Source organism: Gadus macrocephalus, chromosome 4 (assembly GCF_031168955.1).
Source record: "Gadus macrocephalus chromosome 4, ASM3116895v1".
NCBI lineage: Eukaryota > Metazoa > Chordata > Actinopteri > Gadiformes > Gadidae > Gadus > Gadus macrocephalus.
Genome location: NC_082385.1, coordinates 19611872 through 19683960, shown reverse-complemented (window position 1 = coordinate 19683960; position 72089 = coordinate 19611872). Strand labels below are relative to the sequence as shown.

Here is a 72089-nt window from a genome sequence, read left to right as displayed (position 1 = left end):
GCGTGGACAAGACCGACAATCTCCACATCGGCATAACTGAAACTCCACATGCCCCGATTTATAATGGTTTTCACCTCTTTCGATGCTTTTATCCTCCCCTTGGAAAAAACCTAACATTATCAAACTTCTTCACGAAAAGGTTTAGTTTTCTTTGCATGAAAAATTATCATTTAAATCCACAAACAACATATCGTCGCTGTCCGATGAAACTCGCGTATATCCAAAACGGTTACTTTTCAGGAAATGAAAAAAACACCCTAATTTCAAAGCAGTTGAACGTAGCGTTGTCATACTTGGTACGTCGTCTTTAAATGTAGTCGTAATATTGCCAGTGTGATGGTATAGTTCACATTTTACCAAAATCGAGTTTAAATGGACATACGTGCATATTTTACCGTAACGGTGGTCGATAAGCGTTCTTCCGATCATGAATGGGCAAGTCGCGTTTCATACTGACAGATGAATAGGCTACGCTAAGTTTATTAAATAGCCTACGTCCAACCTAAGGCTATTTAATAAACTGAGCATAGCCTATAAATCTTGTCAGTATGAAAATCAGTCTACTGATTCATTGTCCCTTCATATTTATGTATCCTGCTAACTATGAAGCGATAATGAATCAGTACACTAACAAGCTATACAGAGGTTGTAACGTTAGACCTACCGTAATTGTGTCACTCCTCCACTCCTTGACCTACGTCTCAGGCGACAAGGGGAAAACTTTTTCTTGCGATAAAGTTAGGCCTACTGTAAAGGAAAGCTATTGTCTCACCAGGCTATCATCAAAATAATATTTATTTGGCACTGTATTGCAGAAAAGAAAAGGAAAAATGAAGCTGCCATTTCACTAAACTCCAACTAGCCCGTTCCTGTTTAAGCAGTTAGGCTAATTAGACTCACTACTGCTACTACAGGTGGAATTATAAAATAGCAACTTGCCTAAATGCAAGATTTTAATCATGTCTTTCCTGTCAGATTGGCAGATAGGAATTCCAAGAGTTCAACAGATAAAACCAAGTCATTTTCAAACATGCACATAAACAATTACTTGTCAATACTCAATAAATATAACATTTCATTAATACATTAATCAATAAGACATGTATATAGGTAGTCAGAAAAACCACACTGGCTTTTATCAATAAATAAATAAATAATGTTTAATAGTGGTGTGTATGTCATTGTTTGTGCTATTTGAGCTGACCATCACTCATGGTCAAGTGCATCATAAAATGGATGAAAGTCCTTCGGTAAGACATGTTTCAGTTCTTGAAGGTGCTTGAACTTCAGTGCTTTAATTTTCTGGGGGGATGTATAGAGTGGGGCCACGCTGACACACGCCTTCCTCAGGGATGGGGATGTGAAGGGTTGCCAGTTGTCGGAGTGGAGTAATTTGAACTCCATACTGCCGTCCACATTGTATCTAATAGAGAGATGAAAGGAAAGAGGGATGTCGGGGAACAGAGAATAGGAGGGAACCAAAAGCAAGTTTAGATTTAGGAAACAAAATATTTTAATATGATGTGGCTAATATTTCATGTATGAAAAAGTAGTCTGTACAGACCTGACTGCTCGGAGGTCATGCACCGTAGGATCGCCTGCTTTGCTACCAGGTCGAATTGACTTGCAGATTTTCACTTTGCTGAAGTCTTGGAAAAAGCTGTAATCAACATACTTCAGCTCGTATGGTTTTGGACTTGAACGAGCTCCCCGAATGACTGCAGCATACTCAGCTGGAACGTGTACATCTCGGTTCCTTAACTTTCTTTCGATCACACTGTGCACAGAGTCACATTCCATTTGTGTGTGGCCTCTTTGAAGGTACTTCTGCGTCACTTGCTTTTTTCTTTCAGTGGCAAACTTTAAGAGGGCATTGCTCAGGACCAGGTTTCGGTTTTGATAACCACACCCATCACTCCAAAGAATGAATTCAGTGTAAGTGAGGTGTGTTTCAAGATAGTCCACAATGCAGGAGGCAAACTCATTGGCAGAGACCCCCCCCTCACCCTCATGCCAAAGGTAATTTGTCGCTTCATGTGATGCCATATTGTAGATGGTAAAATTATGGACACCAAGCTTCATTTTGAAGTAGAGGGCAGACGCTTGAAGCTTTGGGCAGAGGAGAAGGCCCTGCAGATCCATGCATGCAACCAAGGTGGTGTTATTTGCAAGTTGCTTGTCCCTATCCTTTTCTGCTCGTGCCTCGTCCTTCTTAACACAGTGTTCCTCCCACACAGCAGCCTCGATGTTCCCGGCTTTGAAGGCACAGCAAGTGTCACACTGATCTTTTTTTGGATGGAACAATGACAGATTTAATTCTTTAAAGGTGTTACTGAACACTTGTCTTGACAGAGCCTGGATGCCGTTGGCTGCACATGTCTGCTTATATTGTGAGTGGAGATGATTGATTGACTTGAATAAAGGCTCCAGGTACATCTTGGAAGAGGAGGACCTACAGTAGTGCGATGGTACTTTCGGCAGTTCAAGAAGAAAGGACTTTAGGAAGTCCCGCTCCTCTGTCCTCACCCTCACTCTTGCCGTCTTCTAAGGACTTTCATCTCTTCTTCCAACCCATTTTAGAACACTCCACTGCTTGATGCCAAGGGTCGACAGGAACATCCGCTGACAAACTCTGAGCCTTCTACCATCAACACATAAAAAACAACAGAGAGATGCTGACCTCCGAGACTGAACCGCTTCTGTCCGGCGCCGCTTGACATCACTCACCTCCACCAGTGACTTCACATAGATTTTCCTTTCTTTCCAGTCCAATTTCCCCCAAAAATACTTGAATATTTTTTCCCTCTTCCCTTCATCGATTTCGGTGCAGTGTAGTTTGCTGGATTTCCGGCAGGCCTCAGCCAGGCACCGCCCCTCCATTTTTCTTTCTTCTATGTTGATGAATTCATTTTTTTTTCGTCCAAGATATGATTGGCCCCTCATTCTTCTCCTTTTCTGAATGTTACCCTTCTAAGCGTCTGGGTTGGCCCTCTTTCTTGACCTTCCCCGGTCAACAGCAACATCAACATCAACAGCTTATGATTAAAAGAAAAACAAAAGAAAACATGTTTCACAAATTCACATTTCTCTTACATGGTTTCTTAGCATGTGGAAGTATGTGTGTCAGTGTGTAGGCATGCATTAAAGTTTGGCAGTGGTGTGTGTGTGTGTGTGTGTGTGTGTGTGTGTGTGTGTGTGTGTGTGTGTGTGTGTGTGTGTGTGTGTGTGTGTGTGTGTGTGTGTGTGTGTGTGTGTGTGTGTGTGTGTGTGTGTGTGTGTGTGTGTGTGTGTGTGTGTGTGTGTGTGTGTGTGTGTGTGTGTGTGTGTGTGTGTGTGGCTGAGCCCATTAGTAGCTGACAGAAATGTAAAAAAACAAATTGACAATAAGTTACTCACCTTCATTGACAGGTGTGTATTCCGGGTCATTTTCAGGATCGTGTTCAAGTGAGTCTTAGAGCAATATAGAGGAACACATTTAGTACAACAAATGCACTTATGACATCATTCTGATATAAGATTGCATTCATTTGGACTCATAATTGATTAAATACACTCGATTTGTAATTAGTAATGGGCTTTAGTCTGTCCAACTCAAAACCAATGTGAGGTGGAGGCTGTAGTGTAGCCTAATCTGAGAATAAGAATAATAAGATACTTACCATCACTGGCACTTTCAGAGTGATTGTCATTATCACTTTCCAGAGAATCTAACAACAATAAAATATAATGTACATTTAGCACACGACAATGCTTTAAAAATTCAGAACTGAGCAGCAAACGTACCTATTCTCTACGAGTAATCATTTTTAATTTAGCTACATACAATTTGATGAGTTAGTATTTGGATTCCTTCCTTGATCAAGGGAATCAGAACAACAAGTGTGGCAGGCTTTCATCTTAATGTGCAACACATCAATAGGCTTTGGGTTGCAGAATAGTAGGTAGCTGCTACTGGGAGAAAAATAATTTAAGCCTAAAGTACATACCCTCATTGGCAACTGTCACTTTCAACTGAATCTGAAAATGACATGATGAGGGAAACCATTTAGAGTAATGAATACAGTTTAGACTTTCCTGTCTGGTTGACTCAATTTTAGTTTCCTACAAACCTTCCTCCTCATTGTTGACCCTCACGTTCGCCTCAAGTACCCTATCATACCTGACATTGACCATTTCACACATCTCCTTAAGAGAGAAAGACATCCTGAAGAAAGGGAAAAACCCAGATCAGAAAAAAATATAGCGCTATGCCCAGTCAACATAGCTTCACTTCGGAAATCCTATTAAAGTACAGCTAAATTAATTAATAAATAACCAAAGATTGAAGTTGGAGGATGCTTGCAGGTAGGCAAAAACCCTCAACTAGTTTGGTGGTTTAGTCAAATATCCTATTGGCGCTTCTTATTGGCTATGCAGCTTAAATAATAACATAATCAGGCCGTATAGAATGCAAAATGTTTAATAGCCTAACTTTCAATAGATGGGAAAATACATGAACATCTAACATGAACGTCGCAATAACGAGGCATAGTGTTACGAGTAGCTTATGTGTGTGCGCGAGAATGGCAGTGTGCGCATGTGTGTGTGTGTGAGTGACGTCAGCGAGTGAGTGGACGAGCGAGGAGAGCGAGCGGTAGCGCGTGATAGACGCACCTACCGCTCGCTCGCTGACGTCACTCACACACACATACGCACACTGCCATTCTCGCGCACACACATACGTTACTCGTAACACTATGCCTCGTTATGAAGGCGGGAATGAAGCGGCCACCGATTATTGACAGGATGGGTAGGCCTACTTTATTCTACCGAAATCGTTCGCTTATTCACTAGACAGTGTCTAGTGAAGAAGCGAACGATTCTGGTAGTTCGCTCGCTTCTTCACTAGACACTGTCTGGTGAATAAGCGAACGATTCCGGTAGAATAAAGTACCCATCCTGTCAATAATCGGTGGCCGCTTCATTCCGACCTATAAGCAGACCAACTGCCGGTCAAATCACACAAAAAATTGAGACAGGGATCACACAGGCAGTCTTTTTCGCGCTTGGCCCACTCTGGATAAATGTCGTTCATATCGCATATGAGGACTTCGAAGGGTGTGGAGACATGAAATCCTCCGTAACCACGGAGAGCTGTCATCACAGAGAGGGCATCTCGTCGCAAACTTACGGCATCAATAAGAGGGGGTGGTGTCAGCAGACTATTATTTAGACAAATTAACAAATTTCAATCTGACAATTTTACCGGAGAGTTAGAAAGGGCGTATCGCGCTTCTGCCTTCTCACACTGCGAGACAGGTTCGTGGCTTAAAAAGTTAAAGTGAGTGTCGCGATTACGGTTTCGATACGCGTTACAGCCCTATTTAGCCTACTTAATTTACGTTCTTCAGTCAGGTTCACAATAAAAAATATTCGGTGAAAATTACTTCATCTTATATTGCAACTAGAATAAACTTGAGAACAGTTGACAAAAAAACTAAATACCTTACCTTCAAAGTGTTATTCGGCTACCCGATGATGCGCTTCCAGAGACGCTAATGAGATGACTCCACAGGGCGGGAGATACGCGGCGGGACTGACAGCTTTGACACCAAATGGATATACTTGAAAATCAGATGACGTGTTTCACAACTTTTCATTGGTCAATTAGGTTCATGACGCATACTGTATACGGAAATGAACCTGGACATAACTATCATCGTAAAATCTCAAAATCGGCAAAAATGGACATACGCGGTTTTCATCGGACAGCGACGATATGTGTCTCTCCTTTGAAACCCATTCATATTTTTCGATCACATAGGCCCTATGGGCTCTACCGGAAGGGGCTGGTTTGCCACTCTATAGTGGGCCTTTAATATTAATATTATTCAGCCAGCATGACCTACACAGCAAAAACTCCTGTGTCGCTTTTTCTGAAACTTTCTTCAGCTGTATAGGCTTACTAAATATCAACAGAGAAGAAAAATTACACATGATTGGCCCAAAGGGGGCGCTATGGCAATCGTCCAAAATAGCAAACTTTGAACCAACATATCTCGTAACCCCTCTGACTTACAGTCATGAGACCTTGCCGACGCATGCATCTCCTCATGGGGATCAAATCTGCCTCAAGAACCTATGACTTCCGTCTTGATAGATTTTCATTCATTTGGAATTTTGTGAAAAACACTAAATTCCATAAGGATCTCATAAAAAGTCTGTACACAAAAATGAATGGTCTGAGTCAGGGTCTTAATGGTCTGTCTCTGCATCAGGGTCTTAATGGTCTCCCTCAGGGTCTTAAGGGTCTGTCGGGGTCTTAATGGTCTGTCAGGGTCTTAATGGTCTCTCAAGTTCTTAATGGTCCGTCAGGGTCTTGATGGTCTGTCAGGGTTGCAGACCATTAAGAGTCTGTTAATGGCCTGTCAGGGTCTTGATGGTCTGTCAGGGTCTTGTTGGTCTGTCAGGGTCTTGATGGTCTGTCAGGGTCTTAATGGTCTGTCTGGGTCTTAATGGTCTTCCTCAGAGTCTTAATGGTCTGGGTCAGGGTCTTAATGGTCTGCGTCAGGGTCTTGATGGTCTGTCAGGGTCTTAATGGTCTGTCTGGGTCTTGATGGTCTGTCAGGGTCTTAATGGTCTGCCTCAGGGTCTTAATGGTCTATGTCAGGGTCTTAATGGTCTGCGTCTTAATGGTCTGTCAGGGTCCTAATGGTCTGTCAGGGTCTTAATGGTCTGCGTCAGGGTCTTGATGGTCTGTCAGGGTCCTAAGGGTCTGTCAGGTTCTTATGGGTCTATCTCTGCGTCAGGGTCTTAATGGTCTGTCAGGGTCTTGATGGTCTTTCAGGGATTTAATGGTCTGTCAGGGTCTTGATGGTCTGTCACGGTCTTAAAGGTCTGTCAGGGTCTTGATGGTCTGTCAGGGTCTTGATGGTCTGTCAGGGTCTGTCAGTTGTCTTAATGGTCTGCGTCAGCGTCTTGATGGTCTGTCAGGGTCTTAAGGGTCTGTCAGGTTCTTAAGGGTCTGTCTCTGCGTCAGGGTCTTAATGGTCTGTCAGGGTCTTAATGGTCTTTCAGGGACTTAATGGTCTGTCAGGGTCTTGATGATCTGTCACGGTCTTGATGGTCTGTCAGGGTCTTGATGGTCTGTCAGGGTCTTAATGGTCTGTCAGGGTCTTCGTGGTCTCTGTAAGGGTCTCAATGGTCTGTCAGGGTCTTAATGGTCTATCAGGGTCTTACTGGTCTGCGTCAGGCTGGCCCCCTATAAATGCTATTTGCAGCTTTAATTATTATTGACTCTGATATGGGTGATGAGAGCAGATTCAAATACGGGGCCGTCATACATGTTGTCTATATGTTTATATTTATTAGCAAGTTATTATTAGTTTGCTTTTAATTACATTTTGCCGAAACCCTTTCTCTTACCCTTCAGTTGTGTTTTCAGTCAATCAGCTGGAAATGGAATGCTAATTAAACAGGTCCTTAGGAAATACTACCCTTGGGAGACCATCCGTGTCGCACCAGTACATAGTCTGTTCCCCTCTGCATACCAGTCTGGCCTCAATCCCTTTGAAAGCCTTTTCCAAAAATGTAAAGATTCTAAGACTAATCAGTGTTTGGGAGAGGGAATTTCAGTTCATGTTGTACAGGGAGCTCCAGAGTCAGCCAAATTCTAAAAAAAAATGGAGGTGCAAGGAAAGTGCAGCAATCAAAACTGTCTTTTTAAAAAATGGTAGCAGTGATGAAGTTAAAAGTCTTGTCTCAGGTATGCATGTGTATCGTTTTTTTTAACAACTAAAGGCTGTCCCCAGATAAGGAAAGTAATGGCTTCCCAGCCCAAGCCAGACTTCTATTCATTGCATAACACTACTTTGAATATCAGGATGATCTCAAAAGGTCTATAAATATGTTGCAATGAATATCTAGCTATTCATCCACTTATGTATCCAGCCAATGCATGGACCACCATCAAGCTGTTATAGGTCCTACCTTAAGGATTAGAGTCATGCTCTGCAAAACATTGTGATCCTATATCCTATACGCTAAGATCCATATCTATAGCATTAGGACGGAAATTGATATCACGGGTCGCTACGTTTCTAAGCTATAGGGATGTGAACGCTAACAATTATCAATGAGATCCGAAACTTAGAGCAGGGAATAACAAAAGAGTTCACAAGCACATCTGGATGGGAGGTTATATTTAGCAACAGAGGCGGAGGATCCGAACACTGGGACTGATTCGTGGATAAGTTAATGAATGAATGAGTGGGTGAACGAATGGATGGACGAGCAAGAGATAAATGATGAATTAAGAAGGGAACAGGAGCAGCAGACATAAGGAAATCTCAAACACGTCTGGAAACAAAAGGTCATGTTTAGAAACAGAGGTAGAGGAGCTCAGTGGATGATTCAGTTTACAAATTAAAGCTAGGGTGGGTAATTTCTTTACTGTAATATTTGTCAAAACTGTCCTAATAGCCAGTCAGCTATATGTAGGTGAAGTGCTCTGAGAATATCTGCTCATAACTTTGCTCTCCCCTGCCTCTGTGGGCCGCACCCAAAAATTGCCACCGCTCATGTACACTTTGACCAATCAGAGCGAGGCTCAGATTCTCCGTTCTTATTGGCTGTGGGACTGTCCGGTCACCTTGGCAACGACGTTGGTGCGTCCCTGCGTGAGCGTTCACGAGCCTAGCGGTCTGACAGTTTTGTACTACTACGGCGGACAACAAATGAATAGCCATGTCTTCATCAACGGCCCATACATTTCCCATTCCCCGGATACCATCAACTAACACCACTAAGACAGAGAAAAAAAGAGGAAAGACACTTGTTGAAAGGACAGCTACTAAAAGGGAGGCGGAGAGAGCTCGAAATAAAACCAGAGTAAACATCGGCGTGGCTTATGAGCGATGGAGAGAGTTACGTGACCGGAGAAACTTAAAATCGGACGCTGAGATGGCTATATTTCTTATAGACAGGTAAGGAATTGTATTATCCCTCCATGGTATATTGCGATGAATATGTAAAGTGTCGGCTGGTATGGTTTTTTACTAAGCAAAGCCACGATAACCGTTACATTACGGTTCTGTAATGTAACCATTTCAATACGGTTCTGTAGGATGTCTTGCATCAGCCCATGGTTCTTTTCCCGGTCCGTTTTATAGGTTAGTTATGGTCACACCAACCCTGTCGGAATAACACAGAGATTGTGCTAACACGTGGCCTAGGCTTCAACTCAACTGTGGATAATGTCCGAGTCCAGTTTGTATAAAAGCTACTTTGACACAACTGCCAAGATAAGCACTGCGAGGGAAGTCTAGCATATTATATTCCATGTATTGTTATAACGTTGTTGCAAGCTAGCAGCAGCCTAGCTCAGTTTCGCGATCGCTTTGAAGTGACGGTTTCCTTGTGTGTAATCTGGCTTTCTGTGTTATTTTAACAAATATATTTTTTTTTTCAGCACAGTACTGTATTGCTCTATGTATTTCATGATTGATCATTGTCAAAATGTTTTAGCCTGCGTCTAACATATATCTGTTTGCATCCTTCCATGCAGATCCAACAAAAGGCAGGTTCAAGGACTCTGGTGTTCGACACACCCTTGACATCTGGCATGGGTCAAAGAAAAAAAAAAAAAAATCCATGCAGTAAGTTCCTGACTTCGATTCTGTTATTGGTCCTTGATAATAGATTGTTATAATACCAAGTCAAACTACACAGTTTATCCTACTTGATTTCTACTCATGTTGTTTATGTTAAAACAACTTCTTTGAGATGATGATCACAATGACTGAATTGTAAAGGTCTTGCCATTTCCTGCCATTCAGTTATAAGCCAGGTGTCTACCACACAGATGGTGATTACATCAGGTTCCTGGTTCCAGAGAATTTGCCAAATCAACATTGATGACAAAGTCTGAGCTTTATTTAAATGTTCTTTTCCATTCCGTGTCAAGGCAGGCCTTCGGAAAGGATGTTCAATTCTCCTTACCTGGAGTAAGGAGATATGCAACCATTTCTGGTATTGCTGTAAGACTGCACAGAACACTAATCAGTTCGGTGTAAGTATTGTGTTGAAATTCTGTTTTGGATTTCACTTTGCGATTCCTGACCATTTCTTACATTTTGATTTTATTGATAAATTGACTTTGGTCATTTTATTTTATATTTATTTTAAAAACTTGCACTAGCATTTATATAATGACAAAATAGGTATTATTTATTGTGCAAAAAAACAACACAATAAGAAATTATGCAGTTCTGTTTTACTGTAGGATATGTGGACAGGTCTTCTCCACCATGTTCAAGGAGAGCATGAGTGGGCCCTATGTTGCTGTGAACATGGCCCCTTGTCCGCCGACAGGGAGAAGGAGTGGATCCAGAGTGATTCTGAGACCTTTCAGTTACTGTCAGAAATAGTGCTGGATGAGCACTGGCTGAAGAATGTGGAGAAATTCCTGAGTTTCAGGTAAGTAAACATGTTTTCATAAGAAGGTTATTGTAAGTGGCTAAGTCCTGCTATATGGGCATTTGACATACAGTGCTCAGGCTAATGACTTGGCTGAGGTGCTTGCTATACACTGTCTTACACTTGTCACAATACTGGGCACATGGTGTTATAAACACTATTCATGGTAATGGCTCTTACAAGCATATCTATAACGCTGTATTCATGGCCACTTTCAAATGAGCACTAAAGTTCTGTTATATGTGTATAGATATGGGGTCATAGCTTAATCATCTGTTTATTTTATTCTGTAAGGTCAACCGCTGAGCTGGAATCCTTCCATAATCATTTACTGATGTATGCCAGCAAGCGATTCAGCTTTAGCCCACCTGTTTACAAAGCACGCACCCTCTTAGCAGCGTGGGACTATAACCATCATGTTCACAGACCGGTGAAGAGGAAGGCTGATGGCTCAATAGAGTACGTTTTCAATAATTTTCATATATATCTATTTCAGATTTACAATATTCTAAGCTGCATGACTGATGTGGATACATTGAGACATTATTTCATCCTGTGTCAGGTACTGCAAGCTCTACAATAAAAAGTCAAAGACTTGGAGTCTATACACAGTGAAGGTGGAGAAGGACTACGGATACATGGCAGACCTGCAGAGTGCTATCCTAGAAGCCCGGCTGACATCAGACAAGGGTTTGCCAAAGACCAGAGAAAAAAAAAGGCCTAATGACCCACGGCAATATGGGGTTCTTGCAAGCATCCCACCTCCCACCACCCAGGACCTGTTGCAAACCCAATTCCACAGAGGAGTGGAACCTGTTTGACATATTATCTACACATGATACAGTACATATCCCAAGTAAAGGGAAATTAAACACTTGGGAAAAGTAGTGACTTTATTCTTTCAACAGGCCAAGGAATGCAGTAAGAGAACATAGAAGAGATTGGAGGTCCCATACCAACTAAACTGAAGCTGACTGTAGGCTGCTGGGGGCTGTTTGGAACAGTATTACGCTGCTCACTTTTTGATTTTTGATATTTGTAAATATTCGATTTATTAGATCTAAATGTCCTTCACAGTTTTGTATTATTTACACTTGGTTCTTATAAAATATATTAAAAAAATATAGGATTTTGAATATTGTTTTCTATGATCAATTTGTTTATAATTGACATATTTTCAATGCAGTTGCACGATTGTTCTGCTAAAAAGGCATTTTGTTATGTAGTGCTTTTATACTTATTTAGAATATGCACTTGTGTTGCATGTAGTCATCGAAGGCCAGGGTGTTCCTGTGTGTGTGAGTAATTATCTTATTGTTTTATTATTTAATAAAAAAGTTTACCGCACCTGCCCTCATCCTTTATCCAGCATTACACCTGCTGAATGTGCATTTTATCATGATATGCTATAGTTATTTTGATGTCTGCTGTAACCGACAATGAAAAGATGGGTCATAAAAACAGGAAATTGAACATGTATTTTTTAAACACTTTTTAATGATGCTTAAAGTCTCCTTGTGAGAAAGCCAACATATTGTCCAAGTGGGTCTGGGTACTTGTCCCGTATCCTCCAGACACAACAACTAGGGATGACGACCCTGTGTCCCCGAGCCAGTGCTCTGTATTGCCAAACAACAAACTGCCTATAGGCGGCAAACCTAAATTGTTTGTTGTCCTCCCCTGGGTCTGGACGGTCAGCCACAGCACGGACATCATTCCAGATCCTCCTGGCCAGCCACAGAACCCCCCCCTGCATTATGTATGCGTCCATGTGAGGCAGCATGGAGACACAGGAGTCCAGGAGTTGTCCACAGCATTTCCTCTCTATATCCTTGCATTTGGTGCAAATGCCCCAGGCTGGCTGCTGTGGGTCACTGGGACCAGGCTTTTGTGGGTCAGATGTGGGATGTGGCCAGGAGGTCAAAGATGAGGGATAGTTCCCGTTCCAAACACAGCTCCAGCAGATGGTGGGAAGCTTCTAGGTTCAGGTTTCTGATTCGAACCTGGCCAGGAAATGTACAATTACTTATGACACATTTATACTGACAATTGGCTCGCCTGATTTTTTTTTGTTAAAAGTATGACATGAAATAAACATGCCTGCTCATTTGTGATTTGTTGAATCCTGATTGTTTCCACACGGGCCATGTCCTCTTGCCCTATCATGTCAGGACCTCTCCTACCGCGACCTCGTCCCCTTCCTCTGGCCCTGCCTCTGCCCCTAGGCTGCCTGCCTCTAGCAGCAGGACGTCCGCTGACCCTACATATCCCACGTCTTGTGCTGCTAGGACCTGGGACATAATCGTCCCCAGAGCCAGCTTGGCTCTCTTCTTGGACACTCTTATAATGCAAAAAATTTGCGTTATTGTAGTACAATTCATGACTTCAAAACGTCAGTATATAACATATTGATGACCAGGTTACTGGTCAGCTGCTCTGGCAGCTTATGCTAACGAACTACAGTTGCAATTAGTTTGCTATCTTGCTTGGCTGATACAGCTACCTTTCTTAGGCCTACCAGCGCAATGGCAATGATTTTAAGATAACATGGTATGTCTGTGAGTAAGATGTTGATGCTATTTATGTACTTATGTAGCAATCAGCACTAATGTTTAATTACCTCGGAATCGGACATGGTGTTTCGTCTTCCTATCAATGTAACTGAATTCACATGAACGCGCATAACTGACGTTCGGTGGGAGGAGCTACAGCAGGTAGCGTGGCAGGGACGGGCCAGAGAGCACGCAACGGAATCTCAACGGCTGTTTTCTCCAAAATCGCCCACCCTAGCTTTAATGGCTGAATGAATTAATCGATAAGCCAGAAGGATACACTAGGCCGGGAATGTATGGCAAAGGGATAATAGATGGTATCAGAGGGAGAGGAAGTGACCGAATGAATGAATGTTTGAATGAATAGGTGAATGAATGTCTTCAGGAGCCAGATAAATGAACGAGTGCATTTGGCAAAGGGATTATTCGATGGTAACAGGAGAGGAGAAGGCTGGATGAATGGAAGGATTAGGGGTAAATGGAGAAATAACTGCATGAACCAATCAAGCGCAGGAGGGGAGGAAAGGGAGGGGATAGGAGGGGAGGGGAGAGGGCGAAGGCCTGCTTGGCCTTGAGTGCACATTGATAGAAACACAAGTTGACCATGCCAAGGGACCTTTGTCACACTCACACTCCCATACAAGGAGCATCATCTCAGACTCGCATGTTAGGGTTTCTATCAGGATTAATGTTGCTACGAAAGCGACATTAATCTAAATCATGAATTGTGGTTATAATATTAGTCATAATACACACACACACAAACACAAATGCACATGCACATTTTGCATACACCCAATCACACATCCTGCAGAATATAATGAGTAATACTCTCACTCATGCAGAATCTGCACTCTCTCACTCTCTCTCTCTCGCTCGCTCGCTCAATCACACACACACACACACACACACACACACACACACACACACACACACACACACACACGCACACACACACATGCACACACACACAGAAGAACACAATATTGTGAATAATATTTTCTCATATCCACACAATTACGCACGCGCTCACACAAACACACACACAGAGACACACACACACACACACACACACACACACACACACACACACACACATGGCTGCCTGTGGGTGCCAGGGTGACAGAACTAGTTGCGTTGACAAAGGACACGGGTTCCCCTGGGTGTCAGGCGCACCCACGCCTCCCTGCCCTGTTTACTGTAAGGGTCTGAGAGGGTGTGTGTCTGTCAATGTGTGTGTGTGTGCGTGTCCGTGTGTGTATGTGTGTGTGTGTGTGTGTGTGTGTGTGTGTGTGTGTTAGGGCTGTCACTTTTTCCAAAAATGAAATTCGAACGAATTTCGAATGTCCATAATTAATTCTAATACATTCGAATACATTCGACCCCCCCCCCCCCCCCCCCCCATAGAACTATTAAAAAAAAATAATAAAAAAAAAACACGACAACGACCGTTGTCGTGTTTCTTTTTATTTCTTGTGGAAATCACGTATACCTACTGAATTCATAACAGCACAGGATAAAAACACATCTTTGATAACACATTTGTAAACACAACAAGAGGAAGCTCCGACACACAAGTGCGGCTGTCTTTTACGCATTAACAATAACTGCTCGGAGCGCGATATGCGGAGCGCATGTCGTCCATGGCACACACAGCCTATATAAACGAACAATCTGTGAGGCCGACCTCCAACACGGCATGCTGCTCTTTTGTACTTGTAAAGAAAATTACAAGTAGTCTCGCAGCTCTCCGTTACCGCTGCAGCTGCAGCCGCTACAGGCTGCCCATCGCGCCCAGCGCAGCAGCGGACTTTTCTCCCTGTCGTGTGCGATCAGTGTCGGTCTCCGTTTCAATGAGCTCGTGTGAGAGGCTTTCAGTCACGAGATGTTTCTGTGCAGGGGAAAGGTGGACTAACCGGGAGAAGCGGGGATCCAGGAGGGCCACTTTATTGAGGAAAAGCCACTCGCCGCTCTCTTCTTTATAGCGCATTTTTACAGTTCGAATGGAGAATTACACTTCGAATTCGAACTTTTCACCCCACCTTCGAACGAATATTCGAACTTCGAATAAAAAGTGACAGCCCTAGTGTGTGTGTGTTTAAGTCTGCATAAAAAGTGCAGACTATGGCTTGGGCGAAATATAAGTCACTCTATTGAGTTTTGCCGGGAGTACGTGTGTGTGTGTGGGGGTGCGTGTTATAACATACAGACTTGAATACGGTAATACAAAATTATCACAATGTTTTGTCCATTTTTTAGTATTAACCCCAAGAGCTGGTGATTAAAAATCGGTCTGAAACCTGTGGAAAAACAGCCAAAATCGGTATAGCATTAAATACGTACGCTACAAAAGGTTAAAGAAACCCACCCGCTCAACAAAGCAGAAATATGTCAAATTATAAATGTTTAAAGGACTAGCCATGGGCTGACATAGCGTAGCCTAGCAAACCAAAAGCCACATTACTCATTGCTGCAGTACACACAGCGCCATATGGGGACCTAGCCTGTTAGCATATGCATGGTTAACATTCATCATTAGCACAAAAATGTGGCATCGTACATATTTGAAGAATTAGTTTGTCTCCTAGCTTAGAAACATCTCTGTGTGTAGGCCTACTTGATCTCTTTGCTTTATCATATGTGGTTCAGTCGCATTAAAACTAAACACAATTTCTAAAGTAAGACACGATTAGAATCAGGTAACGGTCAGTTTTGTTCTGTAGGCAAATAGAAGGAATATTGCATAGAGCACTTAGAAAAAAAGCTTATTTTATGTCATTCAAAGAAAATTATTATTTTAGTTGTAACAAAGGTGAACAAGATCACTATCTAACATGCAAATCATCACAAAACAGATGGTCAAAATGGTGGCTGCCGTTTTCTGTTGGACTTGTTTTTGGTCCATGTAAAAAGAAAGAAAAACATTGAACAATTTATTTTTTTCCTTCTAGGAAAGGTTAATAATTAAATTAATCTGTCAACCTTGTCCCGTCTTTCAAAATAAGAGCCCACTCGTATCTCTGAATTTCTCAATCAATTAGGCCTATCTACAAAATAATGTTCAGAGTCAAGGGCCACTGTGTCTATAAACAGCTATTTTATTTGGTACTAGACCCTGTTTTTTCTCCTACATCCGTTTTAGTCAACGATATTGGTACAGTCCTAAATAATTGTTGTTTTTCAGCTGAATGCTTTTACCATCTCGGAAATGGATTAAAACATAATGATAACACATTTTTGGTGTTCTTTTCGTTACTATGATTGCTTTAGTTTTCCCAAGAAGTGTGGCCCCCGATTCAATCGTTTGAATCCAATACTAGTTGTTATGTTCACTGTTTGGTAATTCAAAAGCACGGGAATGTCTTGTATGTTGGTGTGGGGTACACAGAGCCAGGGGATGACATCTATGAAGGAACACATACAGTGTGCAGTTGACGCCCACTGGTGGACCATAGTGGTAGTATAAAACTTTATAGTAACAATACCAGTAGGCTATTATCATCATTATTATTAGGAGTAGGCATAGTACTAGTATAGTAGCAGTATAACTAGTAGTGTTATCTGACTGAACATTTGACCATCTATCCATCCATCGTTCCCTCAATGTCTGTCTGTCTATCTGTCATATCTAAATACATTAAATATGTATGTCAGAATGCCACCCGTACCGCCTGTGTGATATTGACTTGGATGTTCAACATGGCCAGATATTCCCTAATGTTTTAGGGTTAGGGTGACGCATTATACTTCCTATACATTTCAATTCCATCATCATTAGACCTATTGACGTTTATTGGTTGAATCGGTTCAGTTTTTAATTCCTAATTTAAGCTGAACAGATAAATTCCTCTGCGTGGTAATTAATAACCGTTGCGGAGAGCCCGGAGCCAATTAGTGGCGCCATCTTCTAATTTACTCTCCGGCTTGCCGCAGCACCACGTGACCCATAGCAGAAAAAACGCGAAAATATTGTACAGGCACCTGTTGAATATGCACCTCAGACAGTCATTGTGCTCTCATCACATCATTACCTCTCAGATCACGGTGTTCTTAGTTGAAGATCATAGTTCTTAGTTGCACATCTGAATCTTAGTTGCACGACATCTGAATCAGTCGACGATGACGCGGACGCCTGTTGGTGCTGGCAACAGGTCTGAGCTCACGGACATGCACACGCGCGCGCACTCTCACACACGCGCAAGCACCACACACAAACACTCACACTCAAACGCGCCCGCATACTATCACGCGCGCGGACACTCAGACACGACCGCAAACTCTCACACAAGCACACACTCGCGCGCGCACACGCACATATTCCTCCTCCCACTCTCGGCTAAGTCATCCCAGTGCGGGGCTGGCGTGTGTCTCTCCCGTCAGTGACTGGCAGCAGCTCTGCAGTCCGTCTGCATTACCATGAGATCGTTTTTTATTCTGGACCTTTATCATGTTTTTGGCGACGTAACGGACGCGCGTTAGCCGCGAAACAAACAACGTTCCGTTCCAGACCCGGTGGACCCAGAACTGGTCTGGTGCTGGTCTCGCTAATCTGGTCTGCATTTCCCGTCTCGGATCTCCCGGATCCTCCTGAAGATGTCTGGTTGCATGGCCAGAGACATCCCTCCCTCCTGATCCATCTCTAGGAGGACGATGCCGGACTGAACAGCGGCTGTTCCGGCGACGACTGAAACCTCTGGTGCCAGGCGTGTGGGTCACGTCCAGTGGGAACTCAACTCTCGTGTAGAGCATGTAGGCCTGCACAGCTCGGTACAGAGTCCGGGAGGCTACCTACCCGCTGGGTTCAGACTCTACCGGGGTCTGTGTTCAGACTCTACTCGGGTCTTGACTACCTGTGACCCGCTGGGTTCAGACTTCACCGGGTTCTGGACCACCTGTTCCGCTGGGTTCAGTTCTCCACGTCCAGGCATCCGTTTTCAGGGGGCTACAGGTTGGCTACCTAAGCCGCTTTTGGGAAGTTAGATCGCCCATTTCCCACTTTAATTTATTTATTAATTATTATTTTCAAATTGGTTGTTTCCACTCGTCTGCGCCTGCGGTAACTGACTACTATTGATCCCGATTTATCCGGGAAAGGTGTCGGAAGAACCGTGGTTGGGACTCAGGTACCAGGCCGGTGTCTGCATCGGGAGCGGAGGGGTGGAGTGGAGGACATAATCATCTAGTCTGCAGTCCTGATGGACCAAGTGAAGGTCATGACACCCGTCCGGGCCTGGCTCCACCTCGACCTGGCCCTGCTGCTCTGCTCCCTCCTGGCGTCCTGCTGTCGAGGACCGGCGGCCGTGGGAGCAGGTAGGCCCCCGTTTTCCTTACTTTGTTTAACTTCTGGCTTCATGTCCTACACATGCATCAAGGCTTGCCTATAGAGTGGCGAAGTCACGCCCCTTCCGGTAGGGCTCATGGGACCTATGAGATCGAAAAATATGAATGGGTGTCAATGAAGAGAAAATAATTATTTTCTGGTCCCGGTCTTTATATGCCCTGGATTACACATATGTTGTTTGTGGATTTAAAGGATAATTTTTCATGCAAAGAGTTCGACCGTTTATTGTGCAATTGTTCAGATAAAGGCTGTAGAGAAAACACAACGAGAAAGACTACACGGCTCGTATGTGACGTCACGCTCCCTGCGACTGGCGTGGAGAAGACCGGCATAACTGAAACTCTGCACGTGCCCCGATTTATAATGGTTTTCACCTCTTTCGATGCTTTTATCCTCCCCTTGGAAAAAGCGGTGGAGTGGGGCAGAGAGATCGCCATCTCTGTGCCGAGTTCCAAGGGCGGGTGTGGTGACGTATATCATATGCGTCGAGAGCAGCGAAGAGCTGTAGTTCACAAAGCGGCCTCACATAAAACCTAAAATTATAACTTCTTCACGAACATTTTTAGTTTTCTTTGCATGAAAAATTATCATTTAAATCCACAAACAACATATGTGTAATCCAGGGCATATAAAGACTGGGACCAGAAAATAATTATTTTCTCTCCATTGACACCCATTCATATTTTTCGATCTCATAGGTCCCATGAGCCCTACCGGAAGGGGCGTGACTTCGCCACTCTATAGGCGTGCCCTATAGTCAAGACATGTTATATATTGGATAACACTTTAAAATCATTAATTAACATGAGTTGTGTCCGTAATAAGCATTATTAATACCATTAGTATTACCACATGACATCATTTGTAAATTAATGACTTGAACACCATGGCCTTAGTTAAAATCAAATTCAAAACAACTTTATCAATGACAGTAGGGGTGATTAATGACAAGCAGCTTGCATCCAGCTGACCACAGCAACATTCAACAGCATGAACTCCATCAGTAAATGATTACATTCCTCTCTTAAAGGCCCACTATGCAGGATCGGGCATTTCTTCGCTGTTTTCTTGGTTTGGCACGCACATTTCTCTACACAGCGCCCCCTACAGCTTCGTAGTAGATATTTTACAACACTGTCGTAACAACTCGTTGACGACCCTTCCCCATGCACTCCTACGCGAGCCATGTGCATACACTGTAAAATGTAATTAGTTGACCTTACTTAAAAAAAAGTATGCAAACTTGTTGCCTCAAAAAAATTAAGCAAAGTCATCTTAAAATTAGTGAGTTAGAAAAGCTTGTTTATTTTAAGTGTGCAGTACTAAATCAAGTAGTACCATTAACACGTTTTTTGTATGTTCATGTAACTTAATAGCTATGCTTTGTGTTAACTTAATTTTTTCATTTTGTGTGGACTGCTTGATATAAATTTAACCCCACTTAGAATTACTAAATACCTACAACTTAACATTTTTAGTTCGGTTCTTGTTGCAGCTGCCCAGGTTTGGGTCCAACCTGTGGCCTCTTCTCTCCCCCATTTCTTATCTATTTTTGCTACTATCTAATAAAGGAAAAACCCACCACAAACATATACGTTGAAAGAACACTCACTGGGTTGATTCAGCTGCATTGCAACATTTATTCAATGCACATTCAATTAAAAAACAGCAGCTAAACAAGAAAGTTGTTGTTTGATTTACCTGTAGAAAATGACATGGAAAAATTAAATAAAAAATATAACTACATTTATGTGAGCTAATTCTATGCATGCAACAGTCTCCAAATATTAAACAGGTAAACACCTGATAACTACAGGACTTCAGTGCATGCAAAATCAGTGCATTTCAGATCGAAACTGAACAACAAATGCTTTTGTGTCCCAAAGTGAGCAGTCCAAGGATTAAACACAAAGATTAAACAGAAAGAAAAACATCACTCGGGTTTGTATTTGTACTACATTACAACTATTTAAAATTTTCCCAAAACAGAAATGTGAAATGGACAACCTTGCTAGGTTCTTTTCTGACAATATCAGCTAATAACAAGTAACAACTATTTGAAAGGTGTCGCTATTTCCACCATTACCATACCTGCATAACATACACTTTAATGCTTTTTTTCTTTATGAGATAGTAAATAAGAGAGAATAGTTGCATGAACGCATCCAACTTTCTATGGATAACAGGAGAACATTAATAGCTGCAAAGCTTACAAAGTGCTATCTACAGCTAATGGCTCTTTAACCGAGAAGACTGTTCTTCAGAGTTAACAGTTTTGGTGGGAGGTTTTTCTTTCCCAGTCCAAGCATCACAGTCTGAACGAAGTTGAGTGTATTTGCCATGCATTTTGGGTAATCCAAATGCAATGCATATGTAAGCCCAAACAACAGACAAACTGCCTGAGGCAAGTTTTTAATATGATCCATGACAATACCTCCCTCCAGAATGATGGCAGTGGAGATGGGCTGGAGGTCCCCCGTCCACACGAAGCCGAAACAGGCGAAACCGTTACGGTTTCAATCTATCCGGTTTCGGAGTATCTCCGTAAAGACGGAGTCAAGCGAAACCGGGTAGATCTGTAGAAACGCTGTAGTGGCCTACACATTCCAGGCCTATAAGAGGCGCTGCTTCAGCTACGGAAATCCAGCAGAAAAATAAATAAGAAGAGGAGGCGAGCATGCGCATAAAGGGTGAGACCATAGATATATATAGAATATAATAATAATAATAATAATAATACATTTAATTTAGAGGCGCCTTTCAAGACACCCAAGGTCACCTTACAGAGCATATAGTCATCATTCAAAACTATGTAAAACAGACTAGGAATAAAAGGAAAACAGAGGTTAAACATGAAGAATAATAATAATTAATAACACTCAAAGACGCCTAAAGTGAAGGGGGGACCTCACTAACCACCACCAATATGTAGCACCCACTTGGGTGATGCACGGCAGCCAATCGGTGCCAGAACGCTCACTACACACCAGCTTGAGGTGGAGAGTTAGGGATGAGGTGGAGAGTGAGGGAATAGAACATTTAAACACTATCGACCATATTTAAACACTATCGATCACATTTAAACAATATCGACCACATGTAAACACTATCGACCACATTTAAACACTATCGACCATATTTAAACACTATGGACCACATGTAAACCCTATCGACCACATGTAAACACTATCGCCCACATGTAAACACTATCACCCACATTTAAACACTATCGCCCACATTTAAACACTATGGACCACATTTAAACACTATGGACCACATGTAAACCCTATCGACCACATGTAAACCCTATCGACCATATATAAACACTATCGACCACATTTAAACATGTTAACCCTATCGACCACATTTAAACACTATATATAGAATATATATATAGAGTGTTCTATATATATCTATGGGTGAGACTCCGCGGGCTCAACAGTCATTGGCTAGACTCTAGCCAATGACTGTCTCGACCCTCTAGCCGCTAGAGCAGTGATCCTCACTATTTTTTTGACAAGAGCCACATTGGCATTGCAAAATCAAAAGGAGAGCCACTTTTATGACAACATGCTAAGTCACCTTTGCAAATGTGCATTTCTTCATATAAATTGGTGTTACGTCCCAGACTTAAGGGGATGAGGGGAGTAATAGCCTACAATTATGTTATTCCTAGGACTGGTCAGCGAAAGAGAGTACAAAGAGACATGTGCCGGGATGCGCCGTTTTGAAATGGCGCTCCAGATTGCTTCGTTTGAAACCGGCACGGGTTTGTTTGCAAATCAAACATAGAGGGTTCATACCGTGCAAAACAAACAGGAATTCGTCCGTCCACTTCTCTTGAAATTTTCTGTGCTCATCTTGTATGCTTATTTTTCGTTTTTTAATTACACCTGCCGTTTCTCTGCCCGTCCCCTCTCCGATGTCTTCCTGCTGATTTTTGTCCTCAGACTTATTTCCCTCATCCACTCCACTAGCAACACTGTCTGTTCGTCTGGTTTTTGAGTTCTTTTCTGTCCCTTTTTTATTAAAAACCGGTCCATTTCGTATTTCAGCTGGCAAGCGGAGCGTGCGGAGCTAGCGGAGCTTACGTAGCCGGCCTTTAAATTTTGAGCGGTCACGTGTTGTAAACAATGCCACACGCTTGCGGGCTGCGTTGCCAGGTTTGACAGGTTGACAATTCCCCCTTTAGGGATCACCATTAAAGGCACCCAGTGCAACTTTCGAGGCTTAAAAATAAACATTCAATTTCTAGTCTTTTTTACACGTAGTAAGTTTCAATAACTCCATGCCATTACATACCGACATTTAAGCAGCAAAGATGAGACGTCGTTGTGTGGTGAGAACTGATACAAAATCGATAACAACAACAATGCCGCCATTTTCTTTATTTTTTGTAACCTACAATAAATAAAGCAGGCTTCCAGTCAATGGAAAAATGGCTTCTCCCCACCGGCGATTGTTGTTGTTTACGATTTTCTATCAGTTCTCCCCACACAACGACGTCTCATCTTTGCTCCTTGAATGTCGATATGTAATGGTATGGAATTATTGAAACTTACTACGTGTAAAAAATACTAGAAATTGAATGTTTATTTTTCATTGAATGTTTACATAAAGTTGCACTGGGTGCCTTTAAGGCTTAATACTTTTAATTTCTCCTTCATTATTTGGGTGAAGGGACAAGTATAATTCAGATGTTTGCGTTTTTGTAGTGCAATGTTGTACGTTTATGAAGCACATTTGAAAAAATGTATTGGCTGTGTTACCACATAGGAAGCTACCATGCGAGCCACCAATTATAGCTTGACGAGCCGCATGTGACTCGTGAGCCGCGCAATGAGTAACGCTGCGCTAGAGGGTCGAGCGATGACGTCATGGTTTACGGTTTCAGTCAGTTTCAGGCGTCCACACAAATCCAAAACGAAACCGGGTAGATTTGAAACCACCTCCGAGGGTGGTTTCAAAAGTTTACGGTTTCGGTCAGCGGTTTCGCCGGCTTCGTGTGGACGGAAGGCCGAACCGTACAAGACCTTTGCGGTTTCGCCATGAAATCGGCTTCGTGTGGACGGGGCCTGAGCTTGGACCCTCGTGAGGACTATCTTCACTGATAACTGTCAGCACACCAACAGTGATGCATTCTAGGGCCATTCTATCTCTCGCTGTATCCTAAAAAGACACACACATTCTTCAGCATTGCAATTTATGCTATTCTAAAACATTCATTTTTAGTGTGTGCTAGAGAAGATGGCTTTACATATGTGTTCACACTGGATTGTTACAATATAGCAAACAAAATATATTTAGTATGGTTAAACTAAAGCTACGGAGATACAACAAGGTCTATACATTCTTGAACAGTGACACTGACTTTTCAACCTAGACTCCTACTCCTTAGATTTGAAATGAATGAATGAATGGCTGTTTACATATCTCTCAGATCAGTTGTGTTGGTATAACTATACAAAATACATCAATCACTGTACAAAATGTATATTGAGCAGATATAATTAGATCTTCTATGTCAACACAGGTATAATTTATATTAATGCAGACCAAACTTTTTCTTATGTGCAAGTACTTACAGAGCAGGTCTTGAAGAATTCACTGGAGTCTTCACAGAGTAAAATGGGAATGCCTTTAAGGACAACAGAGCGAAGTACTGTCACGTCTGGTGTCTAATGATACACAGAGAAAGAAAAGACCAGTTAACAGTGTAATTTGCAAGGCACAAGCAGACAGGAAATAAAATAGGTTGGTCTGGATCATCTAATTTAGAACTTGATTGATAATAATAATAATAATACATTTCATTTAGAGGCGCCTTTCAAGACACCCAAGGTCACCTTACAGAGCATATAGTCATCATACATTTTTTAAAAAACAAGACATTGTGGAAAAAATTAATAAATAAATAAATAAATAAACATAAGCAATAATAAATAAATAAAACAAAAACAAGACAAAACAAAATAAAACAAAAAAAACAACAATCAAAACAGTGATCAGTTAGACGTTGTGTGCGAGTTTGAACAGGTGAGTTTTGAATTGTGACTTGAAGGTTGTAATGGTGTCTGACTGTTTTATGTGTGGGGGGAGGGAGTTCCAGAGCCTGGGTGCTGAACAGCTGAATGACCGGGCACCCATTGTAGTGAGTCGTGATGTGGGGATACATAGTAGTCCAGCAGAGGTTGAGCGGAGGGAGCGGGAGGGAGTGTATTCTTGGAGGAGGTCGCAGAGATAACTGGGGGCTAGGTTGTGGAGAGCTTTGTAGGTGAGGAGTAGGGTTTTGTATTGGATACGGTAGTGTACTGGGAGCCAGTGAAGTTGAATGAGGACAGGGGTGATGTGGTCAGATGATTTGGTGCGGGTGATGATCCGGGCGGCTGAGTTCTGAATGATCTGCAGTCTGTTGATGAGTTTGGTGGGGAGTCCGGTGAGGAGGGCGTTGCAGTAGTCTATGCGTGATGTGACAAATGAGTGAACTAGGATTTCAGTGCTGGATTGGGTCAGTGATGGGCGGAGTCTGGCGATGTTGCGGAGGTGGAAGAATGCAGTCCGGGTGATGTTGTGAATATGGGGTGCGAATGAGAGGGTGTTGTCCAGGATGACGCCGAGGCTCTTGACTTTGGAGGAGAAGGGTACTGGGAATCCATCGATAATTATGAGTGGAGCTGGGGTGTGTTGTGATTTAGTGAGGGTGGATTTGGATTCGATGAGCAGGGCCTCGGTCTTGTTTCCATTGAGTTTCAGGAAGTTCCTGCTCAACCAGCTCCGGATCTCTTCCAGGCACGTGATGAGGGAGGTGGGGGGGATGGCAGCGGTGGGTTTGGTGGAGATGTAGACCTGTGTGTCGTCAGCGTAGCAGTGAAAATGGACCCCATGGTGACGGAGGAGTGTGCCCAGCGGGAGGAGGTAAGTGGTGAAGAGGAGTGGACCCAAGACTGACCCCTGGGGGACACCCAGTGAGACACCTGAACACCCAGACTTGTGGTTGCTTAGTTGAACAAATTGTTGACAGCCGGTGAGGTAGGATGTAAACCAGGAGAGTGCAGCACCAGTGATCCCGATACCAGCTAGGCGGTCAAGGAGCAGAGGGTGGGAGATGGTGTCGAATGCTGCGCTGAGATCGAGGAGCATGAGAATGGTGAGTAATCCAGAGTCGGCTGCAAGGAGGAGGTCGTTGGTGATTTTGACTAGGGCTGTTTCAGTGCTGTGTTTTGGACGGAAGCCAGATTGGAACGGTTCATGGAGATTGTTAATGTCGAGGTGGGACTGTAGTTGTGCGGCAACCACCCTTTCAAGTGTTTTGGAGATGAAAGGAAGATTGGAGATGGGCCGGTAATGGTTAAGGTCAGTTGGGTCAGCACCAGGTTTTTTCAGGATGGGAGTGATGGCAGCCAGCTTGAGAGTGGGGGGTACAGTACCAGTAGTGAGGGAGGAGTTAATTATGTTGGTGATCATGAGGGAGATGGACGGAAGACATGCTTTGACAAGGGAGGTGGGAAGAGGATCGAGCTGACAGGTGGTGGTTTTGGCTTTTCGGATGAGTTCTGAAACGGTCTGTTCTGTTACTAGGGTGAAGTCAGAGAGGCTGATGAGAGGTTGGCCAGAGGTGATCATCCAGGGTGGGTCATCAGAGGGGGTGCGAGATGAGGCCAGTTGTTGGTGAATGGTGTTGATTTTAGAGCTGAAGAAGTCAAGGAACGCAGTGCATTGGGTGGTGGAAATATCTGGAGGGAGAGATTTAGGAGGCTGAAGTAAGTGGTTGACTGTTGAGAAGAGGACTCTGCTGTTGCCTGTACCAGTGTTGATGAGGTTGGAGTAGTATGAGGTTTTGGCAGTGGTGAGGGCATTCTTGTAGTGATGGAGGTGGTCCGAATACATTTGGCGGTGTACAGTGAGTTGAGTCTTATTGTAGAGTCGCTCCAGTCGACGACCAGTGGCTTTGAGCTGGCGCAGATGAGGAGTGAACCAGGGAGCAGTGTGGGTGAATGAGACTGAGCGGGTTTTCAGGGGGGCCAGGGTGGTGAGGGAGGAGGAGAGGCAGTTATTGTAGTGAGTCACCAGGTCAGTCAGGGAGGAAGCTGGGGGAGGGTTGGGGTAGGAGCTGATCATGGTGGAGAGGTCTGTGGTGTTGATAAGTTTGATGTTTCTGAAGGAGATGGTCCGTTGTTCCTTGGTTTTGTGTAGTTGGGTATGAATGTCAAAAAGTACAGCTTTGTGGTCGGAGATGGGGAAATCAATGACAACAAGGTTAGTGGGAGTGATGTCAGTGCAGCAGATTAAATCCAGAATGTGACCTTTGTTATGGGTTGGGAGGTTGACATGTTGCGTAATGCCAAGACAGTCCAGAAGTGATGTGAAGTCATTAGCAAAAGTACAGGATGGGTTGTCAATGTGGATGTTGAAATCACCAAGGAGGATAACAGTGGGGGACATTGCACATACAGATGTAAGTAGTGATGAGAATTCATTGAGGAAAACGGCGGAGGGTTTTGGTGGTCTGTAAATGGTGACAATGATAGTGGGTTTGGGGCCTGAGAGTTTTACAGTTAGACATTCAAAGGAGGAGTGAAGGGGGACTGTGACAGTGGTGACTTTGATGGCCACCCCCCCTCCCATTAACCCGGGGTTTTCTAATAAAAGAAAAACCTGGTGGGACAGCTTCATTTAGATGGGAGAAGTCATTTGGTTGTTGCCAGGTCTCAGTGAGGCAGAGAATGTCTAGGCTCTGGTCAACAATAAAGTCATTTATCTAAAGGGCCTTATTACTGAGGGATCTGGTGTTCAGCAGACAGAGTTTCAGACAGGTGAGTGGAGTGTAGCAGGTTGCTTTGAGCAGAGGGGACAGTACACTGTGATTGACGGGACTGACCGTACGGGCTGTGCGAGGAGGGGGGCGGGGCCCAGTGGACCAGATGGAGCGTATGTTTTTGTTGCTGGTGTGAGTGTACTGAAAATCCCGTCCAGAGCCTCGGTGGATGTATTTTGGTCGTTTGAGAATGTCCTGGTGGGATGCAAGCTGAGGTGGTTGGGTCCTTGAGAAGATCCGTAGACGTAACTTCTCCGTTACCGAGTAACGGAGCGGCGCCGGGGGTTAACAGCAGTCTAGCCGGCCAGCAGGTGTCATCCACCAACAGCTACACGACTCCACGCACAAAACACAAAACAAAACACGCAGACGTTTAACGTTCAGAAATAAATAAATAAATCAAGAAAACTGACGCAGTTACTTAACTTAACTTTGTAGTCCAATCCGAGGTCCAGAAGGGTTTCAGACAGAAGGTGTTGAAAGTAAGCAAAAGAAAACTGATAAAAAGTTAAAAGACTAGAAAGAAAAAGAAAATCACGAAAAAATAATGTTCAGAATGACGTTCCGGTGAGCAGCAGCAGCAACAGCGTTCAAAAGGCAACAGCGTCCACCAACTGTACGACCTCACGTAAAAACACGTAAAAATAAAGAAAACTGGCGCACTGACAATAGCGAAAAGTGACTATATATAACTAGTAAACTTAGCTAAACTACTAAAGACCAAAAAAAACGACAAAATGTTCAATGCAATAGTGAGAAATATCGGAAATACTGAATAAAAACAAGCCATACAGAGCGGCGTTAGACTCGCCAGCGTCCCCGTTACTGGGCAACGAGATCTGTATGATTAACTATCATACAGATCAAAAGCAAAATGAACCTACTTACCATCCAGCTCATGTGCTGCATCAGCTCACTGAGTTTGTGGCCAACAGCTCCCTTTTTTGTCTTGAAAAGTTTGATGAAACGTGGGGCGTACTGGTCCAGAGCCTCAAAGAAGTCTCCCTCAAGATTCCTACTGGCGATTCGATTAAACTCAGCAAACACCTGAAAAAGTAGAGAGGGGTGGGTAGGGATGGAGAGGTGGCAGAGGTATTAATATTCCAACAAGTGTTTGGATTTCTAGCCACACACCTTGAATTTCTTCTTGATTGGCATTATTTTATTGGTTGAGAACAAAAATAGCTTACCTGTCTCTCTGTGAAGAGTGCTGGCCATCGTTCAACCATGTTCTGTACAGCAGGCTCCTTTTTTACAATTTCTTGTCTGCGTAGTGGGAATGATTGGTCCATCATTTGTGAAATGAGAATGCCATTTGGTTGTTTTTTCTTCATTTCTTCCACGAGAACCATTCTGGGATTTTCAAGGCTTGTTTCATCATGTCCTTTAGGTAAGTTAGGCAGGTAGTTTGCTTCACCTCTTTTTGGCCGTTTGATATTCTTGCTTGAGGATTCTCCCTCTGGGTTGCCTTTACTTCTTTTGCCTCCATTGATTGCTACATCTTCACATCCAGCTTTTCGAAGCTTTGTGCGATAATTGGCCATCTTAAATTGAAGGCTGTTTTTCCAGCCATACCATCTGTGTGTTCCAGGCTCAGAGAGGCAGGGGTGTTTGCTAATCAGTGCTTTTGCAACACTGCTGAAGTCATCATCTTCAGAGTACGCGTTGAAACTGTACATCCTTTCAGCAAGCTTTTCTAGTATGTCATGCTTCATATCTCTTGGTAGAGTCATACGTGTTCCATCTTTCATAAAGGCAAGATCTGCCTGTATGAGTCTATACCCAACATCAACTGAGAAATTGGGTACGTCAAAAAACTCTGGCCACTGTTGTCTTAGCAATGGTGATGCTCCTACAGTCGACAGGATCTCAGTGTCTGCTGTGCTGCAATCAGTGTCTGATGGTGTGGTGGGTGATGACAATGCTGTTAAATGGAGAGTCACAAGAGGGATGATTTTGACTGTAGCTCTTTCAGGTAAATCAGTTATTTCAGTCAAATTGCAGAGGGCATTATTGAAGTCTTGATCTTCATACTGCAGTTTAAAGTCATACTGCAGTGACAGTTTATCCACCAGTTGCACTTTGAATTCTTCAATGGACTGTGGTCTCTTATTTAAAGTCAACTTCCTTATATCATCTTCAGCAATGATGACTCTCAGCAACAACCTCTGGTCCATTTTGATAACTGTTTGATTCACTCAGCATAATATGTGCCGTTTAAGTGTGACAAGCTGCTTGTCTCCCACTCTGTAAAGTGAAATCGGAAAAACATAATTTAGTTCAGACAACTGAGTGACGGAGAACGTGGACAAAGATGCTCATTGTACCATGATGTCATGAGTCTGCAGACAAATATTATGTCTGTATTGATCACCACAATCTTTGCTATTTGTCTGAAATCCGGGAGCCCAGAGCATGATCCAACGGAAATGACCATATTAGCACTGTACTTAAGGCCATCTATGCAAACAGAAGATGCTACAAGGACTGTGTTCTTGTAGTTATTCCTGAGATAGAGACAGTTCTTCACATTGTCAGGAAATGAAGCAACCATTACAGACTTCACTTTGTTAATTTCAACAGATGGCTTGAAAAAGGAGGTTGCAGCTAAGTGGAAGGCTATCATATGCTGGTGTCTGAGAGCTAAAGTAAGGGGTATGTTCTTGAAGTTGTGAATGTGACGCACAACGTTCTTGAAGAACATGTGTTTGCCTTCAAAACGCATTGTCCACACATCACACAATGGACCAAAAGTTTGAATCAGTTGAGGGTAGTGCTCACTGCTCAATGTAGTGGTGCTTCGGTCGTAGCCTTTCGTTCGGGAAAACTTTCTGAAATATATCTCTATGTTCTGCAATCTTGCAGTCAAGAAAGCACACTGACTCCTCTGAGAACCTTGCAGACACTGACAATTCCACTACATCTTTTAAGTTCATTAAAACCTCCCAGGTTTCATCCCCCTCAGGAATGTGATGACCTATCAATAGTGGCAGAAGGCGGATGAGTGTCCAATTTTCATGACCATTTCCTCCAATTGTTGCTTTGGAAGCAAAGTTCTTTGCGATCAGCTGAGGTTGGTTTGTTCTGTCTGAAAATGTATATGGAAACTGTTTAATAGCCACATTCAGGATTTCAAGTGAGAAGTATCCCTTTGATATTAGTGCCTTCAAGCACAAGGCCATTTCAGCCGGAACAACACCCTCCAGAAGATCATGCAAAAGATCTGGAGGAAAACCATTGACAACATGAAAATGTTCTAAGCTTTCACTAAGTGGGCAGCTTCTTTTCACGCCATATTGTTGAGCCATGGTAGAATCCTGCAATACATCTTGCACCTGTCTATCATGATTTTCTTTTGTTCTTGGTTGAAATGAGCCTGTCCGCACTTCCTTGTGTTGTATTTCCTCCCGTTTGGCCATACAGAATCGGCACATCTGACTTACTCTGAAGCTTTCAAAGAACCCTCCCAAAGAATGGGCAGCTAAATTGTCTGCTGCAACAAATAACACTGTGCCTTTAATGCTGGCTCCTAACTGTCCAACATATACACCCTGTTGCTCAAGAAAAACAAGGTCCTGAATGAGAGGGCGGAGAATTTCACCATAACCATGGTCTTTGAGACTGCTGACCTTGCAAAGTAGAGCAAGCTGAATGGAATGAAGAGAAGAGCGATATTTAAGGTGTAGATTTCCAAGTACCCAGTAGATGGCACATAGCTTGTGTTTCTTTCTGGAGGTTCCCAAGGGGTTAGCCACCTCAAAATCATCTATGTACAAGCAAAGAGCAATCCTAAATTCTTCCTCTGTCAAGAGAGAATTGTCTTTAAACCGGGAACCATCCCTGTGAGATCTGTATCCTTGTGACAAATGTGTCTCAGGTGACATGGCCTTATCTAAAATTTCTCCATTGTTTAGTAATGTCTGAAGCATTTTTAGTATGGGGATATACACAACTGTCTGCCTGTCATTCTTTAGGACAAACTCAACAGGCGGTACCACTGAGAACTCTTTTGAAATGTATGATGTTCGCTTGGAAGTGGTTGACAATGACCCCCCAGTAGAAGTGAATTTCAGGAATACATTATTCTCAGTAAATACTTTAGCTATCTCACTCACTAAAGAGTCCTCAACATCTCCACAATGTTGATTTAGTATTTTTCCAACAGATGTATGTAACAATGGCTGTGAAAGCACATACATTTGGTTGATCTGCTCTATAACTTCTTGCAGGGCACTTTCAGAGATGTTAAGAATTGATGACATTTTCAGAAAAAGAGCAGCTACATTATGTTCCAACTGACTCTCCAAGTCCTCCACATCTTCACTGAGCTCAGTAACCTCAAACTCATCCTCATCAGTTTCAGGGGCACTATCCTCGGGTTGAATATTTGTATGAGGTGGAGCTTCCTCAGGTTCATTATGTGACACAATTTCAGGTTTGAATGCCATCTTATTGTGGTCTTGATGTTCTTTGCTTTTATGTGCATTAAAGGTTGAATAAACATTGCTCTGAAAGTTACAGCCTTGATATGGACAAGAAACCTTTTGCTTCAGCTTCAAATGTCTTCGTAAATGGGTGAAAAAGTCAGCTTCAGTGCAAGGCTCCACAAAGTCACACAGCTGACAATGGAGAGCAGTTTCACCCAAGTTCCCTAGGTCCTTTTGAGTGTGCCATGTTGATAGGTGGACTTTGAGTGCATTGAAAGATTTAAATGTGCACAGGCATTCCTTATGAAGGCATGGTAGTGGTGATATTCGGGTGTGGCACCCATGTTTTAAGCGGTAATGCTTAAGTAAGTAGCTCCTCTTTTCAGCACAAAATGTGCAGTACTTACACGTCCACTTCATAGGAAGCTTTGTCTTTTTGAAAAATCAGAAAAAGAAAGAAAAGATCATTTTAGCATCAAGCCGAACAAAATAGAAAGACAAAAACACTAACATTTAGTATCAGTCTTCAAATACCAGAGCTATAGGACAACTAAATCCTTGCAAAAATCTATCTAATTATCAAGCTTTTAAATCAATGTACTTCTTTAAGACAAGAACAGCAGTATAAAAGGTCAATGGTAAATGATGAATGGTAAATGACTCACTTATGTGGCTAGACATCAAGGGAACTGTAGTCCTGGGTATGATGGACTATAAGTCAAACCCACAATATCTATAGAGACAGTCCAGAAATACCAATTAAATCAAATATTTGAAATTCAAAATATGCACACAATATTCTGTATGATGAAATATACTCTAATGATGAAATAATTTTAACACTCACAAGATAATTTATTTTGATTTTAATCTTAAATTGATTTGCTTTTGTTGTAATCCAATTGCTCTGATGTAAGCAAACAGCTTACAAACAACAAAACAGAACCCATTGGTCCGACTGTCCGTTTGTCCGACTTTTCAAAAAGGAGGCGCATTAGGCCGACGGTTCAATACGCCGAATAGGCAAAGGCGCAATTCCAAATGTGTGATTATGAAACCACAAATAAAGGACGATAGGCTAAGTTCCAGCAGTGCACTTCACCAAGCCAGACTGTTGCTGTGGGCTTGAACGGTCACATGAGGTGAATTTATGAAGTGCACGTTATACAAGGACTAATACTTTTCCCGTTGTGTGTGTGTGTGTGTTCGTGCCCGTGTTGAGAATTAGACCATACGCTCTCTGTCCATGGTGCTGAAACACCCTGGCGAAAGGAAGTGAAGCGTTGTCACTTTGCTCTCCAATATTCATTGGAACGTGATATATAGGCCTATGTTGTATTTTGGAGAGAGAGTGAGAGAGAGCGAGAGCGAGGTATAAAACTCTTTATATGTAGGCCTATTCGGCATATTGAACCGTCGGCCTAATGCGCCTCCTTTTTGAAAAGTCGGACAAACGGACCGTCGGACCAATGGGTTTCGTTTTCGGAACATTGAACCGTCGGCATAGTGGCATGTCGATCTAATGGGAAATATTTCAGACCATTGAGACGTCGGAACAATGAGGTGTCGGAATTACGGGCAGGCCCCGGAGGGCTCGCCTGCGTGTCACGAGCGCTCGCCCGACCGTTACACTGAAGTTTTTCCTCAATTTTAACGTGACATACGTCTTGGAAGTTACCTAATTTCAACACAGAGGAAGTTAAGGATTGAAAAAATAATAAAGCATTGACCAAGTTTCATCAATATATAGCCACGTTATGTCCATAATATAGTTAGTTAGCGTTAACCGACATTACTCCACTCACTACTAGCACTACTAGCACTAGCACGCACGAACAGCTGGGGCTGACTTACAGAAACAAACCGGTGTGCACATGCCGAAAATTTTACTCACCAAACGAGTGTGCCAAGGACAAGAAAAACTGTAATGCTGAAAATTAAGTGCCGTTGGAGCAATGTTTAGGTCGAGCTCAATGAGTTTCCGCTCCACCTGTTCAGTTGCGGGCATGAAGTGACATGTACAGTCTACCGTAGAGAGGACTGATCTGCGCGTGCCAACAATTCAAAAACGTACTTTTTCTAAATGAATCCAGCTCATGTAGACTGAGCTAGTAAGATTTTTCAACGTAAAAGTACAAGTAACTTACTAAAAGCGAGTGTTAATAGCAGGTTGATAACAGGGTTTCCCCAGGTTTGATCAACCCAAATTTAAGACTTTTTTTTGACTTTTTTAAGACCACTTCAATGAAAATTAAGACCTACATCGCACCCATTAAGCAGTCGTAAAACGCGGTCGTGCATATGTTATTCATGTTTTTTTGGAACATATGAAACATTCATGTCAATACATTAATGAATGTGCCAAAGGATAAGTGTGCACTCACCAATCAAAGAGCCAAACTGAGGGCCTAACTCAAAGTCTAGAGGCCTGATGTCTCTTAAGACCATGTACCCAGAAATGATAATAAAAGATTAAAAAAACAATACACAAAGTGATGGTGTGAAAGTGTAGCTGTATTTTTGGTTTAAATATCAAACTTTCAACACACAATATAAAATATAAACCAACAAACTCTTTTCAAATTGCTGTAGTTTCTCAGCATTCAAATTTCCTCAACCATTTCAATGAATCCACCACTTGCCTCGTTGACCTCTTTTACTAACTCCTTCGTAATGTATGGAGCCAGCCCGAACCCTAACCCTAACCCGTCCACAGACATGGTGACTAATGTATGATAGTAAGCATTATTGGTCCTTAACACTAATATTCGGAAACAACACTGCCTCAAAAGGATATTGGCCTAAGCAACACCAGTAGAGGCTATACTTTTCCCTGAACTTTTAAACGTTGCAAACGTGCAAAAACATAATTATATATTTATGTGGCATTCAGTCCAATGCTTAAAATATATCTGTGGCATTCAGTAGACCAATGCTGTGGTAAAGTGTGTAAAGTATGACCAAGTGTTTCTTTCTGTTCAAGATATAGAACTTTATCAATCCCCTGTAGGAGAAATTTGTTAATGTTTGTCCCTATAAAACAATAATGGCAACAAGAAAAATATACAAAACATGACGGTAACTCTAAAGTCAAACCGTCCAATCTGAAGGCTCTACTTAACCACTCCCCCTACTCACTTCCAGCAATGCAAAGCGAACAGAACTGAGGTGGGGAGGGCGTAGCTTAAGTAGTTTGTGACCGACCCAGAGGACCGCAACGCAAATTCAATGTGAACATGTATGAGGCTTTAATAAAAACCCGGACGATTTTGAAATTCCGCCCGGACACATTTATTTTTTATAAGTGTCTCAAAAAGAGGGCATGTCTGGGCAAAAGAGGACGTCTGGTCACCCTTCGTAAGGGGAACCCATTTGATTCCTACCTGTTTCACTGTTAAATAGTGGCGCAAGTTGGTGGGCGCTATCCTGGTAATTTCTCTGCGTGAGAAATACGAAGTGTGGCGTGTGAGCGTGTGCATGGGTCGAATTGCGTGTCTCACGCCGAATGTGTGAGACTTGAGAGCCCTGCTTCCCCATGATGTGGCGTCTCCTCTCGACTGATTATGTTTGTTGAGATTGCCGGCGCGAAAACCCAAAGTATTGTTCGCGCATACTCCAATAAATGAGACGTTCTCTGACGTTACGCAAAACCCCGATACGCAAAACGCCCCCTATTTTCCCCTTGTGTTACAGTCCGGTTGACTACGAAAACATATCCTAGTAGGAAATTTAAGACCATCTTTAAAAAATTAAGACTTGGGTAACGCAATTTAAGACTTTTTAAGGCCTTAATTTAGGAACATGAAATTTAAGACATTTTTTAGACTTTTAAGACCCCGCGGCTACCCTGGATAAAAAATGATTAAGTTCAGTTTACTATTTTTAATTAAATACCATGTTTGAATTTACAGTGTAGAAGCCGGCGAATGCGTGCAGCCATGTCCGAAGTAGATGTTCATAAAGTGTAGGCAAGGTTATACATTTTTAAAATTGTGTATTTGTATTGCAATAAACATAAATCCATCCTTTTTTATCGACGGGGAGAATTTATATCCTAGATTATAATTGTTTTATCTTAGGTTGAACAGAACAATCAGTGTAAGAGTGTTGGCCAACATAATAATCTAAATAAACAAGAACCTGGATTCGGGGATTCAGCCTGTATCTGGGGGACGAGACAGACGAACAGCAAAACACCCATGGAAACAAAGGTGCTTGCTTGGTTGCAACCAAGCAAGCTAGAAACATACAGGGCTCACAACAAAACGGTAGAGAAGACACATTTTTACAGGGCTCACAACAAAATGGAGACTATCAACATCAAGAATACCACGAAGACAAAGTTCACCCAAGGGTACTTTCAATTTCAAAAGCAACACGGCCAAGTCGGCGTCTGATTTGCAGTCTTCTTTTTCTTTCAGTTCACGCTATTCCTGAAAAGCTTGCCCAACGTTTACTCGTGTCTGGCCTCTCTGTCGGTCAGTCTCCCTTTTCTCTTCTTCTGTTCCTCCGACATTGGGTTTCTCTGTCTCTTTTTAGTCGGCTGATCTATGATGAATGTAACAACCCCTTATGGCGCGTTTCCACTGCAGGGTGCGGAACGGATCGGATCGCAAAGGTGCGGATCGGGTCGCGTTTCCACCTCCAAAAGTGGGCGTGACCCGTTTTGGCCAGTTTTGGCCTCCTTTTCAGGACTCCTCCGTTGGGGTGCTGAAAACGAGACGAGACGCCTGAAAGGGTCCCGGGAAATTCTAGCTACACACCCCCCCCGTTGATTGGTCGACAGAATCATCCCTTCCGGGTGACGCGGGGATAAAAACAAACAAACAGTAGCCTTGGGGTATTATTCTTTACAATTAACATGTCGCGTAAAAAGCTTTCTTGGGCTTACAAGGAGGTGGAGACGTTCGTCTGCATTCTTGTGGAGGAAGACGTTGTTTACGATGTTTACGTAGCTGCCGCGGCGATCGACATCCGGCCTACCACAAAGGGTAATGTCGGCAGTGGAAACGCGACCTCGGAACTGAGCTGGGCTATACCGCCCCTCCCTACCGCACCTTTGCGATCCGATCCGTTCCGCACCCTGCAGTGGAAACGCGGCATTAGTTACTTGTGTTTATTTCGAGCCGGTTCCGTGTTTGGGGGTCTGTGACGTAAAGCAATTCGTTACTTCACGAGAGCCGAGACTCCCGCGAGAGTGGGCGGCGGGTCGCCGGCAGAAACATTCCCTTTCTCCGCCAAGATGCGTAGGGGGGAGTCAAAACAACGAACAATCTAACAAAAATTTATAATATAACCATCGCAATGACTCTTAGCCTATTATATTAAGGTAAATCAAGCCAAAAAAGTTGCATAGTTCCCCTTTCACTCGTGTCTGGTCCCTTTTCTGGTCCATTCTTCTTTTGTTCCACCGACAGTCGCCTCTTGGGTCCCTTATCAGTCGATTTATCCATGATGAATGCAACAATTGCCTCGCAACTTGGTGTTTATATCTAGCCGGTGCCATGTTTGGGGGTGTGTCTGTGCCGTAAAGCATTTTCGAAACTACAATCTGACTACATTTTCGAGGTGCTTCCGCTGCGTCACATCCGGATTGTGTCAGTCCGAACAGAGCAAGTTGCATATGCGCTTTTTCCTTGGAGAGGCGACAAGGGGCAATGACACACCCACCAAACGACCCAGAAATGGTTGCAGAACCATCAGAATAACTCTCAACCTGCATAATTAATGTAATTTTGGCAAAAAAAGTTTCATAGTGGGCCTTTATTGCTATACTGCATTAACTAATGTAAAATAATGGTTAATTAATTTACACATGTTGTAAAGTGTATAGTTTAGTTTAGTAGTAATCATTGAACTTTGGGATTCAAATCAATTCCGCAAAATACACCCTATTTTTTCATTGGAGGGGGTGCTTTGTGTAATTGATCATTTATTCATCAATCCATTTACACATGCATTCATCCACTGAACTCTACCTTGTAACTATCCAGGGTCAGAGGGGGGTGTAGGCCTACAAGTTTACTTTTAGCCAGTAAGGTAATATGTCAAGCACACATTAACCTGTCAAGTTCTTAATTGAGTGCTTTTCCAGGGTCTGGTATACTGAAGCTCGCTCACTCTCTCTCTCTCTCTCTCTCTCTCTCTCTCTCTCTCTCTCTCTCTCTCTCTCTCTCTCTCTCTCTCTCTCTCTCTCTCTCTCTCTCTCTCTCTCTCTCTCTCTCTATACATATATATATATATATATATATATATCTGTCTCCCTCCCCCTGGGAGGGGAGGGGAGGGGAGGGTCTATACAAGATTATATGTATAGACCCCCTTTGAAAGAAGAAACTGTATCTCCAATAATAAACATACAACTGTTGACTGAATTAAAAGACAAGTCATTGTTGTGGTTTTCACAATTTTGAAAATATATAAATAATACATAATACATTCATACACTTTTTGAAACACAATATATAAAGAAATGTACAAAAGATCTCTTTGACAATAAGCAGTAGGGATCAGAATGTAATCCCATTTGACGATTATTAAACTACTAAAAGTGAAATACAAGGGCTGTCCTTTCTGGACAGACTGGTGATCCCTTAGAATACTCCAACCTCAGTAGCTGTGTGACTGAGAACCTCTATTTCCCATTGACTCTCTCTCTCTTTCTCTCCAACCATCCACTCCTCTGTCTCCCCTACTCTCTCCCCATCTATCACTCCATTATCTGTAAGAGTAAAATCACCAGTATGTGTTTAATAAACTTTTATATACAGTAGCCGGGAATCTATAAACCAATAAAAACGGTTTTAAATGTTTTATGGTTTAAGCGTTTCACGACCTGCGTGTGTGTTTGTGGCGGTGGCGGTGCCTTCTCTGGCAATACCTCAGTTTACTAAATTCTCTCTCACCAAATCCCGATAAAGGTAATCTTTCAGTTTTTTATAGTAGCTGCAGTGACAGAGATACGATTGCTGTAGTAAGGCTATTCTGGATTGCATTGTACAATGTGCATAGTTGTGCACATTGTACATTATTTTGTACTCAATACTTCAGAGTACCCAGAACAAAGAACTCAGAAGTATACCGTACCTCTTATAATTGTTGTCAAAAATATGAATACTGAATATTTGAATTTTTTTCAATGCTCATTTTCAGTAGTGTGGATACACTAGTACAGGCTGCACCTTCTCACTCTTCTCTCTGACAGCGAGTTGACGCACACAGTACTACAGTGCCCACATAGACCCTTCCCTCCCAGCCAATCGCAGCACTGTCTCTCGCAGTAATTCGTAGCTTCACCTTCGGTCTTGTATCGAAGTTGGAAAATCCAGTATCGTGACAATAATACTTCTTGCACAGTATCAATTTGTATTCAGACCATCCCTGAAGGTCTCTTATCTTGTTTCATGCATAACGTAGTCAGGTAGCATTGCCTATTTCACAACTGAAAGGTCACAGCATATTTATATGGAATGATGACTGAGGAATATATTTTCATCAAAGATTTATCAGCGGTTAGAGACACCCGTTTTTGTCATATGGCTGGAAGCACCCATCTTACTTGATCCATGACATTTTTTTTTTTTTTGTGTCTATTTCCCGGAGCTAGACCAAGTGCCGAATTAATCGGTAAAGCGAAGAAGTTCATCAAAAGAAGGACTATAATGTTGGTACTAGTTTTGTAGGAATACCAAACCATTGAACAATTGCTGCTCATACCTTAGAATGCTTCTCTGGGTGTTCAAAATTGAAAGAATAAGTACATAGTTATATTTGGGCTTAGAGTCAGACACAGAGAGAACATATGTTTAACTCTGAAGTCACAATCAAACAAACAAAACCCAAGAGTTTACCTTTCAACCATTTTGTAAAACATAACCTGAATGATTTAAGAGGTTTTCCTCTCAGCCTGTCCTCCAACCTAAACAACAGAAAAGGTTGTTTGTGGAGATCGTCCAAAATGATCCGTATTCTCAGTGGATCCGTGTTCTCAGTGGGAAATGCAACATTAAGAAAGATTCAGCATTCAAATGCGTTTTGATAACGTTTTCTATTGTTGCCATGGTGATTCATACGGATGCTGCTATCCCTGAAACCACTCAGCTTGTTGTTTGAGTCATGTTTTTTGCGTAGGTCAGTAATCTGAGCTTTGGTGCTATTTTATGACGATGTTTCAAATAAAACATTTCAAATGACCCACGGACGACATGTCTTCTTCTTTGCAATGGACTGTCACTAGACAGACGTGTTTTTGTGGGGCAACCCTGAAGTTTATGCTCGCTTTGCTTCTTCCCGAAAATCCATTCCAAAGCTTAATTTTATGAAAACGTTTTGTTTATCAAGATAATCATGACAAATAAATGCCACTTTGAATGTTTTTGAAGCGTAGCTGCAATCAATAAATTAAAAGGCAGATGAAAATGACTTGGGAGTGGGATAGAGACGACTGGTCTCTTATATGAATCAGGGCATTAAGGTTTGCTACAATTTGCAGATAATGGCTGTGTCCCAATTCCTAGGACGCATCCTTCGAAGGCTGCATTCGAAGGATGCATCGACGCCGATTGCGTCACAGCGACGCGCCAAGTGCTGTCCCAATTCCAAGGGTCCTTCAAATGCGGCCTACGAATGCAGCCTTCTTTTCCCGGATTTGAAGGATGCATCGGCTGTATCCTTCACGGCCCAACGTATCCCAAGATCCTTCACGGCCCAACGTATCCCTCCCAAGATTCATTGCGCACTCAATCAATGGAGTTGGCGAAGAATGGCGATTTAAGTTTTGCATTTAAATGTAAGTATTTGGTTTCTAGTCACTGGAGTATTTAACGATACAAATGTTAAAAAAAAACAAGGGCCCTTAAAACTTTTTTCATTAAAGTTATAGGCAATATAAGTAAGGTAACGTTACAGTTAGTGACACTGTAACGTTAACTAAGAACACCCGTTAAGCCCTATAGTTTCAAATGTAAGAGGTCAAAATGGTTATATTTACCGAAATTGTGGCGATTATATAGATAATTTGCTATTCTGTAACGTTAGATAAATGGACCAACGCGAACACAGGTTGTGGACCCTGGTTTTCAGACCGTAACGTTACAGACGTTGGGATTGAGTACACGGTTAACTTGGTTATTTTGCTATTTAAGCTGCTTTTGTTTGGTAGTGTAAAGCAAAACTAATTCTAACATTTGGTTTTGGTTTAGGGAGCCAGCAGCATACTGCTCGATTTATTCTATAGAGGGGGGAGAACGATGAGCTGTTCACCGGGGTGAAATACTCGGCAAGTGTGGCTTGGGGGTAAGGAAACAATCGTTTATTTATATCGTAAGTTAGTTTATAAAAATTATTATAGGCCATTTATATATCTACATTTGACCATCTTGTAAAGGTTAGTTAAATTAGCCCTCATTAAACAGCAGGACAGATACAACATCCCCAGAAATCGTTTACTACGATGTCCTATTTTGGGTTCTTAAAGAAAGAAAGACAAAAAAAGTCACAGCTCGCATCAGTACTAGACAGCACTAGAAAAACACACAAAGAAAGAGGGTTTTTTGACTTCTACTGGTTGTCTTATTATTATGGGCTTCTATAGGATGAGGGCTAATTTAAATGTAACCTTTACAAGATGGTCAAATATATATATTATAAATGGCCTATTGTTAACATGGGCTATTAACATGATTGGTAAATGTGTCTCTTGTTTTCTCTGATTAATAATGTCTGTGTTTAGGACAATTCTGGAGAAAATAGGCCTGCAGGGGAAGGTGACTCCCCTGCAGGCAAAGAAAAAATGGGACAATTAAAAAATATATATAAAGTATGTACATGTCATTTTAAATCTACATTATTTGTTTTAACCATGCAAGTTAACCATGCTGACATTTGTTTTAATACTGCTGTTGTTGTTAACAGCCATGATTGATTTCCTCTGCCTTAGGATTGCAAGTATCCAGGGTCAGGAGAGGGGGTAGGTGGGAAACCCACTGCTGCAACTTGGCCCTGGTTGGTCCTCATGGATGAGGTATTGGGACAGAGGCATTCCACCAACCCCCCTGTCCTAATTGCCTCCATCCCTGAGAACACACCAGGGCCAAGTACAGCAAGTACAGCAGTGGTGGATCAGGAGGTGGGAGGACAAGGATCAGGAGGAGGAAAGACAGCGAGGGCCAAGGTCCAGAAAGAGGGACAGAGAGGAAGACATGTTCCAGAGTCGCTCACCATCTTCCGAAAAGGACTCAAGACTCACCTGTTCAGAGTCCACCTCGACTCTGCATAGCCACCCTCCCCCTTCTGGCCACCATTGTACACTGTGTTGTATTGTATTGTATTGTATTGTATTGTATTGTATTGTATTGTATTGTATTGTATTGTATTATAGACAGTACTTAACTGTGTAACAACTGCAGTAGCTGCTATCATGGCTGTAACACGGGGAATTGATTAGCCGATTGTGGTACTTGCACTTGGTTCTATGAACATCCTTTCTGTACCGACAGCGATATATTGATGCACTTCTTATGACAAATGTACTTATTGTAAGTCGCTTTGGATATAAGCGTCTGCTAAATGCCCTAAATTTAAATGTAAAATGTAAATGTTCCTGTTAATAAAAGAGGACATGAGGCTACAAAGGGAGGCAGAGGAGAGAAGAGCCCAGGAGAGAAGGGAAAGAATGGATAGGTTTTTCTCAATTTGAGCGTTTGGTGGACAAATAACTTATGTTCTGTTATATTTAACACATTGTTTATTATTATTTACATATTTATTGAAACTAACTTATTTAACTAACTATTTAACTAACTTTTTTGATTAACTATTTATTAAAACCCTAACTAACTTTTTTGTATTGACTAATGTATTCGTATATAACTTATAAAACATATATACAACAATAAAACATTCATGTGACTATTTACAACAATTATTATAAAACTTGTATACAAAAACATAACGATCAATATTAATTGTTGTTGGTTTCTTAGTTCTTTTTTTCGCACTGTCCGGTTTAACTTCTGTTTACTAACAGGTCAGCTGTCAGGGTTGCTAGGTGACAGGAGCAGCCCGTGGTCACGCAAGATAAAGGGCGGTAACGGTTTGTTACGTAAACCGGAAATGCTCCGTAGGCTAGACCGTCCCATTTCTTCGGCCTTCGGAGTGTCCTTTGCGGTCTACGAAGGCCGCATCCTTCGAAGGACGCGGTCTACGAAGGATGCGTCCTATGAATTGGGACACAGCCAATATACAGTGAATCTAGCTCTACAGGAAGTGATGTCATAAGTAGGGGACGAAGCCCCCCTGTTTGCCGACACGGTCAAAGCGTTCGACCAATCACGACAGAGTGGGCGTGTTGACCATCAAAGCACACTGGGCTACTCGGGAGGCGGGCCTTAAAGCGACATACTGAAATTGGTTTTGCAGAAATGAACAGTGAGAATAATAATATATGTTAGAATATAATAATAAATCTTCATATAGACTAACCATATTCTAGTAGTACCCCCAAATGCAATTCTTGACTCTTAGTGCAATCTACTGGAAGTATATTAAAAAAGATATATAGCGTATAAAAAGTGGCTGGTAAAAAAGATGAGTGGCTGGTAGATTATTAAATCTACCTGCCACAGTGGCTGGTGGGCAAAAAAGTTAATTTCCATCTCTGGTGTGTGTGTGTGTGTGTGTGTGTGTGTGTGTGTGTGTGTGTGTGTGAGTGTGTGTATGCGTGTGTGTGTGTGTGTGTGTGTGTGTGTGTGTGTGTGTACATGCATGTGTAGTGGTGCCGGCGGCCCCCGTCAACGTGTCGGTGACCCAGCTCAGAGCTCATTCTGCCATGGTGACCTGGAGCATCCCACAGGGAGACACCGTCATCGGCTACGCCATCTCACAGCAGGTACACACACACACACACACACACACACACACACACACACACACACACACACACACACACACACACACACACAGCAGGGACACACACACACACACACAGCAGGTACACACACACACACAAAAACGCACACACACACACACACACACACACACACACACACATACACACTTCAGGCCCCGAGGCCATCGTCTGGAGCTGGAGCTGCTCCATGACGTGTGAGAAGATGTTCAAAGCACGAGCATGTGGCCCAAAAGGTGCCACATGCAGGTCGCACAGGAGTGAAGACACAGGGTACATTGTAAAATAAGCAGAGGGGATTAAAAAGGACTCCCATCTGGACACTGAGCAGCCTTCCCTTTCCCGCTCATGTTGGTCCTCTCTTCTGGAGTTCGGGCACCTCAACCTTCTCATGCAGACCGTTTGGGTAGCTCCTCCATACGCTGCTCCTCAGTAACTTCCTGGACCATATCCATCAGATCAGGGAAGTCCTGGTCGGTCTTCTGCCTCATTGGCAGCTTCTCTTTTTTGGGGTTATTCTGGTGTGACTCCGGTTCCTTCTTTCCTCCAGCCTCAGTACAGATCAAAACACCTGTTTGTTTGGTTTCATGACAATGCATTCCTCATCCTCTTCAATGTCTGCCAGGGTTGTTACTGGTTTATTCAGGGTCGGGGCGCAGGAGAATCATCCGTCGTTTTTTGATGGGGACGAACAATAGTAGTGTGGTGTTCGTTATTCTCTTGGCTGTCATCACAGGAGATCTCAAGGTCTTTAGTATCATTCATTGGACATCTCTGCTGGTGACGTTTTCCAGAAGGCAAATTTTACTCTCAGAAGCATTACGTAGCATTAAATAAAATGAAATAATTAAGGGCAACTCAAAGTACCAAACATTGTACTTATTGCAAAAAAAAACCTGGCTGGACTGAGTTTAATTCCGCCAAATGTAGAAAGATTGTAAACAGCATTTCCGCCGCTCAGTTCTCAAAGTTATAAAAATATATATTTTAACCATTATTATAAGCTGCATCAATTACCTATGTAGTGTCAAAATGTGTGTAAAAAATAAGACTGGCACATCCTCGTCTCCACGGACACACCTGTCTGCTCCCTCCAATCAAGTTAATCATCCTCTCTCACCCTCCGTCACCCCCTCTCACCATGTTTCTCTTTCTGTCGTTGCCCCAACCCCCTCCCCCTCTATTTCTCTCTCTCCCTACCCTCTATCTTCCCCTAGCCCTCCCTTCTCTGTCCCCCCCTCTCTCTCCCCTCTCTCTTCTCCCCCTCTATATATCCCTCCCTCCCTCTCTCTATCCCCTCTCTTCTCCTCTCTTTCTTAACCCCTCTGCAATCTCCCCCTCTATCTCTCTCCCATCTATACTCTCCCTTCCTCTCTCTCCACTCTTTCCCCCTCCCCCCCTCTTTCTCTTTCCCCATTCTCTCTCCCCTCTTTCCCCCCTCTCTCTCTCACACCTCCCCTCTCTATCTTTCCCTCTCTCTTTCCCCTCCCCCTTTTCTCTCTTCCCTCCTCTTCTCTCCCCCCTCCCTCCCTCTCCCCCCCCTACCCCCCCACCCCCCAGTGTAGTTTCCCCTTATTTGTTTCAGACCCAGTCTTGCCCTGACAGCCACAACATCTGTCGTCAGCCCCGCTGCCAAACGAACACTAACGCAGCTCGTTTCACGCACGCAATGTTGGATGTCAGCCGCTGGGGATTTATAAACGCAGAGAAATGGAGAGGCAGCCCTTCTTGTGTAGTGGGTTTATTCAGTCCAGAAGCATATATATAAATATTATTTATTTATTTATTATTAATTCTCAGATTTTTCTAGAAGTACTGTTCCGGGCGTATCGTCCAAGATTGATCGAGGTTGCATATCAATCAAGACCTCTTCCTGACCAGTAGGCGGTTCTCTGTCGGCCCACTGATTTGCCGCTGTGTCCCTGACTATCTGCACTGCGAGGCGATGTGGCCGCTCTCAGCCAGCCGCCCATGCCTTGCTCAAGCACTGGTGCCTTGGGGGGGAATTAATTCAGAAACATCTTTGGTTTGTTTTGTTTTTCCAGCCAGAGTTCTGACCACGGAGAACAGCGGTCACTAGTGCCCCCTACTCAGGAGGGGAGTGGGTGGGGTAGATGGGAGGGAAGAGAGAGGAGTGCGGGGGAGAGAGGCAGGGAAGAGAAAGGCAGGGAGAGAGGATGGGGGAGATAGGGAGGGGAGAGAGTCAGGGAGAGAGAGGGAGGGAGAGAGGAGTGTGGGGAGAGATAGAGGGGAGAGAGAGGGAGGGAGAGAGGAGTGTGGGGAGAGAGGGAGGGGAGAGAGTCAGGGAGAGAGGAGTTGGGGGAGAGAGGAGTGGGGAGAGAGAGGAGTGGTGGGGAGAGAGGAGGGGAAGAGAGAGGAGTGGGGGGGTAGATAGGAGGGAAGAGAGAGGAGTGGGGGGGAGAGAGGGAGGGAGGAGAGGGGAGTGAGGGGGAGAGAGGGAGGGAAGGGAGGGGAGTTGGGGGGAAAGAGGAAGGGAAGAGAGGGGAGTGGGGGGGAGAGAGGGGGGAAGAGAGGGAAGGCAGAGAAGAGCAGGGAGATGGGGGGGGGGGGAGAGAGAGAGGCAGGGAGAGAGGGAGGGGAGCGATAATTGTCAGATTCATCTCTCAGATGTAAGTAAAATCCACTAAATTCTAACCGAGTCCAAATGCTCTTATTCATCTGAAAAACACAAGAACCCGTGAGCAGGGCTCCGTGGAAGGTGTCCTCCGCTCCTCAGTGGAGGAAAGTGGGAGGACATCTCTGCAACACAACTGCTGCTCTCAACACCTCCCTGGCACCGCAAAGGGACGGACGGGCCGACAGAGGAACAGACGTTCCGACAGAGGGACGGACGTACTGACAGAGGAACCGAGAGTACTTCTTGGTTGCAAAAGGTGTGCGAGAGAAAGAGAGAGAGTGATGCCAGCATTCATGGATTGTCGTTCCACGCTGCTTTGTCTGCTTTTCGCGGTTGGCATGGAAACCGTCGTCATGTGTTTGTGTTCTGGGGATGAATCGAGAAAGTGGAGGAGGAGAATGCAGGATTAGGATTAGGGCTGGGTGGATTACAGTGAGGGGGTTCGGTTTGGAATGTAAACAAAAGCAAAATAGAGTATGCTTTGTGTTGAGTGTTGGACTGTCCAGAGTGACTTGGTGATGGAAAGTGTGCGATTCACAAGGTGTTTTATCCCACAGATGTCACACCTTCAAGACCACAGCACCCATAAACCTTCAGAATGAGACACACACACACATCGACCCACACACCCTGACACTTTCACACACAGGCGCGCATGCCGAGGACAACCAAACAATTACATCAAAATTACTGAGATCATGCAACTCCCTCGTTTAAAACGGCACGACTGAGCGAGCCAATAATGGATGACACGTCCAAAGTGCCTGACCACAAGGTCTGTGAAAAACACTTGTTAGTTGCAATTGAATGTCATATGTCATTTTGTAACAATTAATTACAATAATTATAATTTGTACAGCCCAGACTTTCAGGCTGATAGACTGATCTGTCCGTCACACACCTGGTGGAAAATCCCATTTGTGATATAACAGTCTGCATTCCAGTAGATTAATCATATGTCTGCGTGTGTGTGTTCATGCGTGTTCATCGTGTGTGTATGTGTGTGTGTGCCTGTGTGGGTTTGTGTGTGTCCACACAGAGGCAGGATGGGCTGATGCAGCGGTTTATCCGAGAGGTGAACACTTCCAGCCACTGGTGTGTGTTGTGGGACTTGGACGAGGACACGCACTACAGTGTCCAGGTGAGAGGAGCCTGTCCCAGCCCAAGCCCCACCCAGACTAATTTATGCTGCTATCCATTTGGATGGTACGCTGGTACGAACGACGAGCTTCAGCGAGAACGTGACGTATTTCCCTTGCTGCAGCCTTCCAGTTTGCCATTTGTGTTTCTGTCGAGCCACGAGGGGGAGTAGTAGCAGGCTAGTCATCATTAGCAACATAGCCTCTTTAGCAAACCAGCTTAAAAACTAAACTTTACATTGAATTGCACGCAAAGCAAGACCGTGCAATGCATACATTGTTGACCGGATTAAAGCAGTAATGAAATCAAGTGTGTAAGAGGTTTTAAAAACGACCTTAAAACCACCAACGTGGTACAAATTGAAAGAAAATACATCTCATCCCCCATTAACTATGGGCGCAGCCATCTTCTTTGCGAGTTGTACAGCTCTGCTCGCTCTACTTTGAAAGCGACGAGATACTACGACCAAAAGGGGGCGTGCCTCAGTGAAATGCCGCAAGAAAGCTGGGAGATTTGCGACTTTACCACTTCGTAAATCCAAATGGATAGCAGCATTAGTCCCAGGCTCCCTAAAGGCTAATTACTAAAATATTGAAGCCTGTTGCAATCGTTTGGTGCCTGTGAAATATGTCTGAATTAAGGTATTAAGCTTTCTAGCCGCCGGGACCCGGATTTGTCCAACACAGAACATGCACAAAAACAGTTAATTTCGAATTTCCATAAGCGACATACTGGATGGATTCATGGATTCATGGAGAAAGTAAGTCGAGCAATGCCTGTGCCACACTCCACCTAGCTGCCTGTAAACTGTTAAACCAGTGATGGCTAGCTTGACCTGTGTACATTGATTGCTCAATGCACCACAGGTGTGCAGCCTCACCAGCCCCAGGGTCCAGTCTGAGGCTGCTTTAACCAGCCATCATCCACACACACGCTCCACAGTAGTCCACAGTAATTTGTTTTTCATGTTGTTCACACATATCCTTTCGGAGCAGGTAGGTTACAGGTGGAATCAGGTTGCACTGCAGGCATCAAGCTTCCAACCCAGAACCTTTGGGCTGGGATTTGAACCCCTCACCATTACATAACCCCGCCTCAGTACCCCATGCCAGCAGGACCCAGCTGGGTCTTTTGACCTGTTGATCTGCAAAATCACCTATTAAAAAACCAAGAGACATCAACCTGTTTCTCCCCACTAACATGACAATATTTTAGAAGAATGCAGCCTCAGAACCTATTTATATCAGTGACTACAGCAAACTCGATAACCCCCACCTCTTTCCAAAGTGTCTCAGTAATGGAGCAGAGCTGCTGGCCCTCCTTGAGATCAATATCATCACTATTATCTATATTATTCCTGGTCTACTAACACTCTTCCCTGTCATACATTAGTCAGCCCTCCCCCATCCTACTCTTTACAGCCTCATCTAATCATTCTGAACTCTCCTCAAAACTCTGGTGTGGCGTACGTGCGAGCGTGTGTGTGTCTGTGCATGCATCTGAGCGTGTGTGTGTGTGTGTGTGTGTGTGTGTGTGTGTGTGCGTGTCTGCAGGTCCAGTCAGTGGGTCTGCAGGATGACAGCCAGCCCAGCAGAACCATTCAGTTTAGAACCCTGGAGAGAACCGACCACTACCCTGCCGGAGTCCTTGACCATCGTAAACACACGCACACACACACACACACACACACACACACACACACACACACACACACACACACACACACACACACACACACACACACACACACACACACACACACACACACACACCACACACACACACAAGAACACCAGGATTATTTTTATATTATTCCGATCACAAAAAACCGACTACAAATGAGCTCCATGGAGTTGTGAAACATCTCTGTGTGTCCAGATGAACCTGCCATGGAGGGTCTGGACATGACCCCCCAGCTGCAGACCGGGGAGCTGCTCATCATCACCACCGTGTTGCTGCTCTGGGCTGGTAGGTCTGAGAGAGACAGTGTGTGTGTGTGTGTGTGTGTGTGTGTGTGTGTGTGTGTGTGTGTGTGTGTGTGTGTGTATCAATTTGGCACAAGTTAATAATTTTTCTTTCACTGACCACAGAGTGTCGCTGGTTAGGGTCGTGTGTTACGGTTGGGTTAGGGTTATCAACGATGAAAAAACTTTTAACTTGTGCCAAATAGATATTTTAGTAACAATTAACAAATATTAACAAAGGATTAGGTAATAACTAGTTTGCTATTTATTATGGCACATTATTATAAAGTGTTGCCTATACATATATTTGGTCCTGATTTGACCATATTTCTTACACTCTGTAGTCATTAAGTGTGTGTGTGTCTGTGCGTCAGTGTGTGTGTGTGTGTGTGTGTGTGTGTTTGTGCGTCTTTGTCACTGTGTGTGTGTGTGTGTGTCTTTGCAACTGTGTGTGTGTGTGTGTGTGTGTTTTTGTATGTGCGGCTGGGCAGCCGTGATCGCGCTGTTCTGCCGTCAGTATGACATCATCAAGGACAACGACTCCGCCGGTGGAGGGCGGGACAAGAACAAGCGGCCCTCGGTCCGGGCCCCCGCCGTACCCTACTACCATCCCTCAGCCTCCAGCTCGCCCCTTTATCACAACGGCTCCGTGCACACCGGCAAGGTACCTCAGAGAGGACCTCCTTATCCCCTTGACGATCCCCAGCATCACCCCGATCACATGCCATAACATCCCCATGGCAACCACCCTCATCGCTGCCTCCAGCGCGGCGACCGTCCCTGCCATCGTGGCGGACACTGCCGCCACCATGACGACCATCACCTACACGACCATTGGCGTTAGTGTCAGCATGACGACAGCCACCACGACAACCACCATCAGCGTCAACCCGACAACCACCAACAATGTCCCTACCGACAAATATATTTGCTCTCGCCCATTAGACTTGACTTCTTTTACATTTACACTGCTATATTGGTATTTATGTATGCTAGGGTAACACATGCTATGTTTTCCGTGCTATGGTAACACATCCCACGGTTACCAATGCTATCGTTACACATGCTATAGTAACACATGCTATGGTAACACATGCTACGGTTATCCATGCTGTGGTTACCAGTGTTGCCACAGTTACCTTGAAAAAGTAATCTGATTACTGATTGCTAGTTACTCCTTAAAATAGTAACTTAGTTACTTTACTGATTACTTGATTTTAAAAGTAACTAAGTTAGATTACAAGTTACTTTACTAGTTACATTTAGCTGCGAAAACACCCCCTGCAGCCTCAAAATAAAAAATGACCACCGGTTTTGCCAAAACTAACTTTCTTTTTCGTTGGTTAACTTAAAGTTGTTTATTTAACCCGGAGCTTGGAGTAATCAATTAAACACTAACAGAGGAGGCAAAACTACAAAAAGAAAAGGACCATTGGGTGCTGTCCAAATCAAAGAAATGACTATAACCAAAGAGAAGCTCCCAAAATACACGTCCGCCTAGTGTTTCTTAACAAAGGTGTAACTGCGTGTCGGTTTTCGATAACCTTCAACAACCTTACCCTGGCCCAGTTCCCTGGTAGCTAACAAGAGCCTCAATCAAGTAACAAACTAAGCATTTGAAGACCTAAATGGCAAGCTGCAAATCCGAGACAAGGTGCCGCCAATGTTGAGCCCGCCCGTATTTTGTCTTCCTGGATCCTCGGCTTTCCGATGCAGCAACCAATCACGTCCGGGGAAAGGCACATCATAACTAACATAATTGTAAACAAATCACATGCATGGAAAAACACATGGTCATTTGCATGGCCATCGACAAACGGAGGGTTTTACCCATGAGAGCGGGGCGTCAGTCCGCAACCGTAACAGAGACTTACGCTTCACACGCACACGCACTCTCACACAAACAGGCAGGCAGGCGGACGGACGGACGGACGGACGGACAGACAGACAGACAGACAGACAGACAGACAGACAGACAGACAGACAGACAGACAGACAGACAGACGGACGGACGGACGGACGGATGGACGGACGGACGGACGGACGGACGGACGGACGGACGGACGGACGGACATCTGTCTGTCTGTCTCAGACAGACAGACAGACAGACAGACAGACAGACAGACAGACAGACAGACAGACAGACAGACAGACAGACAGACAGACCATTCCATCGCTCCCAATCCAATCGGCGATCCGGTAAAAAAATTATAACGCACAGTGTCTTTGATGAGTAATTTTAATCTGATTACTAATTTGGAATTAGTAATGCGTTAGATTACTCATTACTGAAAATAGTGGTCCGAGGCCAGTAACGTGTTACTAATTAACGCGTTACTGGCATCACTGGTGGTTACACATGCTATGTTAACACATTCTATAGTAACAAATGCTACGGTTACCCATGCTATAGTTACACATGCTATGGTATCACATTCTATGGTTAAACATGCTATGGTTACACATGCTATTGTAACAATTGCTATGGTTACGATGCTATGGTTACACATGCAGTAATAACACATGCAACAGTTACCCATGCTATGGTTACACATACTATGGTAACACATTGTGCGGTTACCCAAGGTATGGTTACACATGCTATGTTACCAATGCTACAGTTACACATGCTGTAGTAACACAGGCTATGTTACACATCGTATGGTATACATGCTACAGTTACACATGCTATGGTAACACATGCTATGGTTACCGATGCTAAGATTACCCATGCTACGATAACAAATGCTAGGGTTACACATGCTGCAGTTACAAATGCTAGGGTAACCCATGCTGTAGTAACACATGCTAATGGCACTGCGGCATGGGACCCCCACCCCTTAATGGGGGTGAGAGGAAGCCTGATTGAGTGATAGGCTGTCGGGCGTAGCGTCTACTCAGCATACCGCAGGATGGTTCAGCAGGCCGCGGGTTATAGGGGACATAATGGTATGGATTTTAGTGCAGCGTTTGAAACCATGTGGGGGGTCAGCTCAATAACTTAAGATGATGGATAACATCAATGGAGATGATGAAGGACATGTGATGATAATAAATGCACACACCCGCTTGCACACAGATACACACACACACACACACACACACACACAGTCAAATGCAAGTGCATAACCCTTACAAGTACATGCGCATACACATAAATACACACACAAAGCACTGCAAATGCACATAGATGAAGCTTCCCATATGTCACATGCCAATACAAACACACACGTATACTTACGCACACAAGCACACACACATATAATCACACACACACTTACACACAACTTACATAGTATTGACTGGTTCATAAATCCAAATAGCTGCAGTGCTGACTTATGGCACGTGTTGGTGCATGAGAGTATGCTCACCCACACACAGACAAACACTGCATGCGAGGATCCACACACATACTGCGCACAAGACGACAAGATTATGAGTCATCAATTTCTTTATATACCTTTTACTCCATCCTTTTCTCTGCTTATTGGTTTTTTTGAAACTCTATTACTTAATCTCTGTCTCTCACTCTCTCCCTCTCTATGTGTCTCTCTCTCTCTCTCTCTCTCTCTCTCTCTCTCTCTCTCTCTCTCTCTCTCTCTCTCTCTCTCTCTCTCTGTCTCTCTCCTCTCAAAGCAGTCTAGTGAGCTCCATACTGATTTATCTGACCTTGTTTTACCTTAAAGGAAAGTTGTTGCCAAAACGGGAACATCAACGGACAAAATGTATTTCAATGAGCAGCGTGTGGGTAAAAGTCGAAGTGGGTAAACTAATGATTCAAGGAAAATTGTCAGCGATCGGTAGAAAGATAAACACCATTGATTATTGTCGGGAATTCATCAAGTCGTCATGTCAATTAACTCTTAATGCTTTGTTTCTTTGGAAAGAGGTCAGGATGATGTAAAAGCTCACGTGTTCACCTGAGTTTTCTACATTTTTCTTGTGCCCACTCATATATATGAATATAAATGTATCTTTCCCATAGATATTCTTCCCCTCTCCTCAGCTCCACAGGGGGTCCTCTTCGATCAGCATAATCAGGGTGTGAGCGTCTGAATGTGTGATCACAGTTCGGCCCACCCACGGCTAAAGTCTACTTTACAGGCTCTTCCTGGAAGGCTTTCTACTGATGAACATTTTATGAACCTAGTGTGGCAGTTTTAACTGCCGCTGAAGCTAAATTCCACCACCACCCTAAATAAGATGGAGGGTCGTTTATTGTCATACTGCAGAACATGAAGAAACGGATGAATAGTGCTGCAGTGGAATGGGATTTCCCTCCAGATCGAGGGTGTTTGTGATTGATCTCACCTAGGAATAAAGAACGACGATACACCGCCTTCTAGCGGCGGACTTCGGTACTGAATATTGACGATGAGCTTCTGGGCAGCAGGTATGGACGGACGGAGAAAGTGCTTCAGACGTTCGCTGCAGTTTACAGATTTTATATTTCACCGACATGGATGTACGAAGGACCACTAACTGTTCTCTGCTTGTAAAAAAAATATAAACCAAACAACAAACCCTCAGTGTTGTGGCATCAGTAGCTAAACACTGCCCTCTAGCGTCCGTCTCACAGCAGCTCAGTTATTTTGGCTTCTCCAATCCGCATAAACTGACCTCTCCTACTGGAGGAGCTCTGTTGTTATAGCTGGTTCAATGTTGATAGATTCCTGCACTGCAATATAAAAAACTTGATGCGTATTGTGTGTGTTTGCATATGAGGATTGTGCTGCTTCCAGATGATGTATAGATTACAATTTCATACCAAAGGCCTAAAGCCTCCAAAACATAGATGACATCGGCCTCCAACCAGATTTTTAGAGGACATTGTGACATTTCTGTTGGATATTCTTATAGAATGTCATTTTCAGGACGTCAAAAAATAAATTGTTTGTGAAAATTTAGTTTTAATTACTATGGCATTGATTTAAGATGTAAAAGACAAGTGTGTTTTTGCGTGTGTATGGATTGTGGTATTTCCACCACTAAAATAACCACAATGTGAATAAACAATGTATGCTATTGTTTATTATTTTGTAATGAATTCCTGCTTTATCATTTGAAGACACTAACAACCATTGGCTCCACTACAACATGTATTGTACTGTATGTGATATGGACGTGCAAATGAAGTATAGATTAGCGATTGGAAAATTAGATGGTTAGAATTATTTCCGTGGTAACGAAATAATGAACATTAAAATGGCAATGGTAACGCAGATAACCTGAGTCAGGTGTGCCTTGTATTAATGCCATTACAATTTCATCCAGCGGTCCACTCAGTTCACAGGAAAAACAGTTTCAGATCCTTGATATCACCCACATTCATCCAAAATAATAAATAGCGCTTGGTTGATGGTAATAGAAACACACAAACACAATAAAGCGCAACACAGTGGTTGCGGAAGTAAAAATCCCATTCATTTTCATCATAGAGATTTTGATCAAAAGCCTTAATGTCGTAACCATCCAAATTATACTTACCCTGCGCCGTTACATTGTGAATCTATGGCATTTGCTCCTGTAGAAGCCACAAGTTAAACGGGGCAATATCTACCACTACACCACCTATAAATCCTGAAGTGTGACATGAGGTCTTTGATTGGTGGAGCTCGCCGTTACCAGTGCCGTGTTCCAATACCCGTACTATCCGTACTTACGAGCCAAATTTTGAGTACGTAGTACGTTCCAATTCAGATCCGGCGAAAAGAAGTATACTTCAAGGACCCGGATGTCGTACTCAAAACGGGCTAATCGTGAAGTGTGGATCGAAGGACACTTTCCGTACTCAACGGCAGCCATCTTAGCTACGTAGCGGAAGAGGCGGAGCCAGGCTGAGCCAAACTCGGCGCATTTTCCACATAGCCTGCATTAATAGTCATTTTGTAGTTTTTATAGCTGCTAGGCGTAAAGAGTTCACCGTTCAAAGCGGGATGTTTATTGCGGGGGAGGAGCCGCGGCGGCAGTCGTGATCGTAATTTCCGGTTAGTGCACCACAGTACTCGATTTGGAACAGCACTCATATCTGAAATATTACGGATAGTATACTTCCTTTAAGTATACTCATGGAAGTACGGGTATCGGAACACGGCACAGGAAACGCTTACTGCACCCCAGAGCCAAGAGTTGCGACACTCTCTGATCTCGCCTGCAGGGTGGTCACGTGGTTCATGTAAGCCTGTATAGTTCCAAAACACGCCGCGCTGCCATGTTCTTCAATGGGACCGACAGCAGCGATTGCAATATTGAATGGTAAATCTAAATTAAAAAACACATACGCAAGAACTTTTCTGACTATTGCTGCATATTTGCAAACTCTAGTTTTTAAAGGCCCACTTTGCAAAAGAATTAGCCAAAATAACCTTAATTATGCAGGTTGAGAGTCGTTCTAATCGTTCTACAACCATTTCTGGGTCGTTCGGCGGGTGTTTCATGCCCCAAGTCACTTCTCCAAGGAAAAAGCTAATGCGCAACTTGCTTTGTTCGGACCGACACAATCCGGATGTGACGCAGCGGAAGTATCCAATCGCGCCTCAAAAATGTAGGCTGTGTCTCAATTCATAGGACGCATCCTTCGTAGACCGCGTCCTTCGAAGGATGCGGCCTTCGTAGACCGCAAAGGACACTCCGAAGGCCGAAGAAATGGGACGGTCTAGCCTACGGAGCATTTCCGGTTTACGTAACAAACCGTTGCCGCCCTTTATTTTGCGTGACCACGGGCTGCTCCTGTCACCTAGCAACCCTGACAGCTGACCTGACCTGTTAGTAAACAGAAGTTAAACCGGACAGCGCGAAGAAAATAACTAAGAAACCAACAACAATTAATATTGATCGTTATGTTTTTGTATATACTAGTTTTATAATAATTGTTGTAAATAGTCACATGAATGTTTTTTGTTGTAAATAGTTTTATTGTTGTATATATGTTTTCTAAGTTATATACGAATACATTAGTCAATACAAAAAAGTTAGTTAGGGTTTTAATAAATAGTTAATCAAAAAAGTTAGTTAAATAGTTATTTAAATAAGTTAGTTTCAATAAATATGTAAATAATAATAAACAATGTGTTAAATATAACAGAACATAAGTTATTTGTCCACCAAACGCTCAAATTGAGAAAAACCTATCCATTCTTTCCCTTCTCTCCTGGGCTCTTCTCTCCTCTGCCTCCCTTTGTAGCCTCATGTCCTCTTTTATTAACTGGAACATTTGCATTTAAATTTAGGGCATTTAGCAGACGCTTTTATCCAAAGCGACTTACAATAAGTACATTTGTCATAAGAAGTGCATCAATATATCGCTGTCGGTACAGAAAGGATGTTCATAGAACCAAGTGCAAGTACCACAATCGGCTAATCAATTCCCCGTGTTACAGCCATGATAGCAGCTACTGCAGTTGTTACACAGTTAAGTACTGTCTATAATACAATACAATACAATACAATCCAACACAGTGTACAATGGTGGCCAGAAGGGGGAGGGTGGCTATGCAGAGTCGAGGTGGACTCTGAATAGGTGAGTTTTGAGTCCTTTTCGGAAGATAGTGAGCGACTCTGGAACATGTCTTCCTCTCTGTCCCTCTTTCTGGACCTCGGCCCTCGCTGTCTTTCCTCCTCCTGATCCTTGTCCTCCACCTCCTGATCCACCACTGCTGTACTTGCTGTACTTGGCCCTGGTGTGTTCTCAGGGATGGAGGCAATTAGGACAGGGGGGTTGGTGGAATGCCTCTGTCCCAATACCTCATCCATGAGGACCAACCAGGGCCAAGTTGCAGCAGTGGGTTTCCCACCTACCCCCTCTCCTGACCCTGGATACTTGCAATCCTAAGGCAGAGGAAATCAATCATGGCTGTTAACAACAGCAGTATTAAAACAAATTAGCATGGTTAACTTGCATGGTTAAAACAAATAATGTATTTAAAATGACATGTACATACTTTATATTTTTTTTTAAATTGTCCCATTTTTTCTTTGCCTGCAGGGGAGTCACCTTCCCCTGCAGGCCTATTTTCTCCAGAATTGTCCTAAACACAGACATTATTAATCAGAGAAAACAAGAGACACATTTACCAATCATGTTAATAGCCCATGTTAACAATAGGCCATTTATAATATATATATTTGACCATCTTGTAAAGGTTACATTTAAATTAGCCCTCATCCTATATGAAGCCCATAATAATAAGACAACCAGTAGAAGTCAAAACACCCTTTTTCTTTGTGTGTTTTTCTAGTGCTGTCTAGTACTGATGCGAGCTGTGACTTTTTTTGTCTTTCTTTCTTTAATAACCCAAAATAGGACATCGTAGTAAACGATTTCTGGGGATGTTGTATCTTTCCTGCTGTTTAATGAGGGCTAATTTAACTAACCTTTACAAGATGGTCAAATGTAGATATATAAATGGCCTAATATAATTAGGCCAATTTTATAAACTAACTTACGATATAAATAAACGATTGTTTCCTTACCCCCAAGCCACACTTGCTGAGTATTTCACCCCGGTGAACAGCTCATCGTTCTCCCCCCTCTATAGAATAAATCGAGCAGCATGCTGCTGGCTCCCTAAACCAAAACCAAATGTTAGAATTAGTTTTGCTTTACACTACCAAACAAAAGCATCTTAAATAGCAAAATAACCAAGTTAACCGTGTACTCAATCCCAACGTCTGTAACGTTACGGTCTGAAAACCAGGGTCCACAACCTGTGTTCGCGTTGGTCCATTTATCTAACGTTACAGAATAGCAAATTATCTATATAATGAATATTAATTCAGCGCGGACAACTGTGTCTTGACATTACAGGCACTTTATTAAACAGGCATGAAGACGTACGAACCCAGCATCATGTGACCACACACACATAATCCTATTGGTCTACTGTAACGTAACCTGCGTAATACATTAACCCTTAATGTACTGCATTCAGATACACCACATCTCCCTTTTTTACGAACATGTGAAACAATTTTTTTTCAATGTCCATCAAAACCTGTGAAAGAAAACAGGGTTAAACAAATCCTGGTAAACTGATACTCTTTCTAAACATAACATTTTCCAACTTATTTTCTGAAGTAAATATCTCCCCTGTAAAACTGGTACATTGAAAAAACATTTTCTGCTCAGCATGAACATATGACAAAATCATTTTTTTCCTTTTCTCAGCCACTTATAAGTTCAGTCTAGTGGGCTGTATAATTGCTCTCTCAGACCTGGTTCTGGGAGTGGAAACCCCAGGAGAGGGAACAGGAGACCCCAAAGCAGGTGCAGTGTCACCCTGCTCTAGGACCGGCAGTGGCTCCTGTTGCTGCTGTCCAGCCTCGTCTCGTGACGGAGACTGGAGTGGTATAAGATGCAGGCGGTTGCGTCTTACCACCCCATGTGGCGCATCCACAAGGTAAGATCTCGGCGAGGTGTGACTCTGGATCACAGTCCCTGGTGTTTTTGTGTCAGTCACCCACACCTCCTGACCTGGAGACAGGCTGCTGAGTGGCTTTGCACGATGTCGCCTGTTGAAGTTTGCAGCATCTGACGTCCTCTTCTCCCTTTCTTTCTGGAACAGAGTGCTGCGGTCGGGCAGTGCAGGTTGCAGCTCAGAGGAATGTGTCGGCACTGTGGTGCGGAGACGTCGACCCATGAGCAACTGGGCCGGGCTGTATCCATTCTGAAGAGGTGTGGCTCTGTATGCAAGCAGAGCCATGTACGGATCAGTTGCCTTTTTCAGCAGACCCTTTACGGTCTGTACTGCTCGCTCAGCCTCGCCATTGCTTTGTGGGAATTTGGGGCTACTGGTAAGGTGTTTGAACCCATATGCAGAGGCGAAGGAAGCGAATGCCTGGCCGGAGAATTGAGGGCCGTTGTCAGACATGAGCACCTCCAGGATGCCGTGTCTGGCAAACATCGATTTCAGATGGTTAATCACATCATTGCATTTTGTGTGTGTCAGCAGGGCAAGTTCGACGTACCTGGAGAGGTAATCAACGACGAGCAGGTAAGTTTTTCCCCCCAGTTCAAAGAGATCGGCCCCCAGCTTTTGCCATGGGCGCTCGGGGCAGTCTGACTGCATGAGTGGCTCACTGTGATTGCGGCGCTCTTGCAGACACGTTCTGCATTTGAGCACCATCTCTGTGATTTGATGTCCCAGCCCAGGCCACCACACAGTCTGACGGGCACGTGCTTTGCACTTCACGACCCCTTGATGGCCCTCGTGCAGTCTGTCCAGCACATCGTTCCGCATTGCTGCTGGAATGACCAGACGTGTGTCTTTCAGCAACAGTCCATCATGTACTGTGAGTGTAGCCTGCTCGGGCCAGAAGTGTTTCAGGAGTGGTTCCTGCTGTGCGTGATCTGGCCATCCGTCTGCACACATTTTCATGACACGAGAGAATACACTGTCAGCTTCCAGCTGTGCTTTGAGTGTGTCCATGAACGTGGGACTGACAGGTAAGTTGTTGACAATGCAGTCCACGTAAATGTTCGTGCTCTCCATCAGTTCAGTGTCACTTGCGGTCATTTGTTTCTGTACAGGTGAACGTGACAATGTGTCAGCAGTCCAGAGTGACTTTCCAGGAACGTGCACGATGTCATAGGAGTAGCGCATGAGCCGCATTCGAAAGCGCTGTATCCTTGGTGGCAACAGGTCGAGTGCTTGTGCGCCTAGTAAGGAGAGGAGCGGCTTATGGTCAGTCTCTAGGCAGAAGTGCTTTCCTAACAAAAAGTCCCGGAAGCGCTCACATGCCCAGGTTAGACCCAGGGCCTCCTTTTCTACTTGCGCGTAGCGTTGCCCAGTGGGTGAGAGTGAGCGGGATGCGTAAGCTACCGGCCTCCATTCGCTGTCCCATTTCTGGAGGAGCACGCCCCCCAGTCCATAAGATACTTTGGTGTCCCTGCTCGTGTCATACATGGCCAGGACCGGTGGAGAGATTAGTGCTTCCTTCAGCACCCTGAAAGCCGCCACCTGGTCGACACCCCACAGCCAGCAGTTCTTCTTTGAGAGAAGGTCACGGAGAGCTTTGTCTTTCTCTGATAGCTGGGGTATGAATTTTCCCACCTGGTTTACCATCCCCAGGAAACTCCTCAACTCGCTCACGTTTGTAGGCTCTTTCATGTCCCTGATGGCCTCTGTCTTTTCTGGATCGGGGCTGATGCCTGACGTGGTGATGACATGCCCGAGGAACACCACCTCACTCCTGGAGAGCTCGCACTTGTCTGCGTTCAAAGTCACCCCTGCTTGTTCAAGCTTTTTCAACAAGGCATGGAGACGAGCGTCGTGCTGTTCTTGGTCTTTTCCCCACACCAGCAGGTCATCGATGTGGCAGACCACCCCGTCGAGTCCATCTATCACCTCCGCCATGACACGCTGGAAGTGCTCGGGCGCAGAGTTGATCCCAAACGGAAGACGCTGGAAGTGATACTGTCCGAAGGGTGTTATAAATGTTGTGTATTTGGCTGACTCCTCGGCTAAAGGAATCTGCCAGAATCCCATGTTCGCGTCTAGTTTACTGAAGATTCTGGCTCCAGCTAGCATTCCTAGACTCTGGTCGACTGATGGCAGGACATACTTCTCTCGACACACATACTGGTTCAAGCCCGTGAAGTCCACACACAGGCGTAGTCGCTGGCTGTTCTTCTTTGGGACGACGACGATGCCGGCGCACCACTCCGTAGGCTCCTCAACGCGCCTGATGACCCCCATCTCTTCCATCCGCTGGAGCTCCTCCTTCACCTTTCCTATCAGAGGCAGGGGAATTCTCTGTGGAGTCTTTAAAGAGAATGGCACGGCCTCTGGCTTGAGCTGGATGTGGTATGGACGCCTGATGTCGCCTAGGCCCTTGCAGAGTTTTGGGTAGGTTGCCTTTAAAGAGTCCATGGTGACGCTGTCGACTCGAATGAGTAGACCCAGGGCAGTAATGGCCGGTAGCCCGAGCAAAGGTGTGCTCAGGCTTTTGACCACATAGACCTTCTCCTCCGTCTGCTTGGCTTTGTAAGTCAGCTGCATTTTTGCATAGCCAGCTACCTCCAGCTGAATCTTTCCTGGACCCAGCAAGGGTTTCTCTGGCTTGTGGAGGACAGGCATTTGTGCCCCTGGGAACAAGTCTTTCAGGTCACTGTCCGAAATGGCGGTTACATCTGCGCCGGTGTCAAGTTTGAATTTCATCACTTTCCCTTTTATCTGCACATCAGCCGCCCACATGTTGTTTTCACATGACACAGAGCCCAAGAAGAAACTTTCCCCCTCTTTTTCCTCAATGCACGCTACCACAGACTTGCTTATGCAGACGCGCTGGTAATGGCCTTTTTTTCCGCAGCCCCGACAGGTTGCATCGTTGGCGGGACACTTGGCGGGACACTCGTGAGAAGGCCCCCCACACTTGTAGCACTGGGCGCTGTGCTGCATGCCTTTGTCTCTGCCTTGCGTGTGTTGGCGGGAATGTGCGCCGCTGCTTTTCCAGTTGGTATATTGCTGTCCCTTTTTTATCAGTCTGTCTATGGAGCTCCCCTCCATCTGCATCACACTGCTAGCGTCACCCCAAAGTGTGCTCTGTTGCTTTTTGACTTCTTCAGACTGTCTTGCCATATCAATGGCTTTTTGCAAAGTCAGTTTTTCCTCCATCTGCAAGCGTTCAGAAAGTCTGGTGTTTGCAAGCCCCACTACGATCCGATCTCGTATGAGTTCATCATGCAAGTCCCCATATTGACAGTGTTCTGCTAAAGCATGCAGGGCAGTGATGAATGCCTCGACAGTCTCATTTGGTTCTTGTTTTCGCATATTGAAGCATGCACGTTCAAACACAATATTATTTTTCACAACAAAGAAATCCCGGAATCCGTCTTTTACTTTGTCATAAATTTTCATGCCAGCATCACTCAGTTTTAATCCTCTCAATACATCGTCGGCTTCATCCCCCATACAATATATTAGAGTGTTAACCTGAGTTTCCTCGGAGTTCGTAGTCAAGTTGCTCGCTTGCCGAAACCTCTCGAACCTCCGGATCCATTTTGTCCAATCGAGCGGTTTGTTGAAATCGAAGGGCTCCGGTGGCTGGATGTTGAATGTAGCAGTTGGTGCACTAGCCGCCATGCTCGCTTGTTGCACGTTAACGTTTCCCTCACGTTGTTCGCTCTTAACATCCACCAATGTCTCTCCCTCCGTCTCTGTCGCCGTGGACCGTTGTGTCTTGTGCTTTTTCTTTCGGGTCATAGACACAGCACTTCTGACACCATGTCGTATATTCTATTTGAGGAATATTAATTCAGCGCGGACAACTGTGTCTTGACATTACAGGCACTTTATTAAACAGGCATGAAGATGTACAAACCCAGCATCATGTGACCACACACACATAATCCTATTGGTCTACTGTAACGTAACCTGCGTAATACATTAACCCTTAATGTACTGCATTCAGATACACCACAATAATCGCCACAATTTCGGTAAATATAACCATTTTGACCTCTTACATTTGAAACTATAGGGCTTAACGGGTGTTCTTAGTTAACGTTACAGCGTCACTAACTGTAACGTGACCTTACTTATATTGCCTATTACTTTAATGAAAAAAGTTTTAAGGGCCCTTGTTTTTTTTAACATTTGTATCGTTAAATACTCCAGTGACTAGAAACCAAATACTTACATTTAAATGCAAAACTTAAATCGCCATTCTCCGCCAACTCCATTGATTGAGTGCGCAATGAATCTTGGGAGGGATACGTTGGGCCGTGAAGGATCTTGGGATACGTTGGGCCGTGAAGGATACAGCCGATGCATCCTTCAAATCCGGGAAAAGAAAGCTGCATTCGTAGGCCGCATTTGAAGGACCCTTGGAATTGGGACAGCACTTGGCGCGTCGCTGTGACGCATCCTTCGAATGCAGACTTCGAAGGATGCGTCCTAGGAATTGGGACACAGCCGTAGTCAGATTGTATTTTCGAAAAAATGCTTTACGGCACAGACACACCCCCAAACATGGCACCGGCTAGATATAAACAGCCAGTTGCGAGGCAATTGTTGCATTCATCATGGATCAATCGACTGATAAGGGACCCAAGAGGCGACTGTCGGTGGAACAAAAGAAGAATAAAAAGAAGTTGGACCAGAAAAGAGACCAGACACGAGTGAAAGGGGAACCATGCAACTTTTTTGGCTTGATTTACCTTAATATAACAGGTTAAAAGTCATTGCGATGGTTCTATTATACATTTTTGTTCGATTGGTCGTTGTTTCGACTCCCCCTAGCGCATATTGGCGGAGAAAGGGATTATGCAAGTTTCTGCTGGCGACCCGCCACCCACTCTCGTGGGAGTCTCGGGTCTCGCGAAGTAACGAATTGCTTTACGCCACAATCCCCCAAACACGGAACCGGCTCGATATAAACACAAGTAAGGGATTGTTACATTCATCATAGATCAGCCGACTAAAAAGAGACAGAGAAACCCAATGTCGGAGGAACAGAAGAAGAGAAAAGGGAGACTGACCGACAGAGAGGCCAGACACGAGTAAACGTTGGACGAGCTTTTCAGGAATAGCGTGAACTGAAAGAAAAAGAAGACTGCAAATCAGACGCCGACTTGGCTTGCTTTTGAAATTGAAAGTACCCTTGGGTGAACTTTGTCTTCGTGGTATTCTTGATGTTGATAGTCCCTGTAAAAAATAGTTTTCTCGACCGTTTTGTTGTGAGCCCTGTATGTTTCTAGCTTGCTTGGGTGCAACCATGGAAACACCTTTGTTTCCATGTTTTATTTTTGCTGTTCGTCTGTCTCGTCCCCCAGATACAGGCTGAATCCCCGAATCCAGGTTGTTGTTTATTTAGATTTTTATGTTGGCCAACACTCTTACACTGATTGTTCTGTTCAACCAAAGATAAAACAATTAGAGGTCCTAAATGCGCAATAATGACACACTTCCTGTAAACGCTTTCTTTTTAATGCGCATGCGCGTTTCATTCATTCCCATGTTATTCCCAAGTATTAACGATCTCCTTTTGTTTTCTAATCTATGAATAATTGCATTTACTTGGGTTATATATAAAAGAAGAATCGTTAACTCCATTCACTGAACGGGGCGATCCACTTTATTTCCAGCGCTCCCAACACAGAGTCAAAACAGCGACCCACACGCAGACACTTCCGTTCTCCTCCTTCAGAATAAGAGTCCCTAACAGGAACTGGGTTACATATGCATTAATCAGTGCTTTTAGACGTGTTTCCAATGGCTTTGTTGTGCGAAAGAACGGGCTGCGTTCAATGAAATCAAAACCAAAATGAGTTGAGCCTTCTTTTTATGTCCAAGATTGAGCCCCGTTTATAAACAACCCTTGCGGGTTTGTCCGTTGGCTTGTGTCGATACGTCAAGTGTATACGTCATCTGTAAGGGCATGACCCCGCCGAGTCAATCTGACACCCACACCGGCTTCTTTGAAAAGAAATGCACATGGCTAGCGTAGTGTAGAAGTGCATGGGGAAGGGTCGTCAACGAGTTGTTACGACATTGTAAAATATCTACTACGAAGCTGTAGGGGGTGCTGTGTAGAGAAAAGTGTGTGCGCAAACCAAGAAAACAGCGAAGAAATGGCCGATCCTGCATAGTGGGCCTGTAAGTTTGAGGGGGAAATGAATAGCACTAGGCTACTGACTTTAGTGGCTTAACCTAACTAAATCTGTTCTGAATTCAAATTCAAGATGTTAATTTTTGCGCAAATGGACTATTTGATTTCCTTGATTTTGCTTGTAATTCCGATTAACTTACCCGTGGTCAGAGAGCGATTGAGAAAGCAGAGTAGCAACAGTCCATTTAGCATTTAGTTTCCAGGCAACTTCTTCTGATGAGGCCGGAGCTGACCACACAACCATGATACTTTTAAGACTAAGCCAGAATGTGTGTGTCTTGAAAAACAAGAACAAAGTGAAGGAACAGGGATGAATATTGTATAAATAAGTGTTAACAAGAGAGGAATACGGTGAGGAAAGGAGACAATTAAAAAAGCAATACAAGTAAAATGGACCACTTGTTATAAAACCCGCCAGCAAATGCAGATTCCACTGCCTAACATCTGCACGCTGCAAAAGAGGATGTACCATGTAAGGCCACGTTCACATTTAGCGTTTTTTGTAATAGGGAAAAGTTGAGCCCACCGTTTTTTCAACAAAAAGAAAAGCTGGCAGCATTTTTGGCCCTAAAAGCACAGAGAGCGTTTTTTCTATTGCCGAGCAACGAATCCATTCTAGACCCGACGTTACTCGCCTACTACGTATCCAGGCTAGAGCCCATTAGACATGATGTAGATCTCGACGTGTTCTGTAATTAGTGTCAATGTTCCGCTTGTGATTGGTCAGTTGCCCAAAAGACGCCTGACGTCGGCCGCTTTCTGCCAGCGCTTGTGAACGCGATTGTGCCAGCGCTTGTGAACGCGATGTGAACATCTAGTGTTTTTGCCATACGGAGCGTTGAAAAAAGTTCAACTTTCAGGAAGAAATCGGCCGACATCAGGCGTCTTTTGGGCAACTGACCAATCACAAGCGGAACATTGACACTTCGTCACGAAGGAAACTCTCAACTGTCAAAACAAGAAACAATGGCAGACAAATCACTCGGGAAAGTGCCGGTGGAGCGATTAATAGTTTTAATTGCAGAACATGTCGAGATCTACAACATGTCTAATGGGCTCTAGCCTGGATACGTAGTAGGCGAGTAACGTCGGGTCTAGAATGGATACGTAGTAGGCGAGTAACGTCGGGTCTAGAATGGATTCGTTGCTAGGCGATAGAAAAAACGCTCTCTGCGCTTTTAGGGCCAAAAATGCTGCCAGCTTTTCTTTTTGTTGAAAAAACGGTCGGCTCAACTTTTCCCTATTACAAAAAAAGCTAGATGTGAACGTGGCCTAAAGCTGGACCCAGTGTTTGAGATGCTGAGTGTTTAGAAAGAAATCCTCCTCACGTATCAGCCTGAGGTTTGTGGTACCAAAAACAAGTGGGAACAAGGACTAAGAACAACGAAGCGAACATTAAGTAAGTGAACAAGAAAAGCAAAGTAGAGCCAGGGGGTATCAATAAATAAAACAATGTTAGTCATGTGTGGAACAAGAACAAAAAATTTGTAAACTGGTGTGCGGGTATATCTAACTTGTAAAACAAGAACAAAGTGAAGGAACAGGGAGGACTATTATAAGTTATTAATAAACAAAGAAAATACTCCACATACATCAGGCTGAGGTTAAGGATAGTAAAGTTCATCAGGTCGAAAGGAAGGACAACAATCGCAGCAGTCGCCGCCACCAACAGCCGTCGCCAGCACAAGCCGCCACCACTAGCAGCAGAAGGCAACACCACCATCCTTCACCACCACCAGTCAGCTCAAGCAGCCATTGCCTGCTGCAGCAGCGACATGCAGCAGCAGTGTTTGCCGGCACCAGCCAGCTAAAGCCACCAGCAGCACCAGCCACCGCCATCAGCATCCACCATCAGCAGCATCCATCATCAGCCGCATACACCATCAAGCAGCAGCCGCCGCCACCAGCAGCACCAGCCACCACCTGCAGGAGAGTGAAAATAATCAGAAGACCTTGAATAGCCTGTAGGTCAATGAGTTTCCCCACACATGGCCAAATTGCTGCCAAGTTGGGGAAGGGGTAGACAGAAGCTTACATTATGAAAAAAAAGAATGACACTACTGTCTGTGTAATAACATTTGAAAGCTTGTCATTATGGCTTATTTTTTGTGTGGAATAATTTCTATTCATTAATGTAATCCAACTGCCTTTTCAAGGGTATAATTAAACAAAAGCAACCTTATTTCTACTAGCTAAAGCATCAGACACACAGTACTCCAACACCGTAGCTAACACCGTCAGGTTCAGCAGATTAAACCCGTCGTTAATCAACCTTATTGATCCTAGTAATCCTACATCAATAACTAACTAAATAAAAGTTGTCAGAGATTCACTACTTAACTACTGGTGCAGTGATACCTTCACTGCTGGCGAAATCGAGTTTACTAACTAGCAAGCAATGACTGAAAATCGGTCGTCTACCAAGATAAAAAATAGATATAATTGTGTTGTCCTCACTGCAGTGTAGCAACTGCAGCTATACAACTAGTTAACCTCTTCCTTATAAATGACGACGTGAGTCGTAGTAAGCTTTATGTCAACCCGGTATCACGCGATTTCGTGCTCATGCGCACAAACGTTAATCTGTGCGCATCGTGTCCCAGATCACGATTGTCCGACTTTTTTAGTACTGCACAGAACGAAATGTAAACCGATGCATTCTGAATGGGAGCGTTCTCTGACAATTAACGTTGTTTTTGAGGAGGTCTGCTTACAAATCAGAAATGTTGACATATATATAACTAGATAATAATATATACAAATATATAACTCGAGGGTGCACTGTACTATCTGCGCTCACCCCTTCTGAAGCTTCTCTCTCTCTCGCTCTCTCTCTCTGTCCCTCCCTTTCTCTCTTTCTCTCTCTCGTTTCGTTCTGTGGAGCACGTCAATTGTCGGAGAACGCTTCCATTCAGAATGCATTGGTTTACATTTCGTTGTGTAGCACAAAAAAAGTCGGACAATCGTAATCTGGTACACGATTCAATAGATTAATAACGTTTGTGCGCATGAGCACGAAATCGCGTGATACTGGGTTGTTTATGTGGAGGTATAGGTTTACATGGTCAAAACTGTATTAATTTAGTTTTTGTGGGCAATGTAGACGGTAAATTCAGAGCCCCTAAGTTATTTAATATATGTTCTATAATTGTATAATTGAGTTTTCCTGTTTCATGCCAATTCACATTCTAAGGTGTAATGACTAAGTTCCGCCACTAAGCGATGCTATTGAAGTACTGAGAAGGTTTGGAGCAGAAGAAGAAAGCTCCGTTGTGGATGTGTTTTTATGGGACTCTCTAGGGCCCTTACATAGTCGACGCAACGCTACGCTTACGCGTCGAAAAGGCTACGCGACGCGACGCTTCGGCCGCCATTAAGCGTCGAAGCGTAGCAAAACGCGTCCTCCAAATTTTTGATACGCGACGCGCCGATCCATGCAATACCAAGCGTTGTCGGTGGGGGCGATACTGCAAATATTGTACATTATTACTACTATAGGTTATATTTACAGAAGAACATATGAGAGGATGCGGGAACGTGATAAGAATGACTTGACGTCTCTTACTAATTATCTGTGCCAATTTATGCAAACCCTTCCACAGGGTCAAAGTGCTATTTTGATGCGCGACATCAGACAGCTGATGCGGGATTGTGAGCCATTTTAATGATCTTCTTGTCACCCGATATTCGTTCTATTGCTGGCCTTATTTGTTTTAGAATTAGCCTATTTGAATTAATTACGTAATGTTTTGTGTTCACGTTCTATGTGAAACATAAATGTTCATGTTCTGTGTGAAACATAAGTTCAGTAGCCTCTTTGAGTGGATGAAATTTGAAAGCGTGAGTGTGTAGTGAATGAAAAATGTGTGCGTGTATGGTGGGACTATTTTCTGTATTTGATAAATAAACCCCTTTTCTCTAATAATGTTGCCTACCATATAATTTCTGTGGACATTATGCGCTATAGCTTAAAGCCTTTGGCTGTAGGCCTACACTTAAATAATTCATTCATCTGTCAAGGCAATAGCTCGTTGTATAAACATTTTATATGGATATGAATTAATGAGTTTGACGTAAACCAAATTAGGTAACTTGTGTAACATGATAACTAATGAATCAAAAGTCATGCTTCCAAGTGACCAATGTATATACATTTATTGGTCAGTGCGCATACCCAATCGTAGCACATTGTACTGGTGGGGAAACACGCCAGCATCTGACAAAAAATAATCTGCCAGCTGCTCCCTGACAAGGGCCGGTTTTGGTGAGTCGGGAAGATATCGGATGACTCGCGAAAGGAGATCATCAAACTTTGGCGCCGACATCCGAAAATACTGGAAATGTCTCTCCTCGTCCATGCTTCGCATTGGAAGCACCAGAGAAACAAATTCCCCATCATGATCTCGTGTGGTATTTAAAGGGCGCACATACCACCGCCTATCTCTGCGCTTCATCACTCTTCTTCCGTAGCCACTTTGATCGGAACGTCACCTGGAACGTCCCCCCGCGAAAACACCGGTGACTCTGCTGCCACCCATGGCGTGAGTGGTGTATTGCATGTCATGCATTGCCCGCGACGTTCGCGTATGCTGTGTAGACTATGAAAGGAAGCGCGACGCTCGCGTCACTCACGTCGTTTACGCGCGTCGCTCGCGTCGACTATGTAAGGGCCCTAAATCGACGCCACTTCGACCTGGGCGGGACTTTACGTCCTACGTCACTCGCTATGGGTTTGCATGTGTGCGCGTAGCCATTTGTCTCAGGGATCTGTGCACGAACTCCCTTGCACTACAGATTACGAGCGTCAGTGTCGTACGCGATGGAGGGTGGGTGACATTCCTACAGTCTGTGATGATAGGCTATATTTCTACAAATGACTTACTATTACTAGCGATTAACATGACGAAACAACACGAACTAAGCTAACATTAGGCTATAGCCATACCAGATAACGCCATACCAGCTAACCCTAACTATTTCTATTAAACTCTGAACCATTTTGCAACAGGCAACTGTGTGTTGGTGCGTCTTATTGCTTCCCACATCTGCGTCTGCATCTTTCCCACTCCTGGCTAATAGTTTCAGCTTTTGTACTGTATATCAGAAATCACCCAGTACCACACTGCTGACTTGTTGATGTTTCTCTAGGTATCTTAAAGGTCCCATGACATGCTATTTTATGTATTCTTTAATATAGGTATTAGTGGGCAACTAACACAGTATTCAAAGACGTTCCCTAAATTCAGCCGTGGTGCAGAGTTACAGCCACTCCGAGCCAGTCGCACATTGAGCTTCCCCCAAATGCGCTGTTTCGGTGGGCGTGTCAAGGAGGAGGGTGGGGGTGTGGCCCTGAGCAGCTTGCAGCCACCATGCGCTCTGTTTACAGTGGATGTATCGCAATGGCGAGCCGCACACAGCCTTTAGCCGTGTTCTGTAAATATTCTAGAACACACGGGAGTCCTGGAGCTCTATATCTAAATATTATCATATAGCCTACACAGATATCTATATCATATAATATATATTATCACGGCCAAAAGCTGTGTGAGCCGATATTATGAATCTCAAACGACCGCGTTGGGTTCTCCGACGTTCCTGGTTCTTCAACGTCCACATCAATGTGAATACACACACTGTAACGCAAGTGTTTCTTGTCGGTTCTTTGACGTGTCTTGTATTTCCACAACGAGACTGTCGTGGGGGTTATCTGAGCCATGGTTGAGAAGGAATTGGGGGAAAGGAACTTTGATTTGACTCGCTGAAGTACATGAACTGCGACATGCCGCCGGTTGCCGCGAGGCACCATCGCCCGGCAGCGGGCAGCCGGCAGCAGGCAGCGAGCGGTTCAGTCGACTTCAGGTTGATGTGAAAGTGGAAGAACCAGAGACGTCGCAGAACCCGACAAAGTCGTTTGTGATTCATAATATCGTCTGGAGGCGCACACAATATGTTATATGATATAGATATCTATGTATATGATATTATTTAGATATAGAGCTCCAGGACTGTAACGCAAGTGTTGTACACTTCCTTGTTATTTGGATAACCGTTCTGCTGTTGGTGTGATGGCGCAACACGTCGGACTCTCGTATCTGGTATTTCTACAACGAGACCCGTATTGGGGGTTATCTCAGCCAAGGTTGAGAATGAATTGGGGGGAAGGAACTTTGGCTTTGACTCCCTCAAGAACATGAACCACGACATGGAGGAGAAAGGGATTGTTGGCGGCGAATGTCTCCCGCTTGAGCCCCGCTGAGGGACCACCGCCGGAGGCGGAGGTGCATAAGCGCTGCCCGGCAAAGATCCCTTTCTCCTCTTTGTCGTGGTTCATGTTCTTGAGGGAGTCAAAGCCAAAGTTCCTTCCCCCCAATTCATTCTCAACCTTGGCTGAGATAACCCCCAATACGAGTCTCGTTGTAGAAATACCAGATACGAGAGTCCGACGTGTTATGCGCCATCACACCAACAGCAGAACGGTTATCCAAATAACAAGGAAGTGTACAACACTTGCGTTACAGTCCTGGAGCTCTATATCTAAATAATATCATATAATACATAGATATCTATATCATATAACATATTGTGTGTGCCTCCAGACGATATTATGAATCACAAACGACTTTGTCGGGTTCTGCGACGTCTCTGGTTCTTCCACTTTCACATCAACCTGAAGTCGACTGAACCGCGCGCTGCCTGCGGCCGGCTGCCCGCTGCCGGGCGATGGTGCCTCGCGGCAACCGGCGGCATGTCGCAGTTCATGTACTTCAGCGAGTCAAACCAAAGTTCCTTTCCCCCAATTCCTTCTCAACCATGGCTTAGATAACCCCCACGACAGTCTCGTTGTGGAAATACAAGACACGTCAAAGAACCGACAAGAAACACTTGCGTTACAGTGTGTGTATTCACACACACACACACACACACACACACATGTGGCGCTCGCACGGTCGAGTCTCATTGGCGGGCCAACGTCTCTGGGCGGGCCAGGCAGAGTAAGGGGAGGAGCTGAGATTCCTCATGACGTCATGAGCACAGATTTCCAAATCAGCGCGCTTGAGCCTCCGTTTTTTCAAAGGCGAGCAGAACAGCTAGTGCTAGTTTTACACCAAACGCAAGTTTTAGCCACTGGGGGACCATAGGCAGGCTAGGGGAACTCATATTTATGTTAGAAAACCTCATAAATTGAGATTTTCATGTCATGGGACCTTTAAGTTTCCTACTGGAGTCATCAAAACTTTGGACT

General features: G+C 43.9%; 1 protein-coding gene and 2 long non-coding RNA genes across 7 annotated transcripts; all 3 read left to right on the top strand.

Annotated features, from left to right (window-relative positions):
* Positions 1–9731: 9731 nt before the first annotated feature.
* Positions 9732–11239, top strand: LOC132455526 (uncharacterized). The gene is made up of 4 exons (XR_009525265.1): positions 9732–10048; positions 10262–10455; positions 10750–10914; positions 11018–11239. It is a non-coding gene; the product is annotated as an uncharacterized LOC132455526 (long non-coding RNA).
* A 3914-nt stretch (positions 11240–15153) lies between these two features.
* LOC132455115 (fibronectin type III domain-containing protein 4-like) lies at positions 15154–53536 on the top strand. Of its 4 annotated transcripts, none has more exons than XM_060048859.1 (9): positions 15175–17955; positions 18102–18317; positions 43362–43477; positions 47173–47274; positions 48827–48929; positions 49152–49241; positions 52924–52997; positions 53244–53383; positions 53425–53536. In XM_060048859.1, exons 2-8 carry the CDS (start codon positions 18203–18205, stop codon positions 53283–53285), a joined length of 642 nt encoding a protein of 213 aa, XP_059904842.1. In that variant the 5' UTR covers positions 15175–17955; positions 18102–18202; the 3' UTR covers positions 53286–53383; positions 53425–53536. The 4 variants fall into 4 exon arrangements, with proteins under 4 accessions (XP_059904840.1, XP_059904842.1, XP_059904839.1 ...); XM_060048856.1 differs by lacking the exon at positions 53425–53536 and adding an exon at positions 49729–49901 and having other exon boundaries at positions 15181–17955; XM_060048858.1 differs by lacking the exon at positions 52924–52997 and adding an exon at positions 49729–49901 and having other exon boundaries at positions 15189–17955.
* Positions 40086–42536, top strand: LOC132455127 (uncharacterized). Of its 2 annotated transcripts, XR_009525084.1 has the most exons (3): positions 40086–40378; positions 40791–40884; positions 41528–42536. It is a non-coding gene; the product is annotated as an uncharacterized LOC132455127 (long non-coding RNA). The 2 variants fall into 2 exon arrangements; XR_009525083.1 differs by lacking the exon at positions 41528–42536 and having other exon boundaries at positions 40791–41124.
* Positions 53537–72089: the final 18553 nt, after the last annotated feature.

Bases quoted from the DNA above. Each gene is read 5' to 3' on its own strand.
- LOC132455115 (XM_060048856.1), top strand. From the start codon at position 18,203: ATGGACCAAGTGAAGGTCATGACACCCGTCCGGGCCTGGCTCCACCTC. The intron at 48,930-49,151 runs GTAAACACACGC...CTGTGTGTCCAG, and splicing joins TGCCGGAGTCCTTGACCATC to ATGAACCTGCCATGGAGGGT. The intron at 49,242-49,728 runs GTAGGTCTGAGA...GCGGCTGGGCAG, and splicing joins CGTGTTGCTGCTCTGGGCTG to CCGTGATCGCGCTGTTCTGC.